The following is a 69,517-nucleotide window of genomic DNA, read 5'->3' on the forward strand; positions in this document are numbered from 1 at the left end:
CTCGGTCCCTACTGCCTGCATGATGTGTCCCAGTCCCTACTGCCTGCATGGTGTGTGCCCCGGTCCCTACTGCCTGCATGGTGCGTGTCCTGGTCCCTACTGCCTGCATGGTGTGTGCCCCAGTCCCGACTGCCTGCATGGTGTCTGCCCCAGTCCCAACTGCCTGCATGGTGTGTGTCCCAGTCCCTACTGCCTGCATGGTGTGTGTCCCAGTCCCTACTGCCTGCATGGTGTGTGTCCCAGACCCTACTGCCAGCATGGTGTGTGCCCCAGTCCCTACTGCCTGCATGGTGTGTGTCCCAGTCCCTCTTGCCTGCATGGTGTGTGCCCCGGTCCCTACTACCTGCATGGTGTGTGTCCCAGTCCCTACTGCCTGCATGGTGTGTGCCCCGGTCCCTACTGCCTGCATGGTGTGTGTCCCATTCCCTACTGCCTGCATGGTGTGTGTCCCATTCCCTACTGCCTGCATGGTGTGTTCCCCAGTCCCTACTGCCTGCATGGTGTGTGTCCCAGTCCCTACTGCCTGCATGGTGTGTGCCCCGGTCCCTACTGCCTGCATGGTGTGTGTCCCATTCCCTACTGCCTGCATGGTGTGTGTCCCAGTCCCTACTGCCTGCATGGTGTGTGTCCCAGTTCCTACTGCCTGCATGGTGTGTGCCCCGGTCCCTACTGCCAGCATGGTGTGAGTCCCAGTCCCTACTGCCTGCATGGTGTGTGCCCCGTTCCCTACTGCCTGCATGGTGTGTGCCCCGGTCGCTACTGCCTGCATGGTGTGTGTCCCAGTCCCTACTGCCTGCATGGTGTGTGTCCCAGTCCCTACTGCCTGCATGGTGTGTTCCCCGGTCCCTACTGCCTGCATGGTGTGTGTCCCAGTTCCTACTGCCTGCATGGTGTGTGTCCCAATCCCTACTGCCTGAATGGTGTGTGCCCCAGTCCCTACTGCCTGCATGGTGTGTGCCCCGGTCCCTACTGCCTGCATGGTGTGTGTCCCGGTCCATACTGCCTGCATGGTGTGTGTCCCAGTCCCTACTGCCTGCATGGTGTGTGTCCTGGTCCCTACTGCCTGCATGGTGTGTGTCCCTGTCCCTACTGCCTGCATGGTGTGTGTCCCGGTCCCTACTGCCTGCATGGTGTGTGTCCCAGTCCCTACTGCCTGCATGGTGTGTGCCCCAGTCCCTACTGCCTGCATGGTGTGTTCCCCGGTCCCTACTGCCTGCATGGTGTGTGTCCCGGTCCCTACTGACTGCATGGTGTGTGTCCCAGTCCCTACTGCCTGCATAGTGTGTGTCCCAGTCCCTACTGCCTGCATGGTGTGTGCCCCGGTCCCTACTGCCTGCATGGTGTGTGTCCCAGTCCCTACTGCCTGCATGGTGTGTGTCCCAGTCCCTACTGCCTGCATGGTGTGTGTCCCAGTCCCTACTGCCTGCATGGTGTGTGTCCCAGTCCCTACTGCCGATATTGTGTGTGCCCCGGTCCCTACTGCCTGCATGGTGTGTGCCCCAGTCCCTACTGCCTGCATGGTGTGTGTCCCAGTCCCTACTGCCTGCATGGTGTGTGCCCCAGTCCCTACTGCCTGCATGGTGTGTGCCCCTTTCACTACTGCCTGCATGGTGTGTGCCCCAGTCCCTACTGCCTGCAAGGTGTGTGTCCCAGTGATTACTGCCTGCATGCTGTGTGTCCCAGTCCCTACTGACTGCATGGTGTGTGCCCCAGTCCCTACTGCCTGCATGGTGTGTGTCCCGGTCCCTACTGCCTGCATGGTGTGTGTCCTAGTCCCTACTCGCTGCATGGTGTGTGTCCCAGTCCCTACTGCCTGCATGGTGTGTGTCCCGGTCCCTGCTGCCTGTATGGTGTGTGTCCTGGTCCCTACTGCCTGCATGGTGTGTGCCTCGGTCCCTACTGCCTGCATGATGTGTCCCAGTCCCTACTGCCTGCATGGTGTGTGCCCCGGTCCCTACTGCCTGCATGGTGTGTGTCCTGGTCCCTACTGACTGCATGGTGTGTGTCCCAGTCCCTACTGCCTGCATGGTGTGTGTCCCAGTCCCTACTGCCTGCATGGTGTGTGTCTCCAGTCCCTACTGCCTGCATGGTGTGTGCCCCAGTCCCTACTGCCCGCATGGTGTGTGCCCCGGTCCCTACTGCCTGCATGGTGTGTGCCCCGGTCCCTACTGCCTGCATGGTGTGTGCCCCAGTCCCTACTGCCTGGATGGTGTGTGTCCCAGTCCCTACTGCCTGCATGGTGTGTGCCCCAGTCCCTACTGCCTGCATGCTGTGTGCCCCTTTCACTACTGCCTGCATGGTGTGTGCCCCAGTCCCTACTGCCTGCAAGTTATGTGTCCCAGTCCCTACTGCCTGCATGGTGTGTGTCCCAGTCCCTACTGCCTGCATGGTGTGTGCCCCAGTCCCTACTGCCTGCATGGTGTGTACCCCAGTCCCTACTGCCTGCATGGTGTGTGCCCCAGTCCCTACTGCCTGCATGGTGCGTGTCCCAGTCCCTACTGCCTGCATGGTGTGTGTCCCTGTCCCTACTGCCTGCATGGTGTGTGTCCCAGTCCCTACTGACTGCATGGTGTGTGTCCCAGTCCCTACTGCCTGCATGGTGTGTGTCCCGGTCCCTACTGCCTGCATGGTGTGTGTCCCGGTCCCTGCTGCCTGTATGGTGTGTGTCCTAGTCCCTACTGCCTGCATGGTGTGTGTCCCGGTCCCTACTGCCTGCATGGTGTCTGCCCCAGTCCCTACTGCCTGCATGGTGTGTGTCCCAGTCCCTACTGCCTGCATGGTGTGTGTCCCAATCCCTACTGCCTGCATGGTGTGTGTCCCAGTCCCTACTGCATGCATGGTGTGTGCCCCAGTCCCTACTGCCTGCATGGTGTGTCTCCCAGTCCCGACTGCCTGCATGGTGTGTGCCCCGGTCCCTACTGCCTGCATGGTGTGTGCCCCGGTCCCTACTGCCTGCATGGTGTGTCTCCCAGTCCCTACTGCCTGCATGGTGTGTGTCCCAGTCCCTACTGCCTGCATGGCGTGTTCCCCGGTCCCTACTGCCTGCATGGTGTGTGTCCCAGTTCCTACTGCCTGCATGGTGTGTATCCCAGTCCCTACTGCCTGCATGGTGTGTGCCCCAGTCCCTACTGCCTGCATGGTGTGTGCCCCGGTCCCTACTGCCTGCATGGTGTGTGCCCCGGTCCCTACTGCCTGCATGGTGTGTGTCCCGGTCCCTACTGCCTGCATGGTGTGTGTCCCAGTCACTACTACCTGCATGGTGTGTGTCCTGGTCCCTACTGCCTGCATGGTGTGTGTCCCTGTCCCTACCGCCTGCATGGTGTGTGTCCCAGTCCCTACTGCCTGCATGGTGTGTGTCCCAGTCCCTACTGCCTGCATGGTGTGTGCCCCGGTCCCTACTGCCTGCATGGTGTGTGTCCCAGTCCCTACCGCCTGCATGGTGTGTGCCCCGGTCCCTACTGCCTGCATGGTGTGTGCCCCGGTCGCTACTGCCTGCATGGTGTGTGTCCCGGTCCCTACTGCCTGCATGGTGTGTGTCCCAGTCCCTACTGCCTGCATGTTGTGTGCCCCGGTCCCTACTGCCTGCATGGTGTGTGTCCCAGTCCCTGCTGCCTGCATGGTGTGTGTCCCAGTCCCTGCTGCCTGCATGGTGTGTGTCCCGGTCCCTACTGCCTGCATGATGTATCCCAGTCCCTACTGCCTGCATGGTGTGTGTCCCAGTCCCTACTGCCTGCATGTTGTGTGTCCCAGTCCCTACTGCTGGTATGGTGTGTGCCCCGGTCCCTACTGCCTGCGTAGTGTGTGTCCCAGTCCCTACTGCCTGCATGGTGTGTGTCCCAGTCCCTACTGCCTGCATGGTGTGTGTCCCAGTCCCTACTGCCTGCATGGTGTGTGTCCCAGTCCCTACTGCCGGTCTGGTGTGTGCCCCGGTCCCTACTGCCTGCATAGTGTGTGCCCCGGTCCCTACTGCCTGCATGGTGTGTGCCCCAGTCCCTACTGCCTGCATGGTGTGTGTCCCAGTCCCTACTGCCTGCATGGTGTGTGCCCCAGTCCCTACTGCCTGCATGCTATGTGCCCCTTTCACTACTGCCTGCATGGTGTGTGCCCCAGTCCCTACTGCCTGCAAGGTGTGTGTCCCAGTCCCTACTGCCTGCATGGTGTGTGTCCCAGTCCCTACTGCCTGCATGGTGTGTGCCCCAGTCCCTACTGCCTGCATGGTGTGTGCCCCAGTCCCTACTGCCTGCATGGTGTGTGCCCCAGTCCCTACTGCCTGCATGGTGTGCGTCCCCGTCCCTACTGCCTGCATGGTGTGTGTCCCTGTCCCTACTGCCTGCATGGTGTGTGTCCCAGTCCCTACTGCCTGCATGGTGTGTGTCCCAGTCCCTACTGCCTGCATGGTGTGTGTCCCGGTCCCTACTGCCTGCATGGTGTGTGTCCCGGTCCCTGCTGCCTGTATGGTGTGTGTCCTGGTCCCTACTGCCTGCATGGTGTGTGTCCCGGTCCCTACTTCCTGCATGGTGTGTGTCCAGTCCCTATTGCCTGCATGGTGTGTGCCCCTGTCCCCACTGCCTGCATGGTGTGTGTCCCGCTCCCTACTGCCTGCATGGTGTGTGTCCCGGTCCCTACTGCCTGCATGATGTGTCCCAGTCCCTACTGCCTGCATGGTGTGTGCCCCGGGGCCTACTGCTTGCATGGTGTGTGTCCTGGTCGCTACTGCCTGCATGGTGTGTGCCCCAGTCCCTACTGACTGCATTGTGTGTGCCCCAGTCCCTACTGCCTGCATGGTGTGTGTCCCAGTCCCTACTGGCTGCATGGTGTGTGTCCCAGTCCCTACTGCCTGCATGGTGTGTGTCCCAGTCCCTACTGCCTGCATGGTGTGTGTCCCGGTCCCTGCTGCCTGTATGGTGTGTGTCCTGGTCCCTACTGCCTGCATGGTGTGTTTCCCGGTCCCTACTGCCTGCATGGTGTGTGTCACAGTCCCTACTGCCTGCATGGTGTGTGCCCCGGTCCCTACTGCCTGCATGGTGTGTGTCCCGGTCCCAACTGCCTGCATGGTGTGTGTCCCGGTCCCTAATGCCTGCATGATGTGTCCCAGTCCCTACTGCCTGCATGGTGTGTGCCCCGGTCCCTACTGCCTGCATGGTGTGTGTCCTGGTCCCTACTGCCTTCATGGTGTGTGCCCCTGTCCCTACTGCCTGCATGGTGTCTGCCCCAGTCCCTACTGCCTGCATGGTGTGTGTCCCAGTCCCTACTGCCTGCATGGTGTGTGTCCCAGTCCCTACTGCCTGCATGGTGTGTGTCCTAGTCCCTACTGCCTGCATGGTGTGTGCCCCGGTCCCTACTGCCTGCATGGTGTGTGTCCCATTCCCTACTGCCTGCATGGTGTGTGTCCCAGTCCCTACTGCCTGCATGGTGTGTGTCCCAGTCCCTACTGCCTGCATGGTGTGTGTCCCAGTCCCTACTGCCTGCATGGTGTGTGTCCCAGTCCCTACTGCCTGCATGGTGTGTGCCCCAGTCCCTACTGCCTGCATGGTGTGTCTCCCAGTCCCGACTGCCTGCATGGTGTGTGCCCCGGTCCCTACTGCCTGCATGGTGTGTGCCCCAGTATCTACTGCCTGCATGGTGTGTGTCCCAGTCCCTACTGGCTGCATGGTGTGTGTCCCAGTCCCTACTGCCTGCATGGTGTGTGTCCCGGTCCCTACTGCCTGCATGGTGTGTGTCCCGGTCCCTGCTGCCTGTATGGTGTGTGTCCTGGTCCCTACTGCCTGCATGGTGTGTGTCCCGGTCCCTACTGCCTGCATGGTGTGTGTCACAGTCCCTACTGCCTGCATGGTGTGTGCCCCGGTCCCTACTGCCTGCATGGTGTGTGTCCCGGTCCCAACTGCCTGCATGGTGTGTGTCCCGGTCCCTACTGCCTGCCTGATGTGTCCCAGTCCCTACTGCCTGCATGGTGTGTGCCCCGGTCCCTACTGCCTGCATGGTGTGTGTCCTGGTCCCTACTGCCTGCATGGTGTGTGCCCCTGTCCCTACTGCCTGCATGGTGTCTGCCCCAGTCCCTAATGCCTGCATGGTGTGTTTCCCAGTCCCTACTGCCTGCATGGTGTGTGTCCCAGTCCCTACTGCCTGCATGGTGTGTGTCCCAGTCCCTACTGCATGCATGGTGTGTGCCCCAGTCCCTACTGCCTGCATGGTGTGTCTCCCAGTCCCGACTGCCTGCATGGTGTGTGCCCCGGTCCCGACTGCCTGCATGGTGTGTGTCCCATTCCCTACTGCCTGCATGGTGTGTGTCCCATTCCCTACTGCCTGCATGGTGTGTGTCCCAGTCCCTACTGCCTGCATGGTGTGTGTCCTAGTCCCGACTGCCTGCATGGTGTGTGCCCCGGTTCCTACTGCCTGCATGGTGTGTGTCCCATTCCCTACTGCCTGCATGGTGTGTGTCCCAGTCCCTACTGCCTGCATGGTGTGTGTCCCAGTTCCTAATGCCTGCATGGTGTGTGCCCCGGTCCCTACTGCCTGCATGGTGTGTGTCCCAGTCCCTACTGCCTGCATGGTGTGTGCCCCGGTCCCTACTGCCTGCATGGTGTGTGCCCCGGTCCCTACTGCCTGCATGGTGTGTCTCCCAGTCCCTACTGCCTGCATGGTGTGTGTCCCAGTCCCTACTGCCTGCATGGCGTGTTCCCCGGTCCCTACTGCCTGCATGGTGTGTGTCCCAGTTCCTACTGCCTGCATGGTGTGTATCCCAGTCCCTACTGCCTGCATGGTGTGTGCCCCAGTCCCTACTGCCTGAATGGTGTGTGCCCCGGTCCCTACTGCCTGCATGGTGTGTGCCCCGGTCCCTACTGCCTGCATGGTGTGTGTCCCGGTCCCTACTGCCTGCATGGTGTGTGTCCCAGTCACTACTGCCTGCATGGTGCGTGTCCTGGTCCCTACTGCCTGCATGGTGTGTGTCCCTGTCCCTACCGCCTGCATGGTGTGTGTCCCAGTCCCTACTGCCTGCATGGTGTGTGTCCCAGTCCCTACTGCCTGCATGGTGTGTGCCCCGGTCCCTACTGCCTGCATGGTTTGTGTTCCAGTCCCTACTGCCGGTATGGTGTGTGCCCCGGTCCCTACTGCCTGCATGGTGTGTGTCCCAGTCCCTACTGCCTGCATGGTGTGTGTCCCAGTCCCTACTGCCTGCATGGTGTGTGTTCCAGTCCCTACTGCCGGTATGGTGTGTGCCCCGGTCCCTACTGCCTGCATAGTGTGTGCCCCGGTCCCTACTGCCTGCATGGTGTGTGCCCCAGTCCCTACTGCCTGCATGGTGTGTGTCCCAGTCCCTACTGCCTGCATGGTGTGTGCCCCAGTCCCTACTGCCTGGATGCTGTGTGCCCCTTTCACTACTGCCTGCATGTTGTGTGCCCCAGTCCCTACTGCCTGCAAGGTGTGTGTCCCAGTCCGTACTGCCTGCATGGTGTGTGTCCCAGTCCCTACTTCCTGCATGGTGTGTGCCCCAGTCCCTACTGCCTGCATGGTGTGTGCCCCAGTCCCTACTGCCTGCATGGTGTGTGCCCCAGTCCCTACTGCCTGCATGGTGTGCGTCCCAGTCCCTACTGCCTGCATGGTGTGTGTCCCTGTCCCTACTGCCTGCATGGTGTGTGTCCCAGTCCCTACTGCCTGCATGGTGTGTGTCCCAGTCCCTACTGCCTGCATGGTGTGTGTCCCGGTCCCTACTGCCTGCATGGTGTGTGTCCCGGTCCCTGCTGCCTGTATGGTGTGTGTCCTGGTCCCTACTGCCTGCATGGTGTGTGTCCCGGTCCCTACTGCCTGCATGGTGTGTGTCACAGTCCCTATTGCCTGCATGGTGTGTGCCCCTGTCCCCACTGCCTGCATGGTGTGTGTCCCGCTCCCTACTGCCTGCATGGTGTGTGTCCCGGTCCCTACTGCCTGCATGATGTGTCCCAGTCCCTACTGCCTGCATGGTGTGTGCCCCGGGCCCTACTGCTTGCATGGTGTGTGTCCTATTCGCTACTGCCTGCATGGTGTGTGCCCCAGTCCCGACTGACTGCATGGTGTGTGCCCCAGTCCCTACTGCCTGCATGGTGTGTGCCCCAGTCCCTACTGCCTGCATGGTGTGTGCCCCAGTATCTACTGCCTGCATGGTGTGTGTCCCAGTCCCTACTGCCTGCATGGTGTGTGTCACGGTCCCTACTGCCTGCATGGTGTGTGTCCCAGTCCCTACTGGCTGCATGGTGTGTGTCCCAGTCCCTACTGCCTGCATGGTGTGTGTCCCAGTCCCTACTGCCTGCATGGTGTGTGTCCCGGTCCCTGCTGCCTGTATGGTGTGTGTCCTGGTCCCTACTGCCTGCATGGTGTGTGTCCCGGTGCCTACTGCCTGCATGGTGTGTGTCACAGTCCCTACTGCCTGCATGGTGTGTGCCCCGGTCCCTACTGCCTGCATGGTGTGTGTCCCGGTCCCAACTGCCTGCATGGTGTGTGTCCCGGTCCCTACTGCCTGCATGATGTGTCCCAGTCCCTACTGCCTGCATGGTGTGTGCCCCGGTCCCTACTGCCTGCATGGTGTGTGTCCCGGTCCCTACTGCCTGCATGATGTGTCCCAGTCCCTACTGCCTGCATGGTGTGTGCCCCGGTCCCTACTGCCTGCATGGTGTGTGTCCTGGTCCCTACTGCCTTCATGGTGTGTGCCCCTGTCCCTACTGCCTGCATGGTGTCTGCCCCAGTCCCTACTGCCTGCATGGTTTGTGTTCCAGTCCCTACTGCCGGTATGGTGTGTGCCCCGGTCCCTACTGCCTGCATGGTGTGTGTCCCAGTCCCTACTGCCTGCATGGTGTGTGTCCCAGTCCCTACTGCCTGCATGGTGTGTGTCCCAGTCCCTACTGCCTGCATGGTGTGTGTCCCAGTCCCTACTGCCTGCATGGTGTGTGCCCCAGTCCCTACTGCCTGCATGGTGTGTCTCCCAGTCCCGACTGCCTGCATGGTGTGTGCCCCGGTCCCTACTGCCTGCATGGTGTGTGCCCCAGTATCTACTGCCTGCATGGTGTGTGTCCCAGTCCCTACTGGCTGCATGGTGTGTGTCCCAGTCCCTACTGCCTGCATGGTGTGTGTCCCGGTCCCTACTGCCTGCATGGTGTGTGTCCCGGTCCCTGCTGCCTGTATGGTGTGTGTCCTGGTCCCTACTGCCTGCATGGTGTGTGTCCCGGTCCCTACTGCCTACATGGTGTGTGTCACAGTCCCTACTGCCTGCATGGTGTGTGCCCCGGTCCCTACTGCCTGCATGGTGTGTGTCCCGGTCCCAACTGCCTGCATGGTGTGTGTCCCGGTCCCTACTGCCTGCCTGATGTGTCCCAGTCCCTACTGCCTGCATGGTGTGTGCCCCGGTCCCTACTGCCTGCATGGTGTGTGTCCTGGTCCCTACTGCCTGCATGGTGTGTGCCCCTGTCCCTACTGCCTGCATGGTGTCTGCCCCAGTCCCTAATGCCTGCATGGTGTGTTTCCCAGTCCCTACTGCCTGCATGGTGTGTGTCCCAGTCCCTACTGCCTGCATGGTGTGTGTCCCAGTCCCTACTGCATGCATGGTGTGTGCCCCAGTCCCTACTGCCTGCATGGTGTGTCTCCCAGTCCCGACTGCCTGCATGGTGTGTGCCCCGGTCCCGACTGCCTGCATGGTGTGTGTCCCATTCCCTACTGCCTGCATGGTGTGTGTCCCATTCCCTACTGCCTGCATGGTGTGTGTCCCAGTCCCTACTGCATGCATGGTGTGTGTCCTAGTCCCGACTGCCTGCATGGTGTGTGCCCCGGTTCCTACTGCCTGCATGGTGTGTGTCCCATTCCCTACTGCCTGCATGGTGTGTGTCCCAGTCCCTACTGCCTGCATGGTGTGTGTCCCAGTTCCTAATGCCTGCATGGTGTGAGCCCCGGTCCCTACTGCCTGCATGGTGTGTGTCCCAGTCCCTACTGCCTGCATGGTGTGTGCCCCGGTCCCTACTGCCTGCATGGTGTGTGCCCCGGTCCCTACTGCCTGCATGGTGTGTCTCCCAGTCCCTACTGCCTGCATGGTGTGTGTCCCAGTCCCTACTGCCTGCATGGCGTGTTCCCCGGTCCCTACTGCCTGCATGGTGTGTGTCCCAGTTCCTACTGCCTGCATGGTGTGTATCCCAGTCCCTACTGCCTGCATGGTGTGTGCCCCAGTCCCTACTGCCTGAATGGTGTGTGCCCCGGTCCCTACTGCCTGCATGGTGTGTGCCCCGGTCCCTACTGCCTGCATGGTGTGTGTCCCGGTCCCTACTGCCTGCATGGTGTGTGTCCCAGTCACTACTGCCTGCATGGTGCGTGTCCTGGTCCCTACTGCCTGCATGGTGTGTGTCCCTGTCCCTACCGCCTGCATGGTGTGTGTCCCAGTCCCTACTGCCTGCATGGTGTGTGTCCCAGTCCCTACTGCCTGCATGGTGTGTGCCCCGGTCCCTACTGCCTGCATGGTTTGTGTTCCAGTCCCTACTGCCGGTATGGTGTGTGCCCCGGTCCCTACTGCCTGCATGGTGTGTGTCCCAGTCCTTACTGCCTGCATGGTGTGTGTCCCAGTCCCTACTGCCTGCATGGTGTGTGTTCCAGTCCCTACTGCCGGTATGGTGTGTGCCCCGGTCCCTACTGCCTGCATAGTGTGTGCCCCGGTCCCTACTGCCTGCATGGTGTGTGCCCCAGTCCCTACTGCCTGCATGGTGTGTGTCCCAGTCCCTACTGCCTGCATGGTGTTTGCCCCAGTCCCTACTGCCTGCATGCTGTGTGCCCCTTTCACTACTGCCTGCATGTTGTGTGCCCCAGTCCCTACTGCCTGCAAGGTGTGTGTCCCAGTCCGTACTGCCTGCATGGTGTGTGTCCCAGTCCCTACTTCCTGCATGGTGTGTGCCCCAGTCCCTACTGCCTGCATGGTGTGTGCCCCAGTCCCTACTGCCTGCATGGTGTGTGCCCCAGTCCCTACTGCCTGCATGGTGTGCGTCCCAGTCCCTACTGCCTGCATGGTGTGTGTCCCTGTCCCTACTGCCTGCATGGTGTGTGTCCCAGTCCCTACTGCCTGCATGGTGTGTGTCCCAGTCCCTACTGCCTGCATGGTGTGTGTCCCGGTCCCTACTGCCTGCATGGTGTGTGTCCCGGTCCCTGCTGCCTGTATGGTGTGTGTCCTGGTCCCTACTGCCTGCATGGTGTGTGTCCCGGTCCCTACTGCCTGCATGGTGTGTGTCACAGTCCCTATTGCCTGCATGGTGTGTGCCCCTGTCCCCACTGCCTGCATGGTGTGTGTCCAGCTCCCTACTGCCTGCATGGTGTGTGTCCCGGTCCCTACTGCCTGCATGATGTGTCCCAGTCCCTACTGCCTGCATGGTGTGTGCCCCGGGCCCTACTGCTTGCATGGTGTGTGTCCTATTCGCTACTGCCTGCATGGTGTGTGCCCCAGTCCCTACTGACTGCATGGTGTGTGCCCCAGTCCCTACTGCCTGCATGGTGTGTGCCCCAGTCCCTACTGCCTGCATATTGTGTGCCCCAGTATCTACTGCCTGCATGGTGTGTGTCCCAGTCCCTACTGCCTGCATGGTGTGTGTCACGGTCCCTACTGCCTGCATGGTGTGTGTCCCAGTCCCTACTGGCTGCATGGTGTGTGTCCCAGTCCCTACTGCCTGCATGGTGTGTGTCCCAGTCCCTACTGCCTGCATGGTGTGTGTCCCGGTCCCTGCTGCCTGTATGGTGTGTGTCCTGGTCCCTACTGCCTGCATGGTGTGTTTCCCTGTGCCTACTGCCTGCATGGTGTGTGTCACAGTCCCTACTGCCTGCATGGTGTGTGCCCCGGTCCCTACTGCCTGCATGGTGTGTGTCCCGGTCCCAACTGCCTGCATGGTGTGTGTCCCGGTCCCTACTGCCTGCATGATGTGTCCCAGTCCCTACTGCCTGCATGGTGTGTGCCCCGGTCCCTACTGCCTGCATGGTGTGTGTCCTGGTCCCTACTGCCTTCATGGTGTGTGCCCCTGTCCCTACTGCCTGCATGGTGTCTGCCCCAGTCCCTACTGCCTGCATGGTGTGTGTCCCAGTCACTACTGCCTGCATGGTGTGTGTCCCAGTCCCTACTGCCTGCATGGTGTGTGTCCTAGTCCCTACTGCCTGCATGGTGTGTGCCCCGGTCCCTACTGCCTGCATGGTGTGTGTCCCATTCCCTACTGCCTGCATGGTGTGTGTCCCAGTCCCTACTGCCTGCATGGTGTGTGTCCCAGTCCCTACTGCCTGCATGGTGTGTGTCCCAGTCCCTACTGCCTGCATGGTGTGTGTCCCAGTCCCTACTGCCTGCATGGTGTGTGCCCCAGTCCCTACTGCCTGCATGGTGTGTCTCCCACTCCCGACTGCCTGCATGGTGTGTGCCCCGGTCCCTACTGCCTGCATGGTGTGTGTCACAGTCCCTACTGCCTGCATGGTGTGTGCCCCGGTCCCTACTGCCTGCACGGTGTGTGTCCCGGTCCCAACTGCCTGCATGGTGTGTGTCCCGGTCCCTACTGCCTGCATGATGTGTCCCAGTCCCTACTGCCTGCATGGTGTGTGCCCCGGTCCCTACTGCCTGCATGGTGTGTGTCCTGGTCCCTACTGCCTGCATGGTGTGTGCCCCTGTCCCGACTGCCTGCATGGTGTCTGCCCCAGTCCCTACTGCCTGCATGGTGTGTGTCCCAGTCCCTACTGCCTGCATGGTGTGTGTCCCAGTCCCTACTGCCTGCATGGTGTGTGTCCCAGTCCCTACTGCCTGCATGGTGTGTGCCCCAGTCCCTACTGCCTGCATGGTGTGTCTCCCAGTGCCGACTGCCTGCATGGTGTGTGCCCCGGTCCCTACTACCTGCATGGTGTGTGTCCCAGTCCCTACTGCCTGCATGGTGTGTGCCCTGGTCCCTACTGCCTGCATGGTGTGTGTCCCATTCCCTACTGCCTGCATGGTGTGTGTCCCATTCCCTACTGCCTGCATGGTGTGTGTCCCAGTCCCTACTGCCTGCATGGTGTGTGTCCTAGTCCCTACTGCCTGCATGGTGTGTGCCCCGGTCCCTACTGCCTGCATGGTGTGTGTCCCATTCCCTACTGCCTGCATGGTGTGTGTCCCAGTCCCTACTGCCTGCATGGTGTGTGTCCCAGTTCCTAATGCCTGCATGGTGTGTGCCCCGGTCCCTACTGCCTGCATGGTGTGTGTCCCAGTCCCTACTGCCTGCATGGTGTGTGCCCCGGTCCCTACTGCCTGCATGGTGTGTGCCCCGGTCCCTACTGCCTGCATGGTGTGTCTCCCAGTCCCTACTGCCTGCATGGTGTGTGTCCCAGTCCCTACTGCCTAAATGGCGTGTTCCCCGGTCCCTACTGCCTGCATGGTGTGTGTCCCAGTTCCTAGTGCCTGCATGGTGTGTATCCCAGTCCCTACTGCGTGCATGGTGTGTGCCCCAGTCCCTACTGCCTGCATGGTGTGTGCCCCGGTCCCTACTGCCTGCATGGTGTGTGCCCCGGTCCCTACTACCTGCATGGTGTGTGTCCCGGTCCCTACTGCCTGCATGGTGTGTGTCCCAGTCCCTACTACCTGCATGGTGTGTGTCCTGGTCCCTACTGCCTGCATGTTGTGTGTCCCTGTCCCTACCGCCTGCATGGTGTGTGTCCCAGTCCCTACCGCCTGCATGGTGTGTGTCCCAGTCCCTACTGCCTGCATGGTGTGTGCCCCGGTCCCTACTGCCTGCATGGTGTGTGTCCCAGTCCCTACCGCCTGCATGGTGTGTGCCCCGGTCCCTACTGCCTGCATGGTGTGTGCCCCGGTCGCTACTGCCTGCATGGTGTGTGTCCCGGTCCCTACTGCCTGCATGGTGTGTGTTCCAGTCCCTACTGCTTGCATGTTGTGTGCCCCGGTCCCTACTGCCTGCATGGTGTGTGTCCCAGTCCCTGCTGCCTGCATGGTGTGTGTCCCAGTCCCTGCTGCCTGCATGGTGTGTGTCCCGGTCCCTACTGCCTGCATGATGTGTCCCAGTCACTACTGCCTGCATGGTGTGTGTCCCAGTCCCTACTGCCTGCATGGTGTGTGTCCCAGTCCCTACTGCTGGTATGGCGTGTGCCCCGGTCCCTACTGCCTGCATAGTGTGTGTCCCAGTCCCTACTGCCTGCATGGTGTGTGTCCCAGTCCCTACTGCCTGCATGGTGTGTGTCCCAGTCCCTACTGCCTGCATGGTGTGTGTCCCAGTCCCTATTGCCGGTATGGTGTGTGCCCCGGTCCCTACTGCCTGCATAGTGTGTGCCTCGGTCCCTACTGCCTGCATGGTGTGTGCCCCAGTCCCTACTGCCTGCATGGTGTGTGTCCCTGTCACTACTGCCTGCATGGTGTGTGCCCCAGTCCCTACTGCCTGCATGCTGTGTGCCCCTTTCACTACTGCCTGCATGGTGTGTGCCCCAGTCCCCACTGCCTGCAACGTGTGTGTCCCAGTCCCTACTGCCTGCATGGTGTGTGTCCCAGTCCCTACTGCCTGCATGGTGTGTGCCCCAGTCCCTACAGCCTGCATGGTGTGTACCCCAGTCCCTACTGCCTGCATGGTGTGTGCCCCAGTCCCTACTGCCTGCATGGTGTGTGTCCCAGTCCCTACTGCCTGCATGGTGTGTGTCCCTGTCCCTACTGCCTGCATGGTGTGTGTCCCAGTCCCTACTGCCTGCATGGTGTGTGTCCCAGTCCCTACTGCCTGCATGGTGTGTGTCCCGGTCCCTACTGCCTGCATGGTGTGTGTCCCGGTCCCTGCTGCCTGTATGGTGTGTGTCCTGGTCCCTACTGCCTGCATGGTGTGTGTCCCGGTCCCTACTGCCTGCATGGTGTGTGTCACAGTCCCTACTGCCTGCATCGTGTGTGCCCCTGTCCCCACTGCCTGCATGGTGTGTGCCCCGGTCCCTACTGCCTGCATGGTGTGTGTCCTGGTCCCTACTGCCTGCATGGTGTGTGCCCCAGTCCCGACTGCCTGCATGGTGTCTGCCCCAGTCCCAACTGCCTGCATGGTGTGTGTCCCAGTCCCTACTGCCTGCATGGTGTGTGTCCCAGTCCCTACTGCCTGCATGGTGTGTGTCCCAGACCCTACTGCCAGCATGGTGCGTGCCCCAGTCCCTACTGCCTGCATGGTGTGTGTCCCAGTCCCTCTTGCCTGCATGGTGTGTGCCCCGGTCCCTACTACCTGCATGGTGTGTGTCCCAGTCCCTACTGCCTGCATGGTGTGTGCCCCGGTCCCTACTGCCTGCATGGTGTGTGTCCCATTCCCTACTGCCTGCATGGTGTGTGTCCCATTCCCTACTGCCTGCATGGTGTGTGCCCCAGTCCCTACTGCCTGCATGGTGTGTGTCCCACTCCCTACTGCCTGCATGGTGTGTGCCCCGGTCCCTACTGCCTGCATGGTGTGTGTCCCATTCCCTACTGCCTGCATGGTGTGTGTCCCAGTCCCTACTGCCTGCATGGTGTGTGTCCCAGTTCCTACTGCCTGCATGGTGTGTGCCCCGGTCCCTACTGCCAGCATGGTGTGAGTCCCAGTCCCTACTGCCTGCATGGTGTGTGCCCCGTTCCCTACTGCCTGCATGGTGTGTGCCCCGGTCGCTACTGCCTGCATGGTGTGTGTCCCAGTCCCTACTGCCTGCATGGTGTGTGTCCCAGTCCCTACTGCCTGCATGGTGTGTTCCCCGGTCCCAACTGCCTGCATGGTGTGTGTCCCAGTTCCTACTGCCTGCATGGTGTGTGTCCCAATCCCTACTGCCTGAATGGTGTGTGCCCCAGTCCCTACTGCCTGCATGGTGTGTGCCCCGGTCCCTACTGCCTGCATGGTGTGTGTCCCGGTCCATACTGCCTGCATGGTGTGTGTCCCAGTCCCTACTGCCTGCATGGTGTGTGTCCTGGTCCCTACTGCCTGCATGGTGTGTGTCCCTGTCCCTACTGCCTGCATAGTGTGTGTCCCGGTCCCTACTGCCTGCATGGTGTGTGTCCCAGTCCCTACTGCCTGCATGGTGTGTGCCCCAGTCCCTACTGCCTGCATGGTGTGTTCCCCGGTCCCTACTGCCTGCATGGTGTGTGTCCCGGTCCCTACTGATTGCATGGTGTGTGTCCCAGTCCCTACTGCCTGCATGGTGTGTGTCCCAGTCCCTACAGCCTGCATGGTGTGTGCCCCGGTCCCTACTGCCTGCATGGTGTGTGTCCCAGTCCCTACTGCCTGCATGGTGTGTGTCCCAGTCCCTACTGCCTGCATGGTGTGTGTCCCAGTCCCTACTGCCTGCATGGTGTGTGTCCCAGTCCCTACTGCCGATATTGTGTGTGCCCCGGTCCCTACTGCCTGCATAGTGTGTGCCCCGGTCCCTACTGCCTGCATGGTGTGTGCCCCAGTCCCTACTGCCTGCATGGTGTGTGTCCCAGTCCCTACTGCCTGCATGGTGTGTGCCCCAGTCCCTACTGCCTGCATGGTGTGTGCCCCTTTCACTACTGCCTGCATGGTGTGTGCCCCAGTCCCTACTGCCTGCAAGGTGTGTGTCCCAGTGATTACTGCCTGCATGCTGTGTGTCCCAGTCCCTACTGACTGCATGGTGTGTGCCCCAGTCCCTACTGCCTGCATGGTGTGTGTCCCGGTCCCTACTGCCTGCATGGTGTGTGTCCCAGTCCCTACTCGCTGCATGGTGTGTGTCCCAGTCCCTACTGCCTGCATGGTGTGTGTCCCGGTCCCTGCTGCCTGTATGGTGTGTGTCCTGGTCCCTACTGCCTGCATGGTGTGTGCCTCGGTCCCTACTGCCTGCATGATATGTCCCAGTCCCTACTGCCTGCATGGTGTGTGCCCCGGTCCCTACTGCCTGCATGGTGTGTGTCCTGGTCCCTACTGCCTGCATGGTGTGTGTCCCAGTCCCTACTGCCTGCATGGTGTGTGTCCCAGTCCCTACTGCCTGCATGGTGTGTGTCTCCAGTCCCTACTGCCTGCATGGTGTGTGCCCCAGTCCCTACTGCCCGCATGGTGTGTGCCCCGGTCCCTACTGCCTGCATGGTGTGTGCCCCGGTCCCTACTGCCTGCATGGTGTGTGCCCCAGTCCCTACTGCCTGGATGGTGTGTGTCCCAGTCCCTACTTCCTGCATGGTGTGTGCCCCAGTCCCTACTGCCTGCATGCTGTGTGCCCCTTTCACTACTGCCTGCATGGTGTGTGCCCCAGTCCCTACTGCCTGCAAGGTGTGTGTCCCAGTCCCTACTGCCTGCATGGTGTGTGTCCCAGTCCCTACTGCCTGCATGGTGTGTGCCCCAGTCCCTACTGCCTGCATGGTGTGTACCCCAGTCCCTACTGCCTGCATGGTGTGTGCCCCAGTCCCTACTGCCTGCATGGTGTGTGTCCCAGTCCCTACTGCCTGCATGGTGTGTGTCCCTGTCCCTACTGCCTGCATGGTGTGTGTCCCAGTCCCTACTGACTGCATGGTGTGTGTCCCAGTCCCTACTGCCTGCATGGTGTGTGTCCCGGTCCCTACTGCCTGCATGGTGTGTGTCCCGGTCCCTGCTGCCTGTATGGTGTGTGTCCTGGTCCCTACTGCCTGCATGGTGCGTGTCCCGGTCCCTACTGCCTGCATGGTGTGTGTCACAGTCCCTACTGCCTGCATCGTGTGTGCCCCTGTCCCCACTGCCTGCATGGTGTGTGTCCCGGTCCCTACTGCCTGCATGGTGTGTGCCCCAGTCCCTACAGCCTGCATGGTGTGTACCCCAGTCCCTACTGCCTGCATGGTGTGTGCCCCAGTCCCTACTGCCTGCATGGTGTGTGTCCCAGTCCCTACTGCCTGCATGGTGTGTGTCCCTGTCCCTACTGCCTGCATGGTGTGTGTCCCAGTCCCTACTGCCTGCATGGTGTGTGTCCCAGTCCCTACTGCCTGCATGGTGTGTGTCCCGGTCCCTACTGCCTGCATGGTGTGTGTCCCGGTCCCTGCTGCCTGTATGGTGTGTGTCCTGGTCCCTACTGCCTGCATGGTGTGTGTCCCGGTCCCTACTGCCTGCATGGTGTGTGTCACAGTCCCTACTGCCTGCATCGTGTGTGCCCCTGTCCCCACTGCCTGCATGGTGTGTGCCCCGGTCCCTACTGCCTGCATGGTGTGTGTCCTGGTCCCTACTGCCTGCATGGTGTGTGCCCCAGTCCCGACTGCCTGCATGGTGTCTGCCCCAGTCCCAACTGCCTGCATGGTGTGTGTCCCAGTCCCTACTGCCTGCATGGTGTGTGTCCCAGTCCCTACTGCCTGCATGGTGTGTGTCCCAGACCCTACTGCCAGCATGGTGCGTGCCCCAGTCCCTACTGCCTGCATGGTGTGTGTCCCAGTCCCTCTTGCCTGCATGGTGTGTGCCCCGGTCCCTACTACCTGCATGGTGTGTGTCCCAGTCCCTACTGCCTGCATGGTGTGTGCCCCGGTCCCTACTGCCTGCATGGTGTGTGTCCCATTCCCTACTGCCTGCATGGTGTGTGTCCCATTCCCTACTGCCTGCATGGTGTGTGCCCCAGTCCCTACTGCCTGCATGGTGTGTGTCCCAGTCCCTACTGCCTGCATGGTGTGTGCCCCGGTCCCTACTGCCTGCATGGTGTGTGTCCCATTCCCTACTGCCTGCATGGTGTGTGTCCCAGTCCCTACTGCCTGCATGGTGTGTGTCCCAGTTCCTACTGCCTGCATGGTGTGTGCCCCGGTCCCTACTGCCAGCATGGTGTGAGTCCCAGTCCCTACTGCCTGCATGGTGTGTGCCCCGTTCCCTACTGCCTGCATGGTGTGTGCCCCGGTCGCTACTGCCTGCATGGTGTGTGTCCCAGTCCCTACTGCCTGCATGGTGTGTGTCCCAGTCCCTACTGCCTGCATGGTGTGTTCCCCGGTCCCAACTGCCTGCATGGTGTGTGTCCCAGTTCCTACTGCCTGCATGGTGTGTGTCCCAATCCCTACTGCCTGAATGGTGTGTGCCCCAGTCCCTACTGCCTGCATGGTGTGTGCCCCGGTCCCTACTGCCTGCATGGTGTGTGTCCCGGTCCATACTGCCTGCATGGTGTGTGTCCCAGTCCCTACTGCCTGCATGGTGTGTGTCCTGGTCCCTACTGCCTGCATGGTGTGTGTCCCTGTCCCTACTGCCTGCATAGTGTGTGTCCCGGTCCCTACTGCCTGCATGGTGTGTGTCCCAGTCCCTACTGCCTGCATGGTGTGTGCCCCAGTCCCTACTGCCTGCATGGTGTGTTCCCCGGTCCCTACTGCCTGCATGGTGTGTGTCCCGGTCCCTACTGATTGCATGGTGTGTGTCCCAGTCCCTACTGCCTGCATGGTGTGTGTCCCAGTCCCTACAGCCTGCATGGTGTGTGCCCCGGTCCCTACTGCCTGCATGGTGTGTGTCCCAGTCCCTACTGCCTGCATGGTGTGTGTCCCAGTCCCTACTGCCTGCATGGTGTGTGTCCCAGTCCCTACTGCCTGCATGGTGTGTGTCCCAGTCCCTACTGCCGATATTGTGTGTGCCCCGGTCCCTACTGCCTGCATAGTGTGTGCCCCGGTCCCTACTGCCTGCATGGTGTGTGCCCCAGTCCCTACTGCCTGCATGGTGTGTGTCCCAGTCCCTACTGCCTGCATGGTGTGTGCCCCAGTCCCTACTGCCTGCATGGTGTGTGCCCCTTTCACTACTGCCTGCATGGTGTGTACCCCAGTCCCTACTGCCTGCAAGGTGTGTGTCCCAGTGATTACTGCCTGCATGCTGTGTGTCCCAGTCCCTACTGACTGCATGGTGTGTGCCCCAGTCCCTACTGCCTGCATGGTGTGTGTCCCGGTCCCTACTGCCTGCATGGTGTGTGTCCCAGTCCCTACTCGCTGCATGGTGTGTGTCCCAGTCCCTACTGCCTGCATGGTGTGTGTCCCGGTCCCTGCTGCCTGTATGGTGTGTGTCCTGGTCCCTACTGCCTGCATGGTGTGTGCCTCGGTCCCTACTGCCTGCATGATATGTCCCAGTCCCTACTGCCTGCATGGTGTGTGCCCCGGTCCCTACTGCCTGCATGGTGTGTGTCCTGGTCCCTACTGCCTGCATGGTGTGTGTCCCAGTCCCTACTGCCTGCATGGTGTGTGTCCCAGTCCCTACTGCCTGCATGGTGTGTGTCTCCAGTCCCTACTGCCTGCATGGTGTGTGCCCCAGTCCCTACTGCCCGCATGGTGTGTGCCCCGGTCCCTACTGCCTGCATGGTGTGTGCCCCGGTCCCTACTGCCTGCATGGTGTGTGCCCCAGTCCCTACTGCCTGGATGGTGTGTGTCCCAGTCCCTACTTCCTGCATGGTGTGTGCCCCAGTCCCTACTGCCTGCATGCTGTGTGCCCCTTTCACTACTGCCTGCATGGTGTGTGCCCCAGTCCCTACTGCCTGCAAGGTGTGTGTCCCAGTCCCTACTGCCTGCATGGTGTGTGTCCCAGTCCCTACTGCCTGCATGGTGTGTGCCCCAGTCCCTACTGCCTGCATGGTGTGTACCCCAGTCCCTACTGCCTGCATGGTGTGTGCCCCAGTCCCTACTGCCTGCATGGTGTGTGTCCCAGTCCCTACTGCCTGCATGGTGTGTGTCCCTGTCCCTACTGCCTGCATGGTGTGTGTCCCAGTCCCTACTGACTGCATGGTGTGTGTCCCAGTCCCTACTGCCTGCATGGTGTGTGTCCCGGTCCCTACTGCCTGCATGGTGTGTGTCCCGGTCCCTGCTGCCTGTATGGTGTGTGTCCTGGTCCCTACTGCCTGCATGGTGCGTGTCCCGGTCCCTACTGCCTGCATGGTGTGTGTCACAGTCCCTACTGCCTGCATCGTGTGTGCCCCTGTCCCCACTGCCTGCATGGTGTGTGTCCCGGTCCCTACTGCCTGCATGGTGTGTGTCCCGGTCCCTACTGCCTGCATGATGTGTCCCAGTCCCTACTGCCTGCATGGTGTGTGCCCCGGTCCCTACTGCCTGCATGGTGTGTGTCCTGGTCCCTACTGCCTGCATGGTGTGTGCCCCAGTCCCTACTGCCTGCATGGTGTCTGCCCCAGTCCCTATTGCCTGCATGGTGTGTGTCCCAGTCCCTACTGCCTGCATGGTGTGTGTACAGTCCCTACTGCCTGCATGGTGTGTGTCCCAGACCCTACTGCCAGCATGGTGTGTGCCCCAGTCCCTACTGCCTGCATGGTTTGTGTCCCAGTCCCTCTTGCCTGCATGGTGTGTGCCCCGGTCCCTACTACCTGCATGGTGTGTGTCCCAGTCCCTACTGCCTGCATGGTGTGTGCCCCGGTCCCTACTGCCTGCATGGTGTGTGTCCCATTCCCTACTGCCTGCATGGTGTGTGTCCCATTCCCTACTGCCTGCATGGTGTGTGCCCCAGTCCCTACTGCCTGCATGGTGTGTGTCCCAGTCCCTACTGCCTGCATGGTGTGTGCCCCGGTCCCTACTGCCTGCATGGTGTGTGTCCCATTCCCTACTGCCTGCATGGTGTGTGTCCCAGTCCCTACTGCCTGCATGGTGTGTGTCCTAGTTCCTACTGCCTGCATGGTGTGTGCCCCGCTCCCTACTGCCTGCATGGTGTGTGTCCCAGTCCCTACTGCCTGCATGGTGTGTGCCCCGTTCCCTACTGCCTGCATGGTGTGTGCCCCGGTCCCTACTGCCTGCATGGTGTGTGTCCCAGTCCCTACTGCCTGCATGGTGTGTGTCCCAGTCCCTACTGCCTGCATGGTGTGTTCCCCGGTCCCTACTGCCTGCATGGTGTGTGTCCCAGTTCCTACTGCCTGCATGGTGTGTGTCCCAATCCCTACTGCCTGAATGGTGTGTGCCCCAGTCCCTACTGCCTGCATGGTGTGTGCCCCGGTCCCTACTGCCTGCATGGTGTGTGCCCCGGTCCCTACTGCCTGCATGGTGTGTGTCCCGGTCCATACTGCCTGCATGGTGTGTGCCCCAGTCCCTACTGCCAGCATGGTGTGTGCCCCGGTCCCTACTGCCTGCATGGTGTGTGTCCCAGTCCCTACTGCCTGCATGGTGTGTGCCCCGTTCCCTACTGCCTGCATGGTGTGTGCCCCGGTCCCTACTGCCTGCATGGTGTGTGTCCCAGTCCCTACTGCCTGCATGGTGTGTGTCCCAGTCCCTACTGCCTGCATGGTGTGTTCCCCGGTCCCTACTGCCTGCATGGTGTGTCCCAGTTCCTACTGCCTGCATGGTGTGTGTCCCAATCCCTACTGCCTGAATGATATGTGCCCCAGTCCCTACTGCCTGCATGGTGTGTGCCCCGGTCCCTACTGCCTGCATGGTGTGTGCCCCGGTCCCTACTGCCTGCATGGTGTGTGTCCCAGTCCATACTGCCTGCATGGTGTGTGTCCCAGTCCCTACTGCCTGCATGGTGTGTGTCCTGGTCCCTACTGCCTGCATGGTGAGTGTCCCTGTCCCTACTGCCTGCATGGTGTGTGCCCCAGTCCCTACTGCCTGCATGGTGTGTTCCCCGGTCCCTACTGCCTGCATGGTGTGTGTCCCGGTCCCTACTGACTGCATGGTGTGTGTCACAGTCCCTACTGCCTGCATCGTGTGTGCCCCTGTCCCCACTGCCTGCATGGTGTGTGTCCCGGTCCCTACTGCCTGCATGGTGTGTGTCCCGGTCCCTACTGCCTGCATGATGTGTCCCAGTCCCTACTGCCTGCATGGTGTGTGCCCCGGTCCCTACTGCCTGCATGGTGTGTGTCCTGGTCCCTACTGCCTGCATGGTGTGTGCCCCAGTCCCTACTGCCTGCATGGTGTCTGCACCAGTCCCAACTGCCTGCATGGTGTGTGTCCCAGTCCCTACTGCCTGCATGGTGTGTGTCCCAGTCCCTACTGCCTGCATGGTGTGTGTCCCAGACCCTACTGCCAGCATGGTGTGTGCCCCAGTCCCTACTGCCTGAATGGTGTGTGTCCCAGTCCCTCTTGCCTGCATGGTGTGTGCCCCGGTCCCTACTACCTGCATGGTGTGTGTCCCAGTCCCTACTCCCTGCATGGTGTGTGCCCCGGTCCCTACTGCCTGCATGGTGTGTGTCCCAGTCCCTACTGCCTGCATGGTGTGTGTCCCATTCCCTACTGCCTGCATGGTGTGTGCCCCAGTCCCTACTGCCTGCATGGTGTGTGTCCCAGTCCCTGCTGCCTGCATGGTGTGTGCCCCGGTCCCTACTGCCTGCATGGTGTGTGTCCCATTACCTACTGCCTGCATGGTGTGTGTCCCAGTCCCTACTGCCTGCATGGTGTGTGTCCCAATCCCTACTGCCTGAATGGTGTGTGCCCCAGTCCCTACTGCCTGCATGGTGTGTGCCCCGGTCCCTACTGCCTGCATGGTGTGTGCCCCGGTCCCTGCTGCCTGCATGGTGTGTGCCCCGGTCCCTACTGCCTGCATGGTGTGTGACCCGGTCCATACTGCCTGCATGGTGTGTGTCCCAGTCCCTACTGCCTGCATGGTGTGTGTCCTGGTCCCTACTGCCTGCATGGTGTGTGTCCCAGTCCCTACTGCCTGCATGGTGTGTGCCCCAGTCCCTACTGCCTGCATGGTGTGTTCCCCGGTCCCTACTGCCTGCATGGTGTGTGTCCAGGTCCCTACTGACTCCATGGTGTGTGTCCCAGTCCCAACTGCCTGCATGGTGTGTGTCCCAGTCCCTACTGCCTGCATGGTGTGTGCCCCGGTCCCTACTGCCTGCATCGTGTGTGTCCCAGTCCCTACTGCCTGCATGGTGTGTGTCCCAGTCCCTACTGCCTGCATGGTGTGTGTCCCAGTCCCTACTGCCTGCATGGTGTGTGTCCCAGTCCCTACTGCCGATATGGTGTTTGCCCCGGTCCCTACTGCCTGCATAGTGTGTGCCTCGGTCCCTACTGCCTGCATGGTGTGTGCCCCTGTCCCTACTGCCTGCATGGTGTGTGTCCCTGTCCCTACTGCCTGCATGGTGTGTGCCCCAGTCCCTACTGCCTGCATGGTTGGTGTGCCCCTTTCACTACTTCCTGCATGGTGTGTGCCCCAGTCCCTACTGCCTGCAAGGTGTGTGTCCCAGTGATTACTGCCTGCATGCTGTGTGTCCCAGTCCCTAATGACTGCATGGTGTGTGCCCCAGTCCCTACTGCCTGCATGGTGTGTGTCCCAGTCCCTACTGCCTGCATGGTGTGTGCCCCGGTCCCTACTGCCTGCATGGTGTGTGTCCCATTCCCTACTGCCTGCATGGTGTGTGTCCCAGTCCCTACTGCCTGCATGGTGTATGTCCCAGTTCCTACTGCCTGCATGGTGTGTGCCCCGGTCCCTACTGCCTGCATGGTGTGTGTCCCAGTCCCTACTGCCTGCATGGTGTGTGCCCCGTTCCCTACTGCCTGCATGGTGTGTGCCCCGGTCCCTACTGCCTGCATGGTGTGTGTCCCGGTCCCTACTGCCTGCATGGTGTGTGTCCCAGTCCCTACTGCCTGCATGGTGTGTTCCCCGGTCCCTACTGCCTGCATGGTGTGTGTCCCAGTTCCTACTGCCTGCATGGTGTGTGTCCCGGTCCCTACTGCCTGAATGGTGTGTGCCCCAGTCCCTACTGCCTGCATGGTGTGTGCCCCGGTCCCTACTGCCTGCATGGTGTGTGCCCCGGTCCCTACTGCCTGCATGGTGTGTGCCCCGGTCCCTACTGCCTGCATGGTGTGTGTCCCGGTCCATACTGCCTGCATGGTGTGTGTCCCAGTCCCTACTGCCTGCATGGTGTGTGTCCTGGTCCCTACTGCCTGCAAGGTGTGTGTCCCTGTCCCTACTGCCTGCATGGTTTGTGTCCCAGTCCCTACTGCCTGCATGGTGTGTGCCCCAGTCCCTACTGACTGCATGGTGTGTTCCCCGGTCCCTACTGCCTGCATGGTGTGTGTCCCGGACCCTACTGACTGCATGGTGTGTGTCCCAGTCCCTACTGCCTGCATGGTGTGTGTCCCAGTCCCTACTGCCTGCATGGTGTGTGCCCCGGTCCCTACTGCCTGCATGTTGTGTGTCCCTGTCCCTACTGCCTGCATGGTGTGTGTCCCAGTCCCTACTGCCTGCATGGTGTGTGTCCCAGTCCCTACTGCCTGCATGGTGTGTGTCCCAGTCCCTACTGCCGATATGGTGTGTGCCCCGGTCCCTACAGCCTGCATAGTGTGTGCCCCGGTCCCTACTGCCTGCATGGTGTGTGCCCCAGTCCCTACTGCCTGCATGGTGTGTGTCCCAGTCCCTACTGCGTGCATGGTGTGTTTCCCGGTCCATACTGCCTGCATGGTGTGTGTCCCAGTCCCTACTGCCTGCATGGTGTGTGTCCCGGTCCATAATGCCTGCATGGTGTGTGTCCCAGTCCCTACTGCCTGCATGGTGTGTGCCCCGGTCCCTACTGCCTGCATGGTGTGTGTCCCAGTCCCTACTGCCTGCATGGTGTGTGTCCCAGTCCCTACTGCCTGCATGGTGTGTGTCCCAGTCCCTACTGCCTGCATGGTGTGTGTCCCAGTCCCTACTGCCGATATGGTGTGTGCCCCGGTCCCTACTGCCTGCATAGTGTGTGCCCCGGTCCCTACTGCCTGCATTGTGTGTGCCCCTGTCCCTACTGCCTGCATGGTGTGTGTCCCAGTCCCTACTGCCTGCATGGTGTGTGCCCCAGTCCCTACTGCCTGCATGGTGTGTGCCCCTTTCACTACTGCCTGCATGATGTGTGCCCCAGTCCCTACTGCCTGCAAGGTGTGTGTCCCAGTGATTACTGCCTGCATGCTGTGTGTCCCAGTCCCTACTGACTGCATGGTGTGTGCCCCAGTCCCTACTGCCTGCATGGTGTGTGTCCCAGTCCCTACTGCCTGCATGGTGTGTGCCCCGGTCCCTACTGCCTGCATGGTGTGTGTCCCATTCCCTACTGCCTGCATGGTGTGTGTCCCAGTCCCTACTGTCTGCATGGTGTGTGTCCCAGTTCCTACTGCATGCATGGTGTGTGCCCCGGTCCCTACTGCCTGCATGGTGTGTGTCCCAGTCCCTACTGCCTGCATGGTGTGTGCCCCGTTCCCTACTGCCTGCATGGTGTGTGCCCCGGTCCCTACTGCCTGCATGGTGTGTGTCCCAGTCCCTACTGCCTGCATGGTGTGTGTCCCAGACCCTACTGCCTGCATGATGTGTTCCCCGGTCCCTACTGCCTGCATGGTGTGTGTCCCAGTTCCTACTGCCTGCATGGTGTGTGTCCCAATCCCTACTGCCTGAATGGTGTGTGCCCCAGTCCCTACTGCCTGCATGGTGTGTGCCCCGGTCCCTACTGCCTGCATGGTGTGTGCCCCGGTCCCTACTGCCTGCATGGTGTGTGCCCCGGTCCCTACTGCCTGCATGGTGTGTGTCCCGGTCCATACTGCCTGCATGGTGTGTGTCCCAGTCCCTACTGCCTGCATGGTGTGTGTCCCGGTCCCTACTGCCTGCACGGTGTGTGTCCCTGTCCCTACTGCCTGCATGGTGTGTGTCCCAGTCCCTACTGCCTGCATGGTGTGTGCCCCGGTCCCTACTGCCTGCATGGTGTGTGTCCCAGTCCCTACTGCCTGCATGGTGTGTGTCCCAGTGCCTACTGCCTGCATGGTGTGTGTCCCAGTCCCTACTGCCTGCATGGTGTGTGTCCCAGTCCCTACTGCCGATATGGTGTGTGCCCCGGTCCCTACTGCCTGCATAGTGTGTGCCCCGGTCCCTACTGCCTGCATGGTGTGTGCCCCAGTCCCTACTGCCTGCATGGTGTGTGTCCCAGTCCCTACTGCGTGCATGGTGTGTGTCCCGGTGCATACTGCCTGCATGGTGTGTGTCCCAGTCCCTACTGCCTGCATGGTGTGTGTCCCGGTCCATACTGCCTGCATGGTGTGTGTCCCAGTCCCTACTGCCTGCATGGTGTGTGCCCCGGTCCCTACTGCCTGCATGTTGTGTGTCCCTGTCCCTACTGCCTGCATGGTGTGTGTCCCAGTCCCTACTGCCTGCATGGTGTGTGTCCCAGTCCCTACTGCCTGCATGGTGTGTGTCCCAGTCCCTACTGCCGATATGGTGTGTGCCCCGGTCCCTACAGCCTGCATAGTGTGTGCCCCGGTCCCTACTGCCTGCATGGTGTGTGCCCCAGTCCCTACTGCCTGCATGGTGTGTGTCCCAGTCCCTACTGCGTGCATGGTGTGTGTCCCGGTCCATACTGCCTGCATGGTGTGTGTCCCAGTCCCTACTGCCTGCATGGTGTGTGTCCCGGTCCATAATGCCTGCATGTAGTGTGTCCCAGTCCCTACTGCCTGCATGGTGTGTGCCCCGGTCCCTACTGCCTGCATGGTGTGTGTCCCAGTCCCTACTGCCTGCATGGTGTGTGTCCCAGTCCCTACTGCCTGCATGGTGTGTGTCCCAGTCCCTACTGCCTGCATGGTGTGTGTCCCAGTCCCTACTGCCGATATGGTGTGTGCCCCGGTCCCTACTGCCTGCATAGTGTGTGCCCCGGTCCCTACTGCCTGCATGGTGTGTGCCCCTGTCCCTACTGCCTGCATGGTGTGTGTCCCAGTCCCTACTGCCTGCATGGTGTGTGCCCCAGTCCCTACTGCCTGCATGGTGTGTGCCCCTTTCACTACTGCCTGCATGGTGTGTGCCCCAGTCCCTACTGCCTGCAAGGTGTGTGTCCCAGTGATTACTGCCTGCATGCTGTGTGTCCCAGTCCCTACTGACTGCATGGTGTGTGCCCCAGTCCCTACTGCCTGCATGGTGTGTGTTCCAGTCCCTACTGCCTGCATGGTGTGTGCCCCGGTCCCTACTGCCTGCATGGTGTGTGTCCCATTCCCTACTGCCTGCATGGTGTGTGTCCCAGTCCCTACTGTCTGCATGGTGTGTGTCCCAGTTCCTACTGCATGCATGGTGTGTGCCCCGGTCCCTACTGCCTGCATGGTGTGTGTCCCAGTCCCTACTGCCTGCATGGTGTGTGCCCCGTTCCCTACTGCCTGCATGGTGTGTGCCCCGGTCCCTACTGCCTGCATGGTGTGTGTCCCAGTCCCTACTGCCTGCATGGTGTGCGTCCCAGACCCTACTGCCTGCATGATGTGTTCCCCGGTCCCTACTGCCTGCATGGTGTGTGTCCCAGTTCCTACTGCCTGCATGGTGTGTGTCCCAATCCCTACTGCCTGAATGGTGTGTGCCCCAGTCCCTACTGCCTGCATGGTGTGTGCCCCGGTCCCTACTGCCTGCATGGTGTGTGCCCCGGTCCCTACTGCCTGCATGGTGTGTGCCCCGGTCCCTACTGCCTGCATGGTGTGTGTCCCGGTCCATACTGCCTGCATGGTGTGTGTCCCAGTCCCTACTGCCTGCATGGTGTGTGTCCCGGTCCCTACTGCCTGCACGGTGTGTGTCCCTGTCCCTACTGCCTGCATGGTGTGTGTCCCAGTCCCTACTGCCTGCATGGTGTGTGCCCCGGTCCCTACTGCCTGCATGGTGTGTGTCCCAGTCCCTACTGCCTGCATGGTGTGTGTCCCAGTGCCTACTGCCTGCATGGTGTGTGTCCCAGTCCCTACTGCCTGCATGGTGTGTGTCCCAGTCCCTACTGCCGATATGGTGTGTGCCCCGGTCCCTACTGCCTGCATAGTGTGTGCCCCGGTCCCTACTGCCTGCATGGTGTGTGCCCCAGTCCCTACTGCCTGCATGGTGTGTGTCCCAGTCCCTACTGCGTGCATGGTGTGTGTCCCGGTGCATACTGCCTGCATGGTGTGTGTCCCAGTCCCTACTGCCTGCATGGTGTGTGTCCCGGTCCATACTGCCTGCATGGTGTGTGTCCCAGTCCCTACTGCCTGCATGGTGTGTGTCCCAGTCCCTACTGCCGATATGGTGTGTGTCCCAGTCCCTACTGCCTGCATGGTGTGTGTCCCAGTCCCTAGTGCCTGCATGGTGGGTGCCCCGGTCCCTACTGCCTGCATGGTGTGTGTCCCATTCCCTACTGCCTGCATGGTGTGTGTCCCAGTCCCTACTGTCTGCATGGTGTGTGTCCCAGTTCCTACTGCATGCATGGTGTGTGCCCCGGTCCCTACTGCCTGCATGGTGTGTGTCCCAGTCCCTACTGCCTGCATGGTGTGTGCCCCGTTCCCTACTGCCTGCATGGTGTGTGCCCCGGTCCCTACTGCCTGCATGGTGTGTGTCCCAGTCCCTACTGCCTGCATGGTGTGTGTCCCAGACCCTACTGCCTGCATGATGTGTTCCCCGGTCCCTACTGCCTGCATGGTGTGTGTCCCAGTTCCTACTGCCTGCATGGTGTGTGTCCCAATCCCTACTGCCTGAATGGTGTGTGCCCCAGTCCCTACTGCCTGCATGGTGTGTGCCCCGGTCCCTACTGCCTGCATGGTGTGTGCCCCGGTCCCTACTGCCTGCATGATGTGTGCCCCGGTCCCTACTGCTGCATGGTGTGTGTCCTGGTCCATACTGCCTGCATGGTGTGTGTCCCAGTCCCTACTGCCTGCATGGTGTGTGTCCCGGTCCCTACTGCCTGCATGGTGTGTGTCCCTGTCCCTACTGCCTGCATGGTGTGTGTCCCAGTCCCTACTGCCTGCATGGTGTGTGCCCCGGTCCCTACTGCCTGCATGGTGTGTGCCCCAGTCCCTACTGCCTGCATGGTGGGTGTCCCAGTCCCTACTGCGTGCATGGTGTGTGTCCCGGTCCCTACTGCCTGCATGGTGTGTGTCCCGGTCCATACTGCCTGCATGGTGTGTGTCCCAGTCCCTACTGCCTGCATGGTGTGTGTCCCGGTCCCTACTGCCTGCATGGTGTGTGTCCCTGTCCCTACTGCCTGCATGGTGTGTGTCCCAGTCCCTACTGCCTGCATGGTGTGTGCCCCGGTCCCTACTGCCTGCATGGTGTGTGTCCCAGTCCCTACTGCCTGCATGGTGTGTGTCCCAGTCCCTACTGCCTGCATGATGTGTGTCCCAGTCCCTACTGCCTGCATGGTGTGTGTCCCAGTCCCTACTGCCGATATGGTGTGTGCCCCGGTCCCTACTGCCTGCATAGTGTGTGCCCCGGTCCCTACTGCCTGCATGGTGTGTGCCCCAGTCCCTACTGCCTGCATGGTGTGTGTCCCAGTCCCTACTGCGTGCATGGTGTGTGTCCCAGTTCCTACTGCCTGCATGGTGTGTGTCCCAATCCCTACTGCCTGAATGGTGTGTGCCCCAGTCCCTACTGCCTGCATGGTGTGTACCCCGGTCCCTACTGCCTGCATGGTGTGTGCCCCGGTCCCTACTGCCTGCATGGTGTGTGCCCCGGTCCCTACTGCCTGCATGGTGTGTGTCCCGGTCCATACTGCCTGCATGGTGTGTGTCCCAGTCCCTACTGCCTGCATGGTGTGTGTCCCGGTCCCTACTGCCTGCATGGTGTGTGTCCCTGTCCCTACTGCCTGCATGGTGTGTGTCCCAGTCCCTACTGCCTGCATGGTGTGTGCCCCGGTCCCTACTGCCTGCATGGTGTGTGTCCCAGTCCCTACTGCCTGCATGGTGTGTGTCCCGGTGCATACTGCCTGCATGGTGTGTGTCCCAATCCCTACTGCCTGCATGGTGTGTGTCCCGGTCCATACTGCCTGCATGGTGTGTGCCCCGGTCCCTACTGCCTGCATGGTGTGTGTCCCAGTCCATACTGCCTGCATGGTGTGTGTCCCAGTCCCTACTGCCTGCATGGTGTGTGTCCCGGTCCCTACTGCCTGCATGGTGTGTGTCCCTGTCCCTACTGCCTGCATGGTGTGTGTCCCAGTCCCTACTGCCTGCATGGTGTGTGCCCCGGTCCCTACTGCCTGCATGGTGTGTGTCCCAGTCCCTACTGCCTGCATGGTGTGTGTCCCAGTCCCTACTGCCTGCATGGTGTGTGTCCCAGTCCCTACTGCCTGCATGGTGTGTGTCCCAGTCCCTACTGCCGATATGGTGTGTGCCCCGGTCCCTACTGCCTGCATAGTGTGTGCCCCGGTCCCTACTGCCTGCATGGTGTGTGCCCCAGTCCCTACTGCCTGCATGGTGTGTGTCCCAGTCCCTACTGCGTGCATGGTGTGTGTCCCGGTGCATACTGCCTGCATGGTGTGTGTCCCAGTCCCTACTGCCTGCATGGTGTGTGTCCCGGTCCATACTGCCTGCATGGTGTGTGTCCCAGTCCCTACTGCCTGCATGGCGTGTGTCCCAGTCCCTACTGCCGATATGGTGTGTGTCCCAGTCCCTACTGCCTGCATGGTGTGTGTCCCAGTCCCTAGTGCCTGCATGGTGGGTGCCCCGGTCCCTACTGCCTGCATGGTGTGTGTCCCATTCCCTACTGCCTGCATGGTGTGTGTCCCAGTCCCTACTGTCTGCATGGTGTGTGTCCCAGTTCCTACTGCATGCATGGTGTGTGCCCCGGTCCCTACTGCCTGCATGGTGTGTGTCCCAGTCCCTACTGCCTGCATGGTGTGTGCCCCGTTCCCTACTGCCTGCATGGTGTGTGCCCCGGTCCCTACTGCCTGCATGGTGTGTGTCCCAGTCCCTACTGCCTGCATGGTGTGTGTCCCAGACCCTACTGCCTGCATGATGTGTTCCCCGGTCCCTACTGCCTGCATGGTGTGTGTCCCAGTTCCTACTGCCTGCATGGTGTGTGTCCCAATCCCTCCTGCCTGAATGGTGTGTGCCCCAGTCCCTACTGCTTGCATGGTGTGTGCCCCGGTCCCTACTGCCTGCATGGTGTGTGCCCCGGTCCCTACTGCCTGCATGGTGTGTGTCCCAGTCCCTACTGCCTGCATGGTGTGTGTCCCGGTCCATACTGCCTGCATGGTGTGTGTCCCAGTCCCTACTGCCTGCATGGTGTGTGTCCCGGTCCCTACTGCCTGCATGGTGTGTGTCCCTGTCCCTACTGCCTGCATGGTGTGTGTCCCAGTTCCTACTGCCTGCATGGTGTGTGTCCCAATCCCTACTGCCTGAATGGTGTGTGCCCCAGTCCCTACTGCCTGCATGGTGTGTGCCCCGGTCCCTACTGCCTGCATGGTGTGTGCCCCGGTCCCTACTGCCTGCATGGTGTGTGCCCCGGTCCCTACTGCTGCATGGTGTGTGTCCCGGTCCATACTGCCTGCATGGTGTGTGTCCCAGTCCCTACTGCCTGCATGGTGTGTGTCCCGGTCCCTACTGCCTGCATGGTGTGTGTCCCTGTCCCTACTGCCTGCATGGTGTGTGTCCCAGTCCCTACTGCCTGCATGGTGTGTGCCCCGGTCCCTACTGCCTGCATGGTGTGTGCCCCAGTCCCTACTGCCTGCATGGTGTGTGTCCCAGTCCCTACTGCGTGCATGGTGTGTGTCCCGGTCCCTACTGCCTGCATGGTGTGTGTGCCGGTCCATACTGCCTGCATGGTGTGTGTCCCAGTCCCTACTGCCTGCATGGTGTGTGTCCCGGTCCCTACTGCCTGCATGGTGTGTGTCCCTGTCCCTACTGCCTGCATGGTGTGTGTCCCAGTCCCTACTGCCTGCATGGTGTGTGCCCCGGTCCCTACTGCCTGCATGGTGTGTGTCCCAGTCCCTACTGCCTGCATGGTGTGTGTCCCAGTCCCTACTGCCTGCATGGTGTGTGTCCCAGTCCCTACTGCCTGCATGGTGTGTGTCCCAGTCCCTACTGCCGATATGGTGTGTGCCCCGGTCCCTACTGCCTGCATAGTGTGTGCCCCGGTCCCTACTGCCTGCATGGTGTGTGCCCCAGTCCCTACTGCCTGCATGGTGTGTGTCCCAGTCCCTACTGCGTGCATGGTGTGTGTCCCAGTTCCTACTGCCTGCATGGTGTGTGTCCCTTTCACTAATGCCTGCATGGTGTGTGCCCCAGTCCCTACTGCCTGCAAGGTGTGTGTCCCAGTGATTACTGCCTGCATGCTGTGTGTCCCAGTCCCTACTGACTGCATGGTGTGTGCCCCAGTCCCTACTGCCTGCATGGTGTGTGTCCCAGTCCCTACTGCCTGCATGGTGTGTGCCCCGGTCCCTACTGCCTGCATGGTGTGTGTCCCATTCCCTACTGCCTGCATGGTGTGTGTCCCAGTCCCTACTGTCTGCATGGTGTGTGTCCCAGTTCCTACTGCATGCATGGTGTGTGCCCCGGTCCCTACTGCCTGCATGGTGTGTGTCCCAGTCCCTACTGACTGCATGGTGTGTGCCCCGTTCCCTACTGCCTGCATGGTGTGTGCCCCGGTCCCTACTGCCTGCATGGTGTGTGTCCCAGTCCCTACTGCCTGCATGGTGTGTGTCCCAGACCCTACTGCCTGCATGATGTGTTCCCCGGTCCCTACTGCCTGCATGGTGTGTGTCCCAGTTCCTACTGCCTGCATGGTGTGTGTCCCAATCCCTACTGCCTGAATGGTGTGTGCCCCAGTCCCTACTGCCTGCATGGTGTGTGCCCCGGTCCCTACTGCCTGCATGGTGTGTGCCCCGGTCCCTACTGCCTGCATGGTGTGTGCCCCGGTCCCTACTGCCTGCATGGTGTGTGTCCCGGTCCATACTGCCTGCATGGTGTGTGTCCCAGTCCCTACTGCCTGCATGGTGTGTGTCCCGGTCCCTACTGCCTGCACGGTGTGTGTCCCTGTCCCTACTGCCTGCATGGTGTGTGTCCCAGTCCCTACTGCCTGCATGGTGTGTGCCCCGGTCCCTACTGCCTGCATGGTGTGTGTCCCAGTCCCTACTGCCTGCATGGTGTGTGTCCCAGTGCCTACTGCCTGCATGGTGTGTGTCCCAGTCCCTACTGCCTGCATGGTGTGTGTCCCAGTCCCTACTGCCGATATGGTGTGTGCCCCGGTCCCTACTGCCTGCATAGTGTGTGCCCCGGTCCCTACTGCCTGCATGGTGTGTGCCCCAGTCCCTACTGCCTGCATGGTGTGTGTCCCAGTCCCTACTGCGTGCATGGTGTGTGTCCCGGTGCATACTGCCTGCATGGTGTGTGTCCCAGTCCCTAGTGCCTGCATGGTGTGTGTCCCGGTCCATACTGCCTGCATGGTGTGTGTCCCAGTCCCTACTGCCTGCATGGTGTGTGTCCCAGTCCCTACTGCCGATATGGTGTGTGTCCCAGTCCCTACTGCCTGCATGGTGTGTGTCCCAGTCCCTAGTGCCTGCATGGTGGGTGCCCCGGTCCCTACTGCCTGCATGGTGTGTGTCCCATTCCCTACTGCCTGCATGGTGTGTGTCCCAGTCCCTACTGTCTGCATGGTGTGTGTCCCAGTTCCTACTGCATGCATGGTGTGTGCCCCGGTCCCTACTGCCTGCATGGTGTGTGTCCCAGTCCCTACTGCCTGCATGGTGTGTGCCCCGTTCCCTACTGCCTGCATGGTGTGTGCCCCGGTCCCTACTGCCTGCATGGTGTGTGTCCCAGTCCCTACTGCCTGCATGGTGTGTGTCCCAGACCCTACTGCCTGCATGATGTGTTCCCCGGTCCCTACTGCCTGCATGGTGTGTGTCCCAGTTCCTACTGCCTGCATGGTGTGTGTCCCAATCCCTACTGCCTGAATGGTGTGTGCCCCAGTCCCTACTGCCTGCATGGTGTGTGCCCCGGTCCCTACTGCCTGCATGGTGTGTGCCCCGGTCCCTACTGCCTGCATGGTGTGTGCCCCGGTCCCTACTGCTGCATGGTGTGTGTCCCGGTCCATACTGCCTGCATGGTGTGTGTCCCAGTCCCTACTGCCTGCATGGTGTGTGTCCCGGTCCCTACTGCCTGCATGGTGTGTGTCCCTGTCCCTACTGCCTGCATGGTGTGTGTCCCAGTCCCTACTGCCTGCATGGTGTGTGCCCCGGTCCCTACTGCCTGCATGGTGTGTGCCCCAGTCCCTACTGCCTGCATGGTGGGTGTCCCAGTCCCTACTGCCTGCATGATGTGTGTCCCAGTCCCTACTGCCTGCATGGTGTGTGTCCCAGTCCCTACTGCCGATATGGTGTGTGCCCCGGTCCCTACTGCCTGCATAGTGTGTGCCCCGGTCCCTACTGCCTGCATGGTGTGTGCCCCAGTCCCTACTGCCTGCATGGTGTGTGTCCCAGTCCCTACTGCGTGCATGGTGTGTGTCCCAGTTCCTACTGCCTGCATGGTGTGTGTCCCAATCCCTACTGCCTGAATGGTGTGTGCCCCAGTCCCTACTGCCTGCATGGTGTGTACCCCGGTCCCTACTGCCTGCATGGTGTGTGCCCCGGTCCCTACTGCCTGCATGGTGTGTGCCCCGGTCCCTACTGCCTGCATGGTGTGTGCCCCGGTCCATACTGCCTGCATGGTGTGTGCCCCGGTCCCTACTGCGTGCATGGTGTGTGTCCCGGTTCCTACTGCCTGCATGGTGTGTGTCCCGGTCCATACTGCCTGCATGGTGTGTGTCCCAGTCCCTACTGCCTGCATGGTGTGTGTCCCGGTCCCTACTGCCTGCATGGTGTGTGTCCCTGTCCCTACTGCCTGCATGGTGTGTGTCCCAGTCCCTACTGCCTGCATGGTGTGTGCCCCGGTCCCTACTGCCTGCATGGTGTGTGTCCCAGTCCCTACTGCCTGCATGGTGTGTGTCCCAGTCCCTACTGCCTGCATGATGTGTGTCCCAGTCCCTACTGCCTGCATGGTGTGTGTCCCAGTCCCTACTGCCGATATGGTGTGTGCCCCGGTCCCTACTGCCTGCATAGTGTGTGCCCCGGTCCCTACTGCCTGCATGGTGTGTGCCCCAGTCCCTACTGCCTGCATGGTGTGTGTCCCAGTCCCTACTGCGTGCATGGTGTGTGTCCCAGTTCCTACTGCCTGCATGGTGTGTGTCCCAATCCCTACTGCCTGAATGGTGTGTGCCCCAGTCCCTACTGCCTGCATGGTGTGTACCCCGGTCCCTACTGCCTGCATGGTGTGTGCCCCGGTCCCTACTGCCTGCATGGTGTGTGCCCCGGTCCCTACTGCCTGCATGGTGTGTGTCCCGGTCCATACTGCCTGCATGGTGTGTGTCCCAGTCCCTACTGCCTGCATGGTGTGTGTCCCGGTCCCTACTGCCTGCATGGTGTGTGTCCCTGTCCCTACTGCCTGCATGGTGTGTGTCCCACTCCCTACTGCCTGCATGGTGTGTGCCCCGGTCCCTACTGCCTGCATGGTGTGTGTCCCAGTCCCTACTGCCTGCATGGTGTGTGTCCCGGTGCATACTGCCTGCATGGTGTGTGTCCCAATCCCTACTGCCTGCATGGTGTGTGTCCCGGTCCATACTGCCTGCATGGTGTGTGCCCCGGTCCCTACTGCCTGCATGGTGTGTGTCCCGGTCCATACTGCCTGCATGGTGTGTGTCCCAGTCCCTACTGCCTGCATGGTGTGTGTCCCGGTCCCTACTGCCTGCATGGTGTGTGTCCCTGTCCCTACAGCCTGCATGGTGTGTGTCCCAGTCCCTACTGCCTGCATGGTGTGTGCCCCGGTCCCTACTGCCTGCATGGTGTGTGTCCCAGTCCCTACTGCCTGCATGGTGTGTGTCCCAGTCCCTACTGCCTGCATGGTGTGTGTCCCAGTCCCTACTGCCTGCATGGTGTGTGTCCCAGTCCCTACTGCCGATATGGTGTGTGCCCCGGTCCCTACTGCCTGCATAGTGTGTGCCCCGGTCCCTACTGCCTGCATGGTGTGTGCCCCAGTCCCTACTGCCTGCATGGTGTGTGTCCCAGTCCCTACTGCGTGCATGGTGTGTGTCCCGGTGCATACTGCCTGCATGGTGTGTGTCCCAGTCCCTACTGCCTGCATGGTGTGTGTCCCGGTCCATACTGCCTGCATGGTGTGTGTCCCAGTCCCTACTGCCTGCATGGCGTGTGTCCCAGTCCCTACTGCCGATATGGTGTGTGTCCCAGTCCCTACTGCCTGCATGGTGTGTGTCCCAGTCCCTAGTGCCTGCATGGTGGGTGCCCCGGTCCCTACTGCCTGCATGGTGTGTGTCCCATTCCCTACTGCCTGCATGGTGTGTGTCCCAGTCCCTACTGTCTGCATGGTGTGTGTCCCAGTTCCTACTGCATGCATGGTGTGTGCCCCGGTCCCTACTGCCTGCATGGTGTGTGTCCCAGTCCCTACTGCCTGCATGGTGTGTGCCCCGTTCCCTACTGCCTGCATGGTGTGTGCCCCGGTCCCTACTGCCTGCATGGTGTGTGTCCCAGTCCCTACTGCCTGCATGGTGTGTGTCCCAGACCCTACTGCCTGCATGATGTGTTCCCCGGTCCCTACTGCCTGCATGGTGTGTGTCCCAGTTCCTACTGCCTGCATGGTGTGTGTCCCAATCCCTACTGCCTGAATGGTGTGTGCCCCAGTCCCTACTGCTTGCATGGTGTGTGCCCCGGTCCCTACTGCCTGCATGGTGTGTGCCCCGGTCCCTACTGCCTGCATGGTGTGTGTCCCAGTCCCTACTGCCTGCATGGTGTGTGTCCCGGTCCATACTGCCTGCATGGTGTGTGTCCCAGTCCCTACTGCCTGCATGGTGTGTGTCCCGGTCCCTACTGCCTGCATGGTGTGTGTCCCTGTCCCTACTGCCTGCATGGTGTGTGTCCCAGTTCCTACTGCCTGCATGGTGTGTGTCCCAATCCCTACTGCCTGAATGGTGTGTGCCCCAGTCCCTACTGCCTGCATGGTGTGTGCCCCGGTCCCTACTGCCTGCATGGTGTGTGCCCCGGTCCCTACTGCCTGCATGGTGTGTGCCCCGGTCCCTACTGCTGCATGGTGTGTGTCCCGGTCCATACTGCCTGCATGGTGTGTGTCCCAGTCCCTACTGCCTGCATGGTGTGTGTCCCGGTCCCTACTGCCTGCATGGTGTGTGTCCCTGTCCCTACTGCCTGCATGGTGTGTGTCCCAGTCCCTACTGCCTGCATGGTGTGTGCCCCGGTCCCTACTGCCTGCATGGTGTGTGCCCCAGTCCCTACTGCCTGCATGGTGTGTGTCCCAGTCCCTACTGCGTGCATGGTGTGTGTCCCGGTCCCTACTGCCTGCATGGTGTGTGTCCCGGTCCATACTGCCTGCATGGTGTGTGTCCCAGTCCCTACTGCCTGCATGGTGTGTGTCCCGGTCCCTACTGCCTGCATGGTGTGTGTCCCTGTCCCTACTGCCTGCATGGTGTGTGTCCCAGTCCCTACTGCCTGCATGGTGTGTGCCCCGGTCCCTACTGCCTGCATGGTGTGTGTCCCAGTCCCTACTGCCTGCATGGTGTGTGTCCCAGTCCCTACTGCCTGCATGGTGTGTGTCCCAGTCCCTACTGCCTGCATGGTGTGTGTCCCAGTCCCTACTGCCGATATGGTGTGTGCCCCGGTCCCTACTGCCTGCATAGTGTGTGCCCCGGTCCCTACTGCCTGCATGGTGTGTGCCCCAGTCCCTACTGCCTGCATGGTGTGTGTCCCAGTCCCTACTGCGTGCATGGTGTGTGTCCCAGTTCCTACTGCCTGCATGGTGTGTGTCCCAATCCCTACTGCCTGAATGGTGTGTGCCCCAGTCCCTACTGCCTGCATGGTGTGTACCCCGGTCCCTACTGCCTGCATGGTGTGTGCCCCGGTCCCTACTGCCTGCATGGTGTGTGCCCCGGTCCCTACTGCCTGCATGGTGTGTGTCCCGGTCCATACTGCCTGCATGGTGTGTGTCCCGGTCCCTACTGCCTGCATGGTGTGTGTCCCGGTCCCTACTGCCTGCATGGTGTGTGTCCCTGTCCCTACTGCCTGCATAGTGTGTGTCCCAGTCCCTACTGCCTGCATGGTGTGTGCCCCGGTCCCTACTGCCTGCATGGTGTGTGTCCCAGTCCCTACTGCCTGCATGGTGTGTGCCCCGTTCCCTACTGCCTGCATGGTGTGTGCCCCGGTCCCTACTGCCTGCATGGTGTGTGTCCCAGTCCCTACTGCCTGCATGGTGTGTGTCCCAGACCCTACTGCCTGCATGATGTGTTCCCCGGTCCCTACTGCCTGCATGGTGTGTGTCCCAGTTCCTACTGCCTGCATGGTGTGTGTCCCAATCCCTACTGCCTGAATGGTGTGTGCCCCAGTCCCTACTGCCTGCATGGTGTGTGCCCCGGTCCCTACTGCTGCATGGTGTGTGTCCCGGTCCATACTGCCTGCATGGTGTGTGTCCCAGTCCCTACTGCCTGCATGGTGTGTGTCCCGGTCCCTACTGCCTGCATGGAGTGTGTCCCTGTCCCTACTGCCTGCATGGTGTGTGTCCCAGTCCCTACTGCCTGCATGGTGTGTGCCCCGGTCCCTACTGCCTGCATGGTGTGTGCCCCAGTCCCTACTGCCTGCATGGTGTGTGTCCCAGTCCCTACTGCGTGCATGGTGTGTGTCCCGGTCCCTACTGCCTGCATGGTGTGTGTCCCAGTCCCTACTGCCTGCATGGTGTGTGTCCCAGTCCCTACTGCGTGCATGGTGTGTGTCCCGGTCCATACTGCCTGCATGGTGTGTGCCCCAGTCCCTACTGCCTGCATGGTGTGTGTCCCGGTCCCTACTGCCTGCATGGTGTGTGTCCCTGTCCCTACTGCCTGCATGGTGTGTGTCCCAGTCCCTACTGCCTGCATGGTGTGTGCCCCGGTCCCTACTGCCTGCATGGTGTGTGTCCCGGTCCCTACTGCCTGCATGGTGTGTGTCCCAGTCCCTACTGCCTGCATGGTGTGTGTCCCAGTCCCTACTGCCTGCATGGTGTGTGTCCCAGTCCCTACTGCCGATATGGTGTGTGCCCCGGTCCCTACTGCCTGCATAGTGTGTGCCCCGGTCCCTACTGCCTGCATGGTGTGTGCCCCAGTCCCTACTGCCTGCATGGTGTGTGTCCCAGTCCCTACTGCGTGCATGGTGTGTGTCCCAGTTCCTACTGCCTGCATGGTGTGTGTCCCAATCCCTACTGCCTGAATGGTGTGTGCCCCAGTCCCTACTGCCTGCATGGTGTGTACCCCGGTCCCTACTGCCTGCATGGTGTGTGCCCCGGTCCCTACTGCCTGCATGGTGTGTGCCCCGGTCCCTACTGCCTGCATGGTGTGTGTCCCGGTCCATTCTGCCTGCATGGTGTGTGTCCCAGTCCCTACTGCCTGCATGGTGTGTGTCCCGGTCCCTACTGCCTGCATGGTGTGTGTCCCTGTCCCTACTGCCTGCATGGTGTGTGTCCCAGTCCCTACTGCCTGCATGGTGTGTGCCCCGGTCCCTACTGCCTGCATGGTGTGTGTCCCAGTCCCTACTGCCTGCATGGTGTGTGTCCCAGTCCCTACTGCCTGCATGGTGTGTGTCCCAGTCCCTACTGCCTGCATGGTGTGTGTCCCAGTCCCTACTGCCGATATGGTGTGTGCCCCGGTCCCTACTGCCTGCATAGTGTGTGCCCCGGTCCCTACTGCCTGCATGGTGTGTGCCCCAGTCCCTTCTGCCTGCATGGTGTGTGTCCCAGTCCCTACTGCGTGCATGGTGTGTGTCCCGGTGCATACTGCCTGCATGGTGTGTGTCCCAGTCCCTACTGCCTGCATGGTGTGTGTCCCGGTCCATACTGCCTGCATGGTGTGTGCCCCGGTCCCTACTGCCTGCATGGTGTGTGTCCCGGTCCATACTGCCTGCATGGTGTGTGTCCCAGTCCCTACTGCCTGCATGGTGTGTGTCCCGGTCCCTACTGCCTGCATGGTGTGTGTCCCTGTCCCTACTGCCTGCATGGTGTGTGTCCCAGTCCCTACTGCCTGCATGGTGTGTGCCCCGGTCCCTACTGCCTGCATGGTGTGTGTCCCAGTCCCTACTGCCTGCATGGTGTGTGTCCCAGTCCCTACTGCCTGCATGGTGTGTGTCCCAGTCCCTACTGCCTGCATGGTGTGTGTCCCAGTCCCTACTGCCGATATGGTGTGTGCCCCGGTCCCTACTGCCTGCATAGTGTGTGCCCCGGTCCCTACTGCCTGCATGGTGTGTGCCCCAGTCCCTACTGCCTGCATGGTGTGTGTCCCAGTCCCTACTGCGTGCATGGTGTGTGTCCCGGTGCATACTGCCTGCATGGTGTGTGTCCCAGTCCCTACTGCCTGCATGGTGTGTGTCCCGGTCCATACTGCCTGCATGGTGTGTGTCCCAGTCCCTACTGCCTGCATGGTGTGTGTCCCAGTCCCTACTGCCGATATGGTGTGTGTCCCAGTCCCTACTGCCTGCATGGTGTGTGTCCCAGTCCCTAGTGCCTGCATGGTGGGTGCCCCGGTCCCTACTGCCTGCATGGTGTGTGTCCCATTCCCTACTGCCTGCATGGTGTGTGTCCCAGTCCCTACTGTCTGCATGGTGTGTGTCCCAGTTCCTACTGCATGCATGGTGTGTGCCCCGGTCCCTACTGCCTGCATGGTGTGTGTCCCAGTCCCTACTGCCTGCATGGTGTGTGCCCCGTTCCCTACTGCCTGCATGGTGTGTGCCCCGGTCCCTACTGCCTGCATGGTGTGTGTCCCAGTCCCTACTGCCTGCATGGTGTGTGTCCCAGACCCTACTGCCTGCATGATGTGTTCCCCGGTCCCTACTGCCTGCATGGTGTGTGTCCCAGTTCCTACTGCCTGCATGGTGTGTGTCCCAATCCCTACTGCCTGAATGGTGTGTGCCCCAGTCCCTACTGCTTGCATGGTGTGTGCCCCGGTCCCTACTGCCTGCATGGTGTGTGCCCCGGTCCCTACTGCCTGCATGGTGTGTGTCCCAGTCCCTACTGCCTGCATGGTGTGTGTCCCGGTCCATACTGCCTGCATGGTGTGTGTCCCAGTCCCTACTGCCTGCATGGTGTGTGTCCCGGTCCCTACTGCCTGCATGGTGTGTGTCCCTGTCCCTACTGCCTGCATGGTGTGTGTCCCAGTCCCTACTGCCTGCATGCTGTGTGCCCCGGTCCCTACTGCCTGCATGGTGTGTGTCCCAGTCCCTACTGCCTGCATGGTGTGTGTCCCAGTCCCTACTGCCTGCATGGTGTGTGTCCCAGTCCCTACTGCCTGCATGGTGTGTGTCCCAGTCCCTACTGCCGATATGGTGTGTGCCCCGGTCCCTACTGCCTGCATAGTGTGTGCCCCGGTCCCTACTGCCTGCATGGTGTGTGCCCCAGTCCCTACTGCCTGCATGGTGTGTGTCCCAGTCCCTACTGCGTGCATGGTGTGTGTCCCGGTGCATACTGCCTGCATGGTGTGTGTCCCAGTCCCTACTGCCTGCATGGTGTGTGTCCCGGTCCATACTGCCTGCATGGTGTGTGTCCCAGTCCCTACTGCCTGCATGGTGTGTGTCCCAGTCCCTACTGCCGATATGGTGTGTGTCCCAGTCCCTACTGCCTGCATGGTGTGTGTCCCAGTCCCTACTGCCTGCATGGTGTGTGTCCCAGTCCCTACTGCCTGCATGGTGTGTGTCCCAGTCCCTACTGCCTGCATGGTGTGTGTCCCAGTCCCTACTGCCTGCATGGTGTGTGTCCCAGTCCCTACTGCCGGTCTGGTGTGTGCCCCGGTCCCTACTGCCTGCATAGTGTGTGCCCCGGTCCCTACTGCCTGCATGGTGTGTGCCCCAGACCCTACTGCCTGCATGGTGTGTGCCCCTTTCACTACTGCCTGCATGGTGTGTGCCCCAGTCCCTACTGCCTGCAAGGTGTGTGTCCCAGTGATTACTGCCTGCATGTTGTGTGTCCCAGTCCCTACTGCCTGCATGGTGTGTGTCCCAGTCCCTACTGCCTGCATCGTGTGTGTCCCAGTCCCTACTGCCTGCATGGTGTGTGTCCCAGTCCCTACTGCCTGCATGGTGTGTGTCCCAGTCCCTACTGCCTGCATGGTGTGTGTCCCAGTCCCTACTGCCGATATGGTGTGTGCCCCGGTCCCTACTGCCTGCATAGTGTGTGCCCCGGTCCCTACTGCCTGCATGGTGTGTGCCCCTGTCCCTACTGCCTGCATGGTGTGTGTCCCAGTCCCTACTGCCTGCATGGTGTGTGCCCCAGTCCCTACTGCCTGCATGGTGTGTGCCCCTTTCACTACTGCCTGCATGGTGTGTGCCCCAGTCCCTACTGCCTGCAAGGTGTGTGTCCCAGTGATTACTGCCTGCATGCTGTGTGTCCCAGTCCCTACTGACTGCATGGTGTGTGCCCCAGTCCCTACTGCCTGCATAGTGTGTGTCCCAGTCCCTACTGCCTGCATGGTGTGTGCCCCGGTCCCTACTGCCTGCATGGTGTGTGTCCAATTCCCTACTGCCTGCATGGTGTGTGTCCCAGTCCCTACTGCCTGCATGGTGTGTGTCCCAGTTCCTACTGCCTGCATGGTGTGTGCCCCGGTCCCTACTGCCTGCATGGTGTGTGTCCCAGTCCCTACTGCCTGCATGGTGTGTGCCCCGTTCCCTACTGCCTGCATGGTGTGTGCCCCGGTCCCTACTGCCTGCATGGTGTGTGTCCCGGTCCCTACTGCCTGCATGGTGTGTGTCACAGTCCCTACTGCCTGCATGGTGTGTTCCCCGGTCCCTACTGCCTGCATGGTGTGTGTCCCAGTTCCTACTGCCTGCATGGTGTGTGTCCCGGTCCCTACTGCCTGAATGGTGTGTGCCCCAGTCCCTACTGCCTGCATGGTGTGTGCCCCGGTCCCTACTGCCTGCATGGTGTGTGCCCCGGTCCCTACTGCCTGCATGGTGTGTGCCCCGGTCCCTACTGCATGCATGGTGTGTGTCCCGGTCCATACTGCCTGCATGGTGTGTGTCCCAGTCCCTACTGCCTGCATGGTGTGTGTCCTGGTCCCTACTGCCTGCATGGTGTGTGTCCCTGTCCCTACTGCCTGCATGGTGTGTGTCCCAGTCCCTACTGCCTGCATGGTGTGTGCCCCAGTCCCTACTGCCTGCATGGTGTGTTCCCCGGTCCCTACTGCCTGCATGGTGTGTGTCCAGGACCCTACTGACTGCATGGTGTGTGTCCCAGTCCCTACTGCCTGCATGGTGTGTGTCCCAGTCCCTACTGCCTGCATGGTGTGTGCCCCGGTCCCTACTGCCTGCATGGTGTGTGTCCCAGTCCCTACTGCCTGCATGGTGTGTGTCCCAGTCCCTACTGCCTGCATGGTGTGTGTCCCAGTCCCTACTGCCGATATGGTGTGTGCCCCGGTCCCTACAGCCTGCATAGTGTGTGCCCCGGTCCCTACTGCCTGCATGGTGTGTGCCCCAGTCCCTACTGCCTGCATGGTGTGTTTCCCAGTCCCTACTGCGTGCATGGTGTGTGTCCCGGTCCATACTGCCTGCATGGTGTGTGTCCCAGTCCCTACTGCCTGCATGGTGTGTGTCCCGGTCCATACTGCCTGCATGGTGTGTGTCCCAGTCCCTACTGCCTGCATGGTGTGTGCCCCGGTCCCTACTGCCTGCATGGTGTGTGTCCCAGTCCCTACTGCCTGCATGGTGTGTGTCCCAGTCCCTACTGCCTGCATGGTGTGTGTCCCAGTCCCTACTGCCTGCATGGTGTGTGTCCCAGTCCCTACTGCCGATATGGTGTGTGCCCCGGTCCCTACTGCCTGCATAGTGTGTGCCCCGGTCCCTACTGCCTGCATGGTGTGTGCCCCTGTCCCTACTGCCTGCATGGTGTGTGTCCCAGTCCCTACTGCCTGCATGGTGTGTGTCCCAGTCCCTACTGCCTGCATGGTGTGTGTCCCAGTTCCTACTGCCTGCATGGTGTGTGCCCCGGTCCCTACTGCCTGCATGGTGTGTGTCCCAGTCCCTACTGCCTGCATGGTGTGTGCCCCGTTCCCTACTGCCTGCATGGTGTGTGTCCCAGTCCCTACTGCCTGCATGGTGTGTGCCCCGTTCCCTACTGCCTGCATGGTGTGTGCCCCGGTCCCTACTGCCTGCATGGTGTGTGTCCCAGTCCCTACTGCCTGCATGGTGTGTGCCCCAGTCCCTACTGCCTGCATGGTGTGTTCCCCGGTCCCTACTGCCTGCATGGTGTGTGTCCCTGTTCCTACTGCCTGCATGGTGTGTGTCCCAATCCCTACTGCCTGAATGGTGTGTGCCCCAGTCCCTACTGCCTGCATGGTGTGTGCCCCGGTCCCTACTGCCTGCATGGTGTGTGTCCCGGTCCCTACTGACTGCATGGTGTGTGTCCCAGTCCCTACTGCCTGCATGGTGTGTGTCCCAGTCCCTACTGCCTGCATGGTGTGTGCCCCGGTCCCTACTGCCTGCATGGTGTGTGTCCCAGTCCCGACTGCCTGCATGGTGTGTGTCCCAGTCCCTACAGCCTGCATGGTGTGTGTCCCAGTCCCTACTGCCTGCATGGTGTGTGTCCCAGTCCCTACTGCCGATATGGTGTGTGCCCCGGTCCCTACTGCCTGCATAGTGTGTGCCCCGGTCCCTACTGCCTGCATGGTGTGTGCCCCAGTCCCTACTGCCTGCATGGTGTGTGTCCCAGTCCCTACTGCCTGCATGGTGTGTGCCCCAGTCCCTACTGCCTGCATGGTGTGTGCCCCTTTCACTACTGCCTGCAAGGTGTGTGTCCCAGTGATTACTGCCTGCATGCTGTGTGTCCCAGTCCCTACTGACTGCATGGTGTGTGCCCCAGTCCCTACTGCCTGCATGGTGTGTGCCCCAGTCCCTACTGCCTGCATGGTGTGTGCCCCAGTCCCTACTGCCTGCATGGTGTGTGTCCCAGTCCCTACTGCCTGCATGGTGTGTGTCCCGGTCCCTACTGCCTGCATGGTGTGTGTCCCAGTCCCTACTCGCTGCATGGTGTGTGTCCCAGTCCCTACTGCCTGCATTGTGTGTGTCCCGGTCCCTACGGCCTGCATGGTGTGTGCCCCTTTCACTACTGCCTGCATGGTGTGTGCCCCAGTCCCTACTGCCTGCAAGGTGTGTGTCCCAGTGATTACTGCCTGCATGCTGTGTGTCCCAGTCCCTACTGACTGCATGGTGTGTGCCCCAGTCCCTACTGCCTGCATGGTGTGTGTCCCAGTCCCTACTGCCTGCATGGTGTGTGCCCCGGTCCCTACTGCCTGCATGGTGTGTGTCCCAGTCCCTACTGCCTGCATGGTGTGTGTCCCAGTCCCTACTGCCTGCATGGTGTGTGTCCCAGTCCCTACTGCCGATATGGTGTGTGCCCCGGTCCCTACTGCCTGCATAGTGTGTGCCCCGGTCCCTACTGCCTGCATGGTGTGTGCCCCAGTCCCTACTGCCTGCATGGTGTGTGTCCCAGTCCCTACTGCGTGCATGGTGTGTGTCCCGGTCCATACTGCCTGCATGGTGTGTGTCCCAGTCCCTACTGCCTGCATGGTGTGTGTCCCGGTCCATACTGCCTGCATGGTGTGTGTCCCAGTCCCTACTGCCTGCATGGTGTGTGTCCCAGTCCCTACTGCCGATATGGTGTGTGTCCCAGTCCCTACTGCCTGCATGGTGTGTGTCCCAGTCCCTACTGCCTGCATGGTGTGTGTCCCAGTCCCTACTGCCTGCATGGTGTGTGTCCCAGTCCCTACTGCCGATATGGTGTGTGCCCCGGTCCCTACTGCCTGCATAGTGTGTGCCCCGGTCCCTACTGCCTGCATGGTGTGTGCCCCTGTCCCTACTGCCTGCATGGTGTGTGTCCCAGTCCCTACTGCCTGCATGGTGTGTGCCCCAGTCCCTACTGCCTGCATGGTGTGTGCCCCAGTCCCTACTGCCTGCAAGGTGTGTGTCCCAGTGATTACTGCCTGCATGCTGTGTGTCCCAGTCCCTACTGACTGCATGGTGTGTGCCCCAGTCCCTACTGCCTGCATGGTGTGTGTCCCAGTCCCTACTGCCTGCATGGTGTGTGCCCCGGTCCCTACTGCCTGCATGGTGTGTGTCCCATTCCCTACTGCCTGCATGGTGTGTGTCCCATTCCCTACTGCCTGCATGGTGTGTGTCCCAGTCCCTACTGCCTGCATGGTGTGTGTCCCAGTCCCTACTGCCTGCATGGTGTGTGCCCCGGTCCCTACTGCCTGCATGGTGTGTGCCCCGTTCCCTACTGCCTGCATGGTGTGTGCCCCGGTCCCTACTGCCTGCATGGTGTGTGTCCCCGTCCCTACTGCCTGCATGGTGTGTGTACCAGTCCCTACTGCCTGCATGGTGTGTTCCCCGGTCCCTACTGCCTGCATGGTGTGTGTCCCCGTTCCTACTGCCTGCATGGTGTGTGTCCCAATCCCTACTGCCTGAATGGTGTGTGCCCCAGTCCCTACTGCCTGCATGGTGTGTGCCCCGGTCCCTACTGCCTGCATGGTGTGTGCCCCGGTCCCTACTGCCTGCATGGTGTGTGGCCCGGTCCCTACTGCCTGCATGGTGTCTGTCCCGGTCCATACTGCCTGCATGGTGTGTGTCCCGGTCCATACTGCCTGCATGGTGTGTGTCCCAGTCCCTACTGCCTGCATGGTGTGTGTCCCTGTCCCTACTGCCTGCATGGTGTGTGTCCCAGTCCCTACTGCCTGCATGGTGTGTGTCCCAGTCCCTACTGCCTGCATGGTGTGTGCCCCAGTCCCTACTGCCTGCATGGTGTGTTCCCCGGTCCCTACTGCCTGCATGGTGTGTGTCCCGGTCCCTACTGACTCCATGGTGTGTGTCCCAGTCCCTACTGCCTGCATGGTGTGTGTACCAGTCCCTACTGCCTGCATGGTGTGTGCCCCGGTCCCTACTGCCTGCATGGTGTGTGTCCCAGTCCCTACTGCCTGCATGGTGTGTGTCCCAGTCCCTACTGCCTGCATGGTGTGTGTCCCAGTCCCTACTGCCTGCATAGTGTGTGCCCCGGTCCCTACTGCCTGCATGGTGTGTGTCCCAGTCCATACTGCCTGCATGGTGTGTGCCCCAGTCCCTACTGCCTGCATGCTGTGTGCCCCTTTCACTACTGCCTGCATGGTGTGTGCCCCAGTCCCTACTGCCTGCAAGGTGTGTGTCCCAGTCCCTACTGCCTGCATGGTGTGTGTCCCAGTCCCTACTGCCTGCATGGTGTGTGCCCCAGTCCCTACTGCCTGCATGGTGTGTACCCCAGTCCCTACTGCCTGCATGGTGTGTGCCCCAGTCCCTACTGCCTGCATGGTGTGTGTCCCAGTCCCTACTGCCTGCATGGTGTGTGTCCCTGTCCCTACTGCCTGCATGGTGTGTGTCCCAGTCCCTACTGCCTGCATGGTGTGTGTCCCAGTCCCTACTGCCTGCATGGTGTGTGTCCCTGTCCCTACTGCCTGCATGGTGTGTGTCCCAGTCCCTACTGCCTGCATGGTGTGTGTCCCAGTCCCTACTGCCTGAATGGTGTGTGTCCCGGTCCCTACTGCCTGCATGGTGTGTGTCCCGGTCTCTGCTGCCTGTGTGGTGTGTGTCCTGGTCCCTACTGCCTGCATGGTGTGTGTCTCGGTCCCTACTGCCTGCATGGTGTGTGTCACAGTCCCTACTGCCTGCATCGTGTGTGCCCCTGTCCCCACTGCCTGCATGGTGTGTGTCCCGGTCCCTAATGCCTGCATGGTGTGTGTCCCGGTCCCTACTGCCTGCATGATGTGTCCCAGTCCCTACTGCCTGCATGGTGTGTGCCCCGGTCCCTACTGCCTGCATGGTGTGTGTCCTGGTCCCTACTGCCTGCATGGTGTGTGCCCCAGTCCCTACTGCCTGCATGGTGTCTGCCCCAGTCCCAACTGCCTGCATGGTGTGTGTCCCAGTCCCTACTGCCTGCATGGTGTGTGTCCCTGTCCCTACTGCCTGCATGGTGTGTGTCCCAGACCCTACTGCCAGCATGGTGTGTGCCCCAGTCCCTACTGCCTGCATGGTGTGTGTCCCAGTCCCTCTTGCCTGCATGGTGTGTGCCCCGGTCCCTACTACCTGCATGGTGTGTGTCCCAGTCCCTACTGCCTGCATGGTGTGTGCCCCGGTCCCTACTGCCTGCATGGTGTGTGTCCCATTCCCTACTGCCTGCATGGTGTGTGTCCCATTCCCTACTGCCTGCATGGTGTGTGCCCCAGTCCCTACTGCCTGCATGGTGTGTGTCCCAGTCCCTACTGCCTGCATGATGTGTGCCCCGGTCCCTACAGCCTGCATGGTGTGTGTCCCATTCCCTACTGCCTGCATGGTGTGTGTCCCAGTCCCTACTGCCTGCATGGTGTGTGTACCAGTTCCTACTGCCTGCATGGTGTGTGCCCCGGTCCCTACTGCCTGCATGGTGTGTGTCCCAGTCCCTACTGCCTGCATGGTGTGTGCCCCGTTCCCTACTGCCTGCATGGTGTGTGCCCCGGTCCCTACTGCCTGCATGGTGTGTGTCCCAGTCCCTACTGCCTGCATGGTGTGTGCCCCAGTCCCTACTGCCTGCATGGTGTGTTCCCCGGTCCCTACTGCCTGCATGGTGTGTGTCCCAGTTCCGACTGCCTGCATGGTGTGTGTCCCAATCCCTACTGCCTGAATGGTGTTTGCCCCAGTCCCTACTGCCTGCATGGTGTGTGCCCCGGTCCCTACTGCCTGCATGGTGTGTGTCCCGGTCCCTACAGACTGCATGGTGTGTGTCCCAGTCCCTACTGCCTGCATGGTGTGTGTCCCAGTCCCTACTGCCTGCATGGTGTGTGTCCTGGTCCCTACTGCCTGCATGGTGTGTGTCCCTGTCCCTACTGCCTGCATGGTGTGTGTCCCAGTCCCTACTGCCTGCATGGTGTGTGTCCCAGTCCCTACTGCCTGCATGGTGTGTGCCTCGGTCGCGACTGCCTGCATGGTGTGTGTCCCAGTCACTACTGCCTGCATGGTGTGTGCACCGGTCCCTACTGCCTGCATGGTGTGTGCCCCGGTCGCTACTGCCTGCATGGTGTGTGTCCCGGTCCCTACCGCCTGCATGGTGTGTGTCCCAGTCCCTACTGCCTGCATGATGTGTGCCCCGGTCCCTACTGCCTGCATGGTGTATGTCCCAGTCCCTGCTGCCTGCATGGTGTGTGTCCCAGTCCCTGCTGCCTGCATGGTATGTGTCCCGGTCCCTACTGCCTGCATGATGTGTCCCAGTCCCTACTGCCTGCATGGTGTGTGTCCCAGTCCCTACTGCCTGCATGGTGTGTGTCCCAGTCCCTACTGCCGGTATAGTGTGTGTGCCCCGGTCCCTACTGCCTGCATAGTGTGTGCCCCGGTCCCTACTGCCTGCATGGTGTGTGTCACAGTCCCTACTGCCTGCATGGTGTGTGCCCCGGTCCCCACTGCCTGCATGGTGTGTGTCCCGGTCCCTACTGCCTGCATGCTGTGTGTCCCGGTCCCTACTGCCTGCATGATGTGTCCCAGTCCCTACTGCCTGCATGGTGTGTGCCCCGGTCCCTACTGCCTGCATGGTGTGTGTCCTGGTCCCTACTGCCTGCATGGTGTGTGCCCCAGTCCCTACTGCCTGCATGGTGTCTTCCCCAGTCCCAACTGCCTGCATGGTGTGTGTCCCAGTCCCTACTGCCTGCATGGTGTGTGTCCCAGTCCTTACTGCCTGCTTGGTGTGTGTCCCAGTCCCTACTGCCTGCATGGTGTGTGCCCCAGTCCCTACTGCCTGCATGGTGTGTGCCCCGGTCCCTGCTGCCTGCATGGTGTGTGTCCCATTCCCTACTGCCTGCATGGTGTGTGTCCCATTCCCTACTGCCTGCATGGTGTGTGCCCCAGTCCCTACTGCCTGCATGGTGTGTGTCCCAGTCCCTACTGCCTGCATGGTGTGTGCCCCGGTCCCTACTGCCTGCATGGTGTGTGTCCCATTCCCTACTGCCTGCATGGTGTGTGTCCCAGTCCCAACTGCCTGCATGGTGTGTGTCCCAGTTCCTGCTGCCTGCTTGGTGTGTGCCCCGGTCCCTACTGCCTGCATGGTGTGTGTCCCAGTCCCTAATGCCTGCATGGTGTGTGTCCCAGTCCCTACTGCCGATATGGTGTGTGCCCCGGTCCCTACTGCCTGCATAGTGTGTGCCCCGGTCCCTACTGCCTGCATGGTGTGTGCCCCAGTCCCTACTGCCTGCATGGTGTGTGTCCCAGTCCCTACTGACTGCATGGTGTGTGCCCCAGTCCCTACTGCCTGCATGGTGTGTGCCCCTTTCACTACTGCCTGCAAGGTGTGTGTCCCTGTGATTACTGCCTGCATGCTGTTTGTCCCAGTCCCTACTGACTGCATGGTGTGTGCCCCAGTCCCTACTGCCTGCATGGTGTGTGCCCCAGTCCCTACTGCCTGCATGGTGTGTGCCCCAGTCCCTACTGCCTGCATGGTGTGTGTCCCAGTCCCTACTGCCTGCATGGTGTGTGTCCCGGTCCCTACTGCCTGCATGGTGTGTGTCCCAGTCCCTACTCGCTGCAAGGTGAGTGTCCCAGTCCCTACTGCCTGCATTGTGTGTGTCCCGGTCCCTACTGCCTGCATGGTGTGTGTCCCGGTCCCTGTTGCCTGTATGGTGTGTGTCCTGGTCCCTACTGCCTGCATGGTGTGTGTCCCGGTCCCTACTGCCTGCATGGTGTGTGTCACAGTCCCTACTGCCTGCATGGTGTGTTCCCCGGTCCCTACTGCCTGCATGGTGTGTGTCCCAGTTCCTACTGCCTGCAAGGTGTGTGTCCCAATCCCTACTGCCTGAATGGTGTTTGCCCCAGTCCCTACTGCCTGCATGGTGTGTGCCCCGGTCCCTACTGCCTGCATGGTGTGTGTCCCGGTCCCTACAGACTGCATGGTGTGTGTCCCAGTCCCTACTGCCTGCATGGTGTGTGTCCCAGTCCCTGCTGCCTGCATGGTATGTGTCCCGGTCCCTACTGCCTGCATGATGTGTCCCAGTCCCTACTGCCTGCATGGTGTGTGTCCCAGTCCCTACTGCCTGCATGGTGTGTGTCCCAGTCCCTACTGCCGGTATAGTGTGTGTGCCCCGGTCCCTACTGCCTGCATAGTGTGTGCCCCGGTCCCTACTGCCTGCATGGTGTGTGTCACAGTCCCTACTGCCTGCATGGTGTGTGCCCCGGTCCCCACTGCCTGCATGGTGTGTGTCCCGGTCCCTACTGCCTGCATGCTGTGTGTCCCGGTCCCTACTGCCTGCATGATGTGTCCCAGTCCCTACTGCCTGCATGGTGTGTGCCCCGGTCCCTACTGCCTGCATGGTGTGTGTCCTGGTCCCTACTGCCTGCATGGTGTGTGCCCCAGTCCCTACTGCCTGCATGGTGTCTTCCCCAGTCCCAACTGCCTGCATGGTGTGTGTCCCAGTCCCTACTGCCTGCATGGTGTGTGTCCCAGTCCTTACTGCCTGCTTGGTGTGTGTCCCAGTCCCTACTGCCTGCATGGTGTGTGCCCCAGTCCCTACTGCCTGCATGGTGTGTGCCCCGGTCCCTGCTGCCTGCATGGTGTGTGTCCCATTCCCTACTGCCTGCATGGTGTGTGTCCCATTCCCGACTGCCTGCATGGTGTGTGCCCCAGTCCCTACTGCCTGCATGGTGTGTGTCCCAGTCCCTACTGCCTGCATGGTGTGTGCCCCGGTCCCTACTGCCTGCATGGTGTGTGTCCCATTCCCTACTGCCTGCATGGTGTGTGTCCCAGTCCCAACTGCCTGCATGGTGTGTGTCCCAGTTCCTGCTGCCTGCATGGTGTGTGCCCCGGTCCCTACTGCCTGCATGGTGTGTGTCCCAGTCCCTAATGCCTGCATGGTGTGTGTCCCAGTCCCTACTGCCGATATGGTGTGTGCCCCGGTCCCTACTGCCTGCATAGTGTGTGCCCCGGTCCCTACTGCCTGCATGGTGTGTGCCCCAGTCCCTACTGCCTGCATGGTGTGTGTCCCAGTCCCTACTGACTGCATGGTGTGTGCCCCAGTCCCTACTGCCTGCATGGTGTGTGCCCCTTTCACTACTGCCTGCAAGGTGTGTGTCCCTGTGATTACTGCCTGCATGCTGTTTGTCCCAGTCCCTACTGACTGCATGGTGTGTGCCCCAGTCCCTACTGCCTGCATGGTGTGTGCCCCAGTCCCTACTGCCTGCATGGTGTGTGCCCCAGTCCCTACTGCCTGCATGGTGTGTGTCCCAGTCCCTACTGCCTGCATGGTGTGTGTCCCGGTCCCTACTGCCTGCATGGTGTGTGTCCCAGTCCCTACTCGCTGCAAGGTGTGTGTCCCAGTCCCTACTGCCTGCATTGTGTGTGTCCCGGTCCCTACTGCCTGCATGGTGTGTGTCCCGGTCCCTGTTGCCTGTATGGTGTGTGTCCTGGTCCCTACTGCCTGCATGGTGTGTGTCCCGGTCCCTACTGCCTGCATGGTGTGTGTCACAGTCCCTACTGCCTGCATGGTGTGTGCCCCGGTCCCTACTGCCTGCATGGTGTGTGTCCCGGTCCCTACTGCCTGCATGGTGTGTGTCCCGGTCCCTACTGCCTGCATGATGTGTCCCAGTCCCTACTGCCTGCATGGTGTGTGCCCGGGTCCCTACTGCCTGCATGGTTGTGTCCTGGTCCCTACTGCCTGCATGGTGTGTGCCCCTGTCCCTACTGCCTGCATGGTGTGTGTCCCAGTCCCTACTGCCTGCATGGTGTGTGTCCCAGTCCCTACTGCCTGCATGGTGTGTGTCCCAGTCCCTACTGCCTGCATGGTGTGTGCCCCGGTCCCAACTGCCTGCATGGTGTGTGTCCCATTCCCTACTGCCTGCATGGTGTGTGTCCCATTCCCTACTGCCTGCATGGTGTGTGTCCCAGTCCCTACTGCCTGCATGGTGTGTGTCCCAGTCCCTACTGCCTGCATGGTGTGTGCCCCGGTCCCGACTGCCTGCATGGTGTGTGTCCCATTCCCTACTGCCTGCATGGTGTGTGTCCCAGTTCCTACTGCCTGCATGGTGTGTGCCCCGGTCCCTACTGCCTGCATGGTGTTTGCCCCGGTCCCTACTGCCTGCATGGTGTGTCTCCCAGTCCCTACTGCCTGCATGGTGTGTGTCTCAGTCCCTACTGCCTGCATGGCGTGTTCCCCGGTCCCTACTGCCTGCATGGTGTCTGTCCCAGTTCCTACTGCCTGCATGGTGTGTGTCCCAGTCCCTACTGCCTGCATGTTGTGTGCCCCAGTCCCTACTGCCTGCATGGTGTGTGTCCCGGTCCCTACTGCCTGCATGGTGAGTGTCCCAGTCCCTACTGCCTGCATGGTGTGTGTCCTGGTCCCTACTGCCTGCATGGTGTGTGTCCCTGTCCCTACTGCCTGCATGGTGTGTGTCCCAGTCCCTACTGCCTGCATGGTGTGTGTCCCAGTCCCTACTGCCTGCATGGTGTGTGCCTCGGTCGCGACTGCCTGCATGGTGTGTGTCCCAGTCACTACTGCCTGCATGGTGTGTGCACCGGTCCCTACTGCCTGCATGGTGTGTGCCCCGGTCGCTACTGCCTGCATGGTGTGTGTCCCGGTCCCTACCGCCTGCATGGTGTGTGTCCCAGTCCCTACTGCCTGCATGATGTGTGCCCCGGTCCCTACTGCCTGCATGGTGTATGTCCCAGTCCCTGCTGCCTGCATGGTGTGTGTCCCAGTCCCTGCTGCCTGCATGGTATGTGTCCCGGTCCCTACTGCCTGCATGATGTGTCCCAGTCCTTACTGCCTGCATGGTGTGTGTCCCAGTCCCTACTGCCTGCATGGTGTGTGTCCCAGTCCCTACTGCCGGTATGGTGTGTGCCCCGGTCCCTACTGCCTGCATAGTGTGTGCCCCAGTCCCTATTGCCTGCATGGTGTGTGTCCCAGGCCCTACTGCCTGCATGGTGTGTGCCTCAGTCCCTACTGCATGCATGCTGTGTGCCGCTTTCACTACTGCCTGCATGGTGTGTGCCCCAGTCCCTACTGCCTGCAAGGTGTGTGTCCCAGTCCCTACTGCCTGCATAGTGTGTGTCTCAGTCCCTACTGCCTGCATGGTGTGTGCCCCAGTCCCTACTACCTGCATGGTTTGTGCCCCAGTCCCTACTGCCTGCATGGTGTGTGCCCCAGTCCCTACTGCCTGCATGGTGTGTGTCCCAGTCCCTACTGCCTGCATGGTGCGTGTCCCTGTCCCTACTGCCTGCATGGTGTGTATCCCAGTCCCTGCTGCCTGCATGGTGTGTGTCTCCGCCCCTACTGCCTGCATGGTGTGTGTCCCGGTCCCTACTGCCTGCATGGTGTGTGTCCCTGTCCCTGCTGCCTGTATGGTGAGTGTCCTGGTCCCTACTGCCTGCATGGTGTGTGTCCCGGTCCCTACTGCCTGCATGGTGTGTGTCACAGTCCCTACTGCCTGCATGGTGTGTGCCCCGGTCCCCACTGCCTGCATGGTGTGTGTCCCGGTCCCTACTGCCTGCATGCTGTGTGTCCCGGTCCCTACTGCCTGCATGATGTGTCCCAGTCCCTACTGCCTGCATGGTGTGTGCCCCGGTCCCTACTGCCTGCATGGTGTGTGTCCTGGTCCCTACTGCCTGCATGGTGTGTGTCCCAGTCCCTACTGCCTGCATGGTGTCTTCCCCAGTCCCAACTGCCTGCATGGTGTGTGTCCCAGTCCCTACTGCCTGCATGGTGTGTGTCCCAATCCTTACTGCCTGCTTGGTGTGTGTCCCAGTCCCTACTGCCTGCATGGTGTGTGCCCCAGTCCCTACTGCCTGCATGGTGTGTGCCCCGGTCCCTGCTGCCTGCATGGTGTGTGTCCCATTCCCTACTGCCTGCATGGTGTGTGTCCCATTGCCTACTGCCTGCATGATGTGTGCCCCAGTCCCTACTGCCTGCATGGTGTGTGTCCCAGTCCCTACTGCCTGCATGGTGTGTGCCCCGGTCCCTACTGCCTGCATGGTGTGTGTCCCATTCCCTACTGCCTGCATGGTGTGTGTCCCAGTCCCAACTGCCTGCATGGTGTGTGTCCCAGTTCCTACTGCCTGCATGGTGTGTGCCCCGGTCCCTACTGCCTGCATGGTGTGTGTCCCAGTCCCTACTGCCTGCATGGTGTGTGCCCCGTTCCCTACTGCCTGCATGGTGTGTGCCCCGGTCCCTACTGCCTGCATGGTGTGTGTCCCAGTCCCTACTGCCTGCATGGTGTGTGTCCCCGTCCCTACTGCCTGCATGGTGTGTTCCCCGGTCCCTACTGCCTGCATGGTGTGTGTCCCAGTTCCTACTGCCTGCATGGTGTGTGTCCCAGTCCCTACTGCCTGCATGGAGTGTGCCCCAGTCCCTACTGCCTGCATGGTGTGTGCCCCGGTCCCTACTGCCTGCATGGTGTGTGCCCCGGTCCCTACTGCCTGCATGGTGTGTGTCCCGGTCCCTACTGCCTGCATGGTGTGCGTCCCAGTCCCTACTGCCTGCATGGTGTGTGTCCTGGTCCCTACTGCCTGCATGGTGTGTGTCCCAGTCCCTACTGCCTGCATGGTGTGTGTCCCAGTCCCTACTGCCTGCATGGTGTGTGCCCCGGTCCCTACTGCCTGCATGGTGTGTGTCCCGGTCCCTACTGCCTGCATGGTGTGTGTCCCAGTCCCTACTGCCTGCATGGTGTGTGTCCTGGTCCCTACTGCCTGCATGGTGTGTGTCCCTGTCCCTACTGCCTGCATGGTGTGTGTCCCAGTCCCTACTGCCTGCATGGTGTGTGCCCCGGTCCGTACTGCATGCATGGTGTGTGTCCCGGTCCCTACTGCCTGCATGGTGTGTGTCCCAGTCCCTACTGCCTGCATGGTGTGTGCCCCGGTCCCTACTGCCTGCATGGTGTGTGTCCCAGTTCCTGCTGCCTGCATGGTGTGTGTCCCAGTCCCTGCTGCCTGCATGGTGTGTGTCCCAGTCCCTACTGCCTGCATGATGTGTCCCAGTCCCTACTGCCTGCATGGTGTGTGTCCTGGTCCCTACTGCCTGCATGATGTGTCCCAGTCCCTACTGCCTGCATGGTGTGTGCCCCAGTCCCTACTGCCTGCATGTTGTGTGTCCCGGTCCCTACTGCCTGCATGATGTGTCCCAGTCCCTACTGCCTGCATGGTGTGTGTCCTGGTCCCTACTGCCTGCATGGTGTGTGTCCCGTTCCCTACTGCCTGCATGGTGTGTGCCCCAGTCGCTACTGCCTGCATGGTGTGTGTCCCGGTCCCTACTGCCTGCATGGTGTGTGCCCCAGTCCCTACTGCCTGCATGGTGTGTGCCCCAGTCCCTACTGCCTGCATGGTGTGTGCCCCAGTCCCTACTGCCTGCATGGTGTGTGCCCCAGTCACTACTGCCTGCATGGTGTGTGCCCCGGTCCCTACTGCCTGCATGGTGTGTGCCCTGGTCCCTACTGCCTGTCTGTTGTGTGTCCCAGTCCCTACTGCCTGCATGGTGTGTGTCCCAGTCGCTACTGCCTGCATGGTGTGTGCCCCGGTCCCTACTGCCTGCATGGTGTGTGCCCCAGTCCCTACTGCCTGCATGGTGTGTGTCCCAGTCCCTACTGCCTGCATGGTGTGTGTCCCAGTCCCTACTGCCTGCATGGTGTGTGTCCCAGTCCCTACTGCCTGCATGGTGTGTGTCCCAGTCCCTACTGCCTGCATGTTGTGCGCCCCAGTCCCTACTGTCTGCATGGTGTGTGCCCCGGTCCCTACTGCCTGCATGGTGTGTGTCCCAGTCCCTACTGCCTGCATGGTGTGTGTCCTGGTCCCTACTGCCTGCATGGTGTGTGTCACAGTCCCTAGTGCCTGCATCGTGTGTGCCCCGGTCCCTACTGCCTGCATGGTGTGTGTCCCAATCCCTACTGCCTGCATGGTGTGTGTCCCAGTCCCTACTGCCTGCATGGTGTGTGTCCCAGTTCCTACTGCCTGCATGGTGTGTGCCCCGGTCCCTACTGCCTGCATGGTGTGTGTCCCAGTCCCTGATGCCTGCATGGTGTGTGTCCCAGTCCCTACTGCCTGCATGGTGTGTGCCCCGGTCCCTACTGCCTGCATGGTGTGTGTCCCATTCCCTACTGCCTGCATGGTGTGTGTCCCATTCCGTACTGCCTGCATGGTGTGTGTCCCAGTCCCTACTGCCTGCATGGTGTGTGTCCCAGTCCCTACTGCCTGCATGGTGTGTGCCCCGGTCCCTACTGCCTGCATGGTGTGTGTCCCATTCCCTACTGCCTGCATGGTGTGTGTCCCAGTCCCTACTGCCTGCATGTTGTGTGCCCCAGTCCCTACTGCCTGCATGGTGTGTGCCCCGGTCCCTACTGCCTGCATGGTGTGTGTCCCAGTCCCTACTGCCTGCATGGTGTGTGCCCCGGTCCCTACTGCCTGCATGGTGTGTGCCCCGGTCCCTACTGCCTGCATGTTGTGTCTCCCAGTCCCTACTGCCTGCATGGTGTGTGTCCCGGTCCCTACTGCCTGCATGGCGTGTTCCCCGGTCCCTACTGCCTGCATGGTGTGTGTCCCAGTTCCTACTGCCTGCATGGTGTGTGTCCCAGTCCCTACTGCCTGCATGTTGTGTGCCCCAGTCCCTACTGCCTGCATGGTGTGTGCCCCGGTCCCTACTGCCTGCATGCTGTGTGCCCCGGTCCCTACTGCCTGCATGGTGTGTGTCCCGGTCCCTACTGCCTGCATGGTGTGTGTCCCAGTCCCTACTGCCTGCATGGTGTGTGTCCTGGTCCCTACTGCCTGCATGGTGTGTGTCCCTGTCCCTACTGCCTGCATGGTGTGTGTCTCAGTCCCTACTGCCTGCATGGTGTGTGTCCCAGTCCCTACTGCCTGCATGGTGTGTTCCTCGGTCGCTACTGCCTGCATGGTGTGTGTCCCAGTCACTACTGCCTGCATGGTGTGTGCACCGGTCCCTACTGCCTGCATGGTGTGTTCCTCGGTCGCTACTGCCTGCATGGTGTGTGTCCCAGTCACTACTGCCTGCATGGTGTGTGCACCGGTCCCTACTGCCTGCATGGTGTGTGCCCCGGTCGCTACTGCCTGCATGGTGTGTGTCCCGGTCCCTACCGCCTGCATGGTGTGTGTCCCAGTCCCTACTGCCTGCATGGTGTGTGTCACAGTCCCTACTGCCTGCATGGTGTGTGCCCCAGTCCCTACTGCCTGCATGGTGTGTGCCCCAGTCCCTACTGCCTGCATGGTGTGTGCCCCAGTCCCTACTGCCTGCATGGTGTGTGTCCCAGTCCCTACTGCCTGCATGGTGCGTGTCCCTGTCCCTACTGCCTGCATGGTGTGTATCCCAGTCCCTGCTGCCTGCATGGTGTGTGTCCCCGCCCCTACTGCCTGCATGGTGTGTGTCCCGGTCCCTACTGCCTGCATGGTGTGTGTCCCGGTCCCTGCTGCCTGTATGGTGAGTGTCCTGGTCCCCACTGCCTGCATGGTGTGTATCCCAGTCCCTGCTGCCTGCATGGTGTGTGTCCACGCCCCTACTGCCTGCATGGTGTGTGTCCCGGTCCCTACTGCCTGCATGGTGTTTGTCCCGGTCCCTGCTGCCTGTATGGTGAGTGTCCTGGTCCCTACTGCCTGCATGGTGTGTGTCCCAGTCCCTACTGCCTGCATGGTGTGTGTCCCAGTTCCTACTGCCTGCATGGTGTGTGCCCCGGTCCCTACTGCCTGCATGGTGTGTGTCCCAGTCCCTACTGCCTGCATGGTGTGTGCCCCGTTCCCTACTGCCTGCATGGTGTGTGCCCCGGTCCCTACTGCCTGCATGGTGTGTGTCCCAGTCCCTACTGCCTGCATGGTGTGTGTCCCAGTCCCTACTGCCTGCATGGTGTGTTCCCCGGTCCCTACTGCCTGCATGGTGTGTGTCCCAGTTCCTACTGCCTGCATGGTGTGTGTCCCAATCCCTACTGCCTGAATGGTGTGTGCCCCAGTCCCTACTGCCTGCATGGTGTGTGCCCCGGTCCCTACTGCCTGCATGGTGTGTGTCCCAGTCCCGACTGCCTGCATGGTGTGTGTCCCAGTCCCTACTGCCTGCATGGTGTGTGTCCCAGTCCCTACTGCCTGCATGGTGTGTGTCCCAGTCCCTACTGCCGATATGGTGTGTGCCCCGGTCCCTACTGCCTGCATAGTGTGTGCCCCGGTCCCTACTGCCTGCATGGTGTGTGCCCCAGTCCCTACTGCCTGCATGGTGTGTGTCCCAGTCCCTACTGCCTGCATGGTGTGTGCCCCAGTCCCTACTGCCTGCATGGTGTGTGCCCCTTTCACTACTGCCTGCAAGGTGTGTGTCCCATTGATTACTGCCTGCATGCTGTGTGTCCCAGTCCCTACTGACTGCATGGTGTGTGCCCCAGTCCCTACTGCCTGCATGGTGTGTGCCCCAGTCCCTACTGCCTGCATGGTGTGTGCCCCAGTCCCTACTGCCTGCATGGTGTGTGCCCCAGTCCCTACTGCCTGCATGGTGTGTGTCCCAGTCCCTACTGCCTGCATGGTGTGTGTCCCGATCCCTACTGCCTGCATGGTGTGTGTCCCAGTCCCTACTCGCTGCATGGTGTGTGTCCCAGTCCCTACTGCCTGCATTGTGTGTGTCCCGGTCCCTACTGCCTGCATGGTGTGTGTCCCGGTCCCTGCTGCCTGTATGGTGTGTGTCCTGGTCCCTACTGCCTGCATGGTGTGTGTCCCGGTCCCTACTGCCTGCATGGTGTGTGTCACAGTCCCTACTGCCTGCATGGTGTGTGCCCCGGTCCCTACTGCCTGCATGGTGTGTGTCCCGGTCCCTACTGCCTGCATGGTGTGTGTCCCGGTCCCTACTGCCTGCATGATGTGTCCCAGTCCCTACTGCCTGCATGGTGTGTGCCACGGTCCCTACTGCCTGCATGGTTGTGTCCTGGTCTCTACTGCCTGCATGGTGTGTGCCCCTGTCCCTACTGCCTGCATGGTGTGTGTCCCAGTCCCTACTGCCTGCATGGTGTGTGTCCCAGTCCCTACTGCCTGCATGGTGTGTGTCCCAGTCCCTACTGCCTGCATGGTGTGTGCCCCGGTCCCAACTGCCTGCATGGTGTGTGTCCCATTCCCTACTGCCTGCATGGTGTGTGTCCCATTCCCTACTGCCTGCATGGTGTGTGTCCCAGTCCCTACTGCCTGCATGGTGTGTGTCCCAGTCCCTACTGCCTGCATGGTGTGTGCCCCGGTCCCTACTGCCTGCATGGTGTGTGTCCCATTCCCTACTGCCTTCATGGTGTGTGTCCCAGTCCCTACTGCCTGCATGGTGTGTGTCCCAGTTCCTACTGCCTGCATGGTGTTTGCCCCGGTCCCTACTGCCTGCATGGTGTGTCTCCCAGTCCCTACTGCCTGCATGGTGTGTGTCCCAGTCCCTACTGCCTGCATGGCGTGTTCCCCGGTCCCTACTGCCTGCATGGTGTGTGTCCCAGTTCCTACTTCCTGCATGGTGTGTGTCCCGGTCCCTACTGCCTGCATGGTGTGTGTCCCGGTCCCTACTGCCTGCATGATGTGTCCCAGTCCCTACTGCCTGCATGGTGTGTGCCACGGTCCCTACTGCCTGCATGGTTGTGTCCTGGTCCCTACTGCCTGCATGGTGTGTGCCCCTGTCCCTACTGCCTGCATGGTGTGTGTCCCAGTCCCTACTGCCTGCATGGTGTGTGTCCCAGTCCCTACTGCCTGCATGGTGTGTGTCCCAGTCCCTACTGCCTGCATGGTGTGTGCCCCGGTCCCAACTGCCTGCATGGTGTGTGTCCCATTCCCTACTGCCTGCATGGTGTGTGTCCCATTCCCTACTGCCTGCATGGTGTGTGTCCCAGTCCCTACTGCCTGCATGGTGTGTGTCCCAGTCCCTACTGCCTGCATGGTGTGTGCCCCGGTCCCTACTGCCTGCATGGTGTGTGTCCCATTCCCTACTGCCTTCATGGTGTGTGTCCCAGTCCCTACTGCCTGCATGGTGTGTGTCCCAGTTCCTACTGCCTGCATGGTGTTTGCCCCGGTCCCTACTGCCTGCATGGTGTGTCTCCCAGTCCCTACTGCCTGCATGGTGTGTGTCCCAGTCCCTACTGCCTGCATGGCGTGTTCCCCGGTCCCTACTGCCTGCATGGTGTGTGTCCCAGTTCCTACTGCCTGCATGGTGTGTGTCCCAGTCCCTACTGCCTGCATGTTGTGTGCCCCAGTCCCTACTGCCTGCATGGTGTGTGCCCCGGTCCCTACTGCCTGCATGGTGTGTGCCCCGGTCCCTACTGCCTGCATGGTGTGTGTCCCGGTCCCTACTGCCTGCATGGTGTGTGTCCCAGTCCCTACTGCCTGCATGGTGTGTGTCCTGGTCCCTACTGCCTGCATGGTGTGTGTCCCTGTCCCTACTGCCTGCATGGTGTGTGTCCCAGTCCCTACTGCCTGCATGGTGTGTGTCCCAGTCCCTACTGCCTGCATGGTGTGTGCCTCGGTCGCGACTGCCTGCATGGTGTGTGTCCCAGTCACTACTGCCTGCATGGTGTGTGCACCGGTCCCTACTGCCTGCATGGTGTGTGCCCCGGTCGCTACTGCCTGCATGGTGTGTGTCCCGGTCCCTACCGCCTGCATGGTGTGTGTCCCAGTCCCTACTGCCTGCATGATGTGTGCCCCGGTCCCTACTGCCTGCATGGTGTATGTCCCAGTCCCTGCTGCCTGCATGGTGTGTGTCCCAGTCCCTGCTGCCTGCATGGTATGTGTCCCGGTCCCTACTGCCTGCATGATGTGTGTCCCAGTCCCTACACACCAGTTGATGTGGTATATTTGGACTTTCAGAAGGCGTTCGACAAGGTCCCACACAAGAGATTGATGTGCAAAGTTAGAGCACATGGGATTGGGGGTAGTGTACTGACATGGATTGAGAACTGGTTGTCAGACAGGAAGCAAAGAGTAGGAGTAAATGGGTACTTTTCAGAATGGCAGGCAGTGACTAGTGGGGTACCGCAAGGTTCTGTGCTGGGGCCCCAGCTGTTTACACTGTACATTAATGATTTAGATGAGGGGATTAAATGTAGTATCTCCAAATTTGCGGATGACACTAAGTTGGGTGGCAGTGTGAGCTGCGAGGAGGATGCTGTGAGGCTGCAGAGCGACTTGGATAGGTTAGGTGAGTGGGCAAATGCATGGCAGATGAAGTATAATGTGGATAAATGTGAGGTTATCCACTTTGGTGGTAAAAACAGAGAGACAGACTATTATCTGAATGGTGACAGATTAGGAAAAGGGGAGGTGCAAAGAGACCTGGGTGTCATGGTACATCAGTCATTGAAGGTTGGCATGCAGGTGCAGCAGGCGGTTAAGAAAGCAAATGGCATGTTGGCCTTCATAGCAAGGGGATTTGAGTACAGGGGCAGGGAGGTGTTGCTACAGTTGTACAGGGCATTGGTGAGGCCACACCTGGAGTATTGTGTACAGTTTTGGTCTCCTAACCTGAGGAAGGACATTCTTGCTATTGAGGGAGTGCAGCGAAGGTTCACCAGACTGATTCCCGGGATGGAGGGACTGACCTATCAAGAAAGACTGGATCAACTGGGCTTGTATTCACTGGAGTTCAGAAGAATGAGAGGGGACCTCATAGAAACATATAAAATTCTGACGGGGTTAGACAGGTTAGATGCAGGAAGAATGTTCCCAATGTTGGGGAAGTCCAGAACCAGGGGTCACAGTCTAAGGATAAGGGGTAAGCCATTTAGGACCGAGATGCGGAGGAACTTCTTCACCCAGAGAGTGGTGAACCTGTGGAATTCTCTACCACAGAAAGTTGTTGAGGCCAATTCACTAAATATATTCAAAAAGGAGTTAGATGAGGTCCTTACTGCTAGGGGGATCAAGGGGTATGGCGAGAAAGCAGGAATGGGGTACTGAAGTTGAATGTTCAGCCATGAACTCATTGAATGGCGGTGCAGGCTAGAAGGGCCGAATGGCCTACTCCTGCACCTATTTTCTATGTTCTATGTTTCTATGATGTGTCCCAGTCCCTACTGCCTGCATGGTGTGTGTCCCAGTCCCTACTGCCTGCATGGTGTGTGTCCCAGTCCCTACTGCCGGTATGGTGTGTGCCCCGGTCCCTACTGCCTGCATAGTGTGTGCCCCGGTCCCTACTGCCTGCATGGTGTGTGCCCCAGTCCCTACTGCCTGCATGGTGTGTGTCCCAGGCCCTGCTGCCTGTATGGTGAGTGTCCTGGTCCCTACTGCCTGCATGGTGTGTGTCCCGGTCCCTACTGCCTGCATGGTGTGTGTCACAGTCCCTACTGCCTGCATGGTGTGTGCCCCGGTCCCCACTGCCTGCATGGTGTGTGTCCCGGTCCCTACTGCCTGCATGCTGTGTGTCCCGGTCCCTACTGCCTGCATGATGTGTCCCAGTCCCTACTGCCTGCATGGTGTGTGCCCCGGTCCCTACTGCCTGCATGGTGTGTGTTCTGGTCCCTACTGCCTGCATGGTGTGTGCCCCAGTCCCTGCTGCCTGCATGGTGTGTGTCCCAGTCCCTACTGCCTGCATGGTGTGTGCCCCGGTCCCTACTGCCTGCATGGTGTGTGTCCCATTCCCTACTGCCTGCATGGTGTGTGTCCCAGTCCCAGCTGCCTGCATGGTGTGTGTCCCAGTTCCAACTGCCTGCATGGTGTGTGCCCCGGTCCCTACTGCCTGCATGGTGTGTGTCCCAGTCCCTACTGCCTGCATGGTGTGTGCCCCGTTCCCTACTGCCTGCATGGTGTGTGCCCCGGTCCCTACTGCCTGCATGGTGTGTGTCCCAGTCCCTACTGGCCTGCATGGTGTGTGTCCCCGTCCCTACTGCCTGCATGGTGTGTTCCCCGGTCCCTACTGCCTGCATGGTGTGTGTCCCAGTTCCTACTGCCTGCATGGTGTGTGTCCCAGTCCCTACTGCCTGCATGGAGTGTGCCCCAGTCCCGACTGCCTGCATGGTGTGTGCCCCGGTCCCTACTGCCTGCATGGTGTGTGCCCCGGTCCCTACTGCCTGCATGGTGTGTGTCCCGGTCCCTACTGCCTGCATGGTGTGCGTCCCAGTCCCTACTGCCTGCATGGTGTGTGTCCTGGTCCCTACTGCCTGCATGGTGTGTGTCCCTGTCCCTACTGCCTGCATGGTGTGTGTCCCAGTCCCTACTGCCTGCATGGTGTGTGTCCCAGTCCCTACTGCCTGCATGGTGTGTGCCTCGGTCCCGACTGCCTGCATGGTGTGTGTCCCGGTCCCTACTGCCTGCATGGTGTGTGTCCCAGTCCCTACTGCCTGCATGGTGTGTGTCCTGGTCCCTACTGCCTGCATGGTGTGTGTCCCTGTCCCTACTGCCTGCATGGTGTGTGTCCCAGTCCCTACTGCCTGCATGGTGTGTGCCCCGGTCCGTACTGCATGCATGGTGTGTGTCCCGGTCCCTACTGCCTGCATGGTGTGTGTCCCAGTCCCTACTGCCTGCATGGTGTGTGCCCCGGTCCCTACTGCCTGCATGGTGTGTGTCCCAGTTCCTGCTGCCTGCATGGTGTGTGTCCCAGTCCCTGCTGCCTGCATGGTGTGTGTCCCAGTCCCTACTGCCTGCATGATGTGTCCCAGTCCCTACTGCCTGCATGGTGTGTGTCCTGGTCCCTACTGCCTGCATGATGTGTCCCAGTCCCTACTGCCTGCATGGTGTGTGCCCCAGTCCCTACTGCCTGCATGGTGTGTGTCCCGGTCCCTACTGCCTGCATGATGTGTCCCAGTCCCTACTGCCTGCATGGTGTGTGTCCTGGTCCCTACTGCCTGCATGGTGTGTGTCCCGTTCCCTACTGCCTGCATGGTGTGTGCCCCAGTCGCTACTGCCTGCATGGTGTGTGTCCCGGTCCCTACTGCCTGCATGGTGTGTGCCCCAGTCCCTACTGCCTGCATGGTGTGTGCCCCAGTCCCTACTGCCTGCATGGTGTGTGCCCCAGTCCCTACTGCCTGCATGGTGTGTGCCCCAGTCACTACTGCCTGCATGGTGTGTGCCCCAGTCCCTACTGCCTGCATGGTGTGTGCCCTGGTCCCTACTGCCTGCCTGTTGTGTGTCCCAGTCCCTAATGCCTGCATGGTGTGTGTCCCAGTCGCTACTGCCTGCATGGTGTGTGCCCCGGTCCCTACTGCCTGCGTGGTGTGTGCCCCAGTTCCTACTGCCTGCATGGTGTGTGCCCCGGTCCCTACTGCCTGCATGGTGTGTGCCCCAGTCCCTACTGCCTGCATGGTGTGTGTCCCAGTCCCTACTGCCTGCATGGTGTGTGTCCCAGTCCCTACTGCCTGCATGGTGTGTGTCCCAGTCCCTACTGCCTGCATGGTGTGTGTCCCAGTCCCTACTGCCTGCATGTTGTGCGCCCCAGTCCCTACTGTCTGCATGGTGTGTGCCCCGGTCCCTACTGCCTGCATGGTGTGTGTCCCAGTCCCTACTGCCTGCATGGTGTGTGTCCTGGTCCCTACTGCCTGCATGGTGTGTGTCACAGTCCCTACTGCCTGCATGGTGTGTGCCCCGGTCCCTTCTGCCTGCATGGTGTGTGTCCCATTCCCTACTGCCTGCATGGTGTGTGTCCCAGTCCCTACTGCCTGCATGGTGTGTGTCCCAGTCCCTACTGCCTGCATGTTGTGCGCCCCAGTCCCTACTGTCTGCATGGTGTGTGCCCCGGTCCCTACTGCCTGCATGGTGTGTGTCCCAGTCCCTACTGCCTGCATGGTGTGTGTCCTGGTCCCTACTGCCTGCATGGTGTGTGTCACAGTCCCTACTGCCTGCATGGTGTGTGCCCCGGTCCCTTCTGCCTGCATGGTGTGTGTCCCATTCCCTACTGCCTGCATGGTGTGTGTCCCAGTCCCTACTGCCTGCATGGTGTGTGTCCCAGTTCCTACTGTCTGCATGGTGTGTGCCCCGGTCCCTACTGCCTGCATGGTGTGTGCACCGGTCCCTACTGCCTGCATGGTGTGTGCCCCGGTCGCTACTGCCTGCATGGTGTGTGTCCCGGTCCCTACCGCCTGCATGGTGTGTGTCCCAGTCCCTACTGCCTGCATGATGTGTGCCCCGGTCCCTACTGCCTGCATGGTGTATGTCCCAGTCCCTGCTGCCTGCATGGTGTGTGTCCCAGTCCCTGCTGCCTGCATGGTATGTGTCCCGGTCCCTACTGCCTGCATGATGTGTCCCAGTCCCTACTGCCTGCATGGTGTGTGTCCCAGTCCCTACTGCCTGCATGGTGTGTGTCCCAGTCCCTACTGCCGGTATGGTGTGTGCCCCGGTCCCTACTGCCTGCATAGTGTGTGCCCCGGTCCCTACTGCCTGCATGGTGTGTGCCCCAGTCCCTACTGCCTGCATGGTGTGTGTCCCAGGCCCTACTGCCTGCATGGTGTTTGCCTCAGTCCCTACTGCCTGCATGCTGTGTGCCCCTTTCACTACTGCCTGCATGGTGTGTGCCCCAGTCCCTACTGCCTGCAAGGTGTGTGTCCCAGTCCCTACTGCCTGCATAGTGTGTGTCACAGTCCCTACTGCCTGCATGGTGTGTGCCCCAGTCCCTACTGCCTGCATGGTTTGTGCCCCAGTCCCTACTGCCTGCATGGTGTGTGCCCCAGTCCCTACTGCCTGCATGGTGTGTGTCCCAGTCCCTACTGCCTGCATGGTGCGTGTCCCTGTCCCTACTGCCTGCATGGTGTGTATCCCAGTCCCTGCTGCCTGCATGGTGTGTGTCCCCGCCCCTACTGCCTGCATGGTGTGTGTCCCGGTCCCTACTGCCTGCATGGTGTGTGTCCCTGTCCCTGCTGCCTGTATGGTGAGTGTCCTGGTCCCTACTGCCTGTATGGTGTGTGTCCCGGTCCCTACTGCCTGCATGGTGTGTGTCACAGTCCCTACTGCCTGCATGGTGTGTGCCCCGGTCCCCACTGCCTGCATGGTGTGTGTCCCGGTCCCTACTGCCTGCATGCTGTGTGTCCCGGTCCCTACTGCCTGCATGATGTGTCCCAGTCCCTACTGCCTGCATGGTGTGTGCCCCGGTCCCTACTGCCTGCATGGTGTGTGTCCTGGTCCCTACTGCCTGCATGGTGTGTGCCCCAGTCCCTACTGCCTGCATGGTGTCTTCCCCAGTCCCAACTGCCTGCATGGTGTGTGTCCCAGTCCCTACTGCCTGCATGGTGTGTGTCCCAGTCCTTACTGCCTGCTTGGTGTATGTCCCAGTCCCTACTGCCTGCATGGTGTGTGCCCCAGTCCCTACTGCCTGCATGGTGTGTGCCCCGGTCCCTGCTGCCTGCATGGTGTGCGTCCCATTCCCTACTGCCTGCATGGTGTGTGTCCCATTCCCTACTTCCTGCATGGTGTGTGCCCCAGTCCCTACTGCCTGCATGGTGTGTGTCCCAGTCCCTACTGCCTGCATGGTGTGTGCCCCGGTCCCTACTGCCTGCATGGTGTGTGTCCCATTCCCTACTGCCTGCATGGTGTGTGTCCCAGTCCAAGCTGCCTGCATGGTGTGTGTCCCAGTTCCCACTGCCTGCATGGTGTGTGCCCCGGTCCCTACTGCCTGCATGGTGTGTGTCCCAGTCCCTACTGCCTGCATGGTGTGTGCCCCGTTCCCTACTGCCTGCATGGTGTGTGCCCCGGTCCCTACTGCCTGCATGGTGTGTGTCCCAGTCCCTACTGCCTGCATGGTGTGTGTCCCCGTCCCTACTGCCTGCATGGTGTGTTCCCCGGTCCCTACTGCTTGCATGGTGTGTGTCCCAGTTCCTACTGCCTGCATGGTGTGTGTCCCAGTCCCTACTGCCTGCATGGAGTGTGCCCCAGTCCCTACTGCCTGCATGGTGTGTGCCCCGGTCCCTACTGCCTGCATGGTGTGTGCCCCGGTCCCTACTGCCTGCATGGTGTGTGTCCCGGTCCCTACTACCTGCATGGTGTGCGTCCCAGTCCCTACTGCCTGCATGGTGTGTGTCCTGGTCCCTACTGCCTGCATGGTGTGTGTCCCAGTCCCTACTGCCTGCATGGTGTGTGTCCCAGTCCCTACTGCCTGCATGGTGTGTGCCTCGGTCCCTACTGCCTGCATGGTGTGTGTCCCGGTCCCTACTGCCTGCATGGTGTGTGTCCCAGTCCCTACTGCCTGCATGGTGTGTGTCCTGGTCCCTACTGCCTGCATGGTGTGTGTCCCTGTCCCTACTGCCTGCATGGTGTGTGTCCCAGTCCCTACTGCCTGCATGGTGTGTGCCCTGGTCCGTACTGCATGCATGGTGTGTGTCCCGGTCCCTACTGCCTGCATGGTGTGTGTCCCAATCCCTACTGCCTGCATGGTGTGTGCCCCGGTCCCTACTGCCTGCATGGTGTGTGTCCCAGTTCCTGCTGCCTGCATGGTGTGTGTCCCAGTCCCTGCTGCCTGCATGGTGTGTGTCCCAGTCCCTACTGCCTGCATGATGTGTCCCAGTCCCTACTGCCTGCATGGTGTGTGTCCTGGTCCCTACTGCCTGCATGATGTGTCCCAGTCCCTACGGCCTGCATGGTGTGTGCCCCAGTCCCTACTGCCTGCATGGTGTGTGTCCCGGTCCCTACTGCCTGCATGATGTGTCCCAGTCCCTACTGCCTGCATGGTGTGTGTCCTGGTCCCTACTGCCTGCATGGTGTGTCTCCCGTTCCCTACTGCCTGCATGGTGTGTGCCCCAGTCGCTACTGCCTGCATGGTGTGTGTCCCGGTCCCTACTGCCTGCATGGTGTGTGCCCCAGTCCCTACTGCCTGCATGGTGTGTGCCCCAGTCCCTACTGCCTGCATGGTGTGTGCCCCAGTCCCTACTGCCTGCATGGTGTGTGCCCCAGTCACTACTGCCTGCATGGTGTGTGCCCCAGTCCCTACTGCCTGCATGGTGTGTGCCCTGGTCCCTACTGCCTGCCTGTTGTGTGTCCCAGTCCCTACTGCCTGCATGGTGTGTGTCCCAGTCGCTACTGCCTGCA

Source organism: Pristiophorus japonicus, unplaced genomic scaffold (genome assembly GCF_044704955.1).
Source record: "Pristiophorus japonicus isolate sPriJap1 unplaced genomic scaffold, sPriJap1.hap1 HAP1_SCAFFOLD_199, whole genome shotgun sequence".
NCBI classification, from domain to species: domain Eukaryota; kingdom Metazoa; phylum Chordata; class Chondrichthyes; family Pristiophoridae; genus Pristiophorus; species Pristiophorus japonicus.